The following is a 55,558-nucleotide window of genomic DNA, read 5'->3' on the forward strand; positions in this document are numbered from 1 at the left end:
TACGATTAGTCCAATGACTAAGCCAGGAATACTGGCGTACACGTGATTGTCATCCAACATAGTAATACTTGAAAGAGCAATGATTGCTGCGCCAAGTATCATTAAAAGTAATGAACTTATCTTGACGACCGTCAAGAAGCAATTATTTCCCCCACACATTCTAGAAAAAAAACAATGGAATCTATAATATACAAACGATACATTGAATAAACTTGATTTAACCAATCACAAGAGGATGGCTTATTGGAAGGACTCTTTGCATTGGTCAACACGCTTACGCAGTGAGTCTACGTTCTTGCGTGGGTCCTGTGGAAAGCAAACTTAAGGTTGGTATAATAAATTAGCATAAACAAATATCAGTTAGGCCTATGTCGGAATAGGCTTACTCTACACCATCGCCTCTTATAGGCCATGATGGTACGCTTTCTTCGCTCACGTACGATCTTGGTCGGTTCTCGAATACATAATATAATTTCAGTATAATAAAAACTGGCGATTTCAAAATGTCATGAGGTAATTTCCCGATTGATCGTAATCAAAACGGTACTGGGTTTGGTCTACTAGCGTTCCTGCTCCCAACCAGTACATCCATTACCTCCGATAGAGAAAGTCACAAAATGAGTCCAAATGTTTGAGTCAAATTTAAACAAAACCAATTTGTGTTTTGTATGTAACATTAGGGTTGGGGGATGACGAACTGCATATGAGGCGTAGGTAGGCGTGAATATGTTATGGGTACTATTTATAAAATTAGAATGGTAAAATCTTGATTTAAAAAAAACAACCTTAACGTTAATATAAAGACTTCTAAAAAAAATCTTAAAAGTAACGGAATAATAGGCCTGCCTACACAATGTAACTGCTACGCTGTTTAACGCTTGTGTGTGAAGAACCACTAGTATACCGATGAATTAATGAATAACTTTCGTTTTAATCTTCAATAACTAATTATAACTCAACTTAATTAGTAAGCAGGGTTATGTTATCAATACCAAACGAGTAAAAATTATAGAATTCGATTTACTGAATTTTGCCCTTAGGTAATTAGATTTATATAGGCCTATAGATCTTGTAGCTTATGCGTATTACAAGGCATACGTATCCAGATTTATTTGCTCATTTCTGGCATATGAGGCGTAATTAGTATAGGCTTACTACCCCATTAACACAGCGTGAATATGTTATGGGAATTATGCATACAATTAAAATGGTCAAACCTTGATAATCAAAACCAACCTTAACGGAAGATCCACAAAGACAGAAATATAAAGACTTCTAAAAAAATCTTATAAGTAACGGAATAATAGGCCTGCCTACACAAATGTAACTGCTATGCTGTTTAACGCTTGTGTGTGAAGAACCACTAGTATACCGATGAATTAATGAATAACTTTCAACGCAGCTAAAGTTTATAACCAGGATTTGATATTGCGATGTCATACATCAATACTATTTCAAGGTCGCGGTTGTTATTGTTGCTGCTTGTATCCTGGTTGAAATCGAATTAGCCAACTAGTGTAGTGTACTTTCAATAATTTCAACACTACTCACTAATTAATTGCATTCAGATGGAACATCTGAAGACATGAGAGATCTGTAAGAATATTTGAAATATATATATAATATAATATAATATATCTTGACTCAACAACATCTATGAAGATTTGATGTGGTAATCACATTTCTGGAGGTCATTCAAAGTAAAATTCATTAAACCTAGTAGTATAGTAGTATTTGACAGGACCACAATGTAAAACAGATACACTGTTATCTGATTGTTTTATCCTGTATAAATATATTATTTATTATTATTATTATTATAGTAGTAAACTACTATAGTCAAAATTAGGTGGCTATTTTTTGTTTTCTTTGTTGTGGTAAGTATCTCCTGTCGTACCAATCTTGTACTACTGTCACTTTGCAATACTGCTGTCACACTTTGTAATACTACTGTCACACACTGTAATACTACTGTCACACACTGTAATACTACTGTCACACACTGTAATACTACTGTCACACACTGTAATAACTTCTGTCACACTTTGTAATAACTGCTGTCATACTTTGTAATAACTGCTGTCACACACTGTAATACTACTGCCACACTCTGTAATAACTTTTGTCACACTTTGTATTACTACTGTTACACTTTGTAATAACTTCTGTCACACTCTGTAATAAGTGCTGTCGCACTTTGTAACATTTTGAACTACTCGTGATTCGTGAAGTAGACGTCGTGCATTTCCACATTTTATACACACAAAATATATATAAAGATACCTGTACGGCCTACAACTACCAGGTGTAAAAAAATAAAAAGTCGCTTACTTGAGCGTAATGTGGATATTAAAACCATATTTGCAATTAAATTATTCATAAAAATATACAGTAGTCGATTCGACAATTATCAAATATAGAACAGGTCGATACAAATATTTTTATTTTTTTGTAAACAAAATCGCTATAAGTCCTGTCACTGTGTAAATAAACAAATTGTGGACACAATAATGTATTCAAATCTTTTTTTTCAATGTAATGTAGGTCTATTATCTCCAACAAAAAATGCACGGTTCTTAAAAAACATGCCATAAAGGCTTTCTGAGTGTGTAATTTAGGTAGGATCAATAACCAACAACAATTGAACAGCGATATTACAATGTTTGTTATGATATTGAATAATAACCATGTTCTGGCCAAATCAATAATTTTAAGCACACTGTTAATGCGAATCTTTAATGTCCATTCATAAACCGATTAACTGAAACAACAAAAATATCTCTCAGTAATAAGACAATAGCAAAAAATAATGGTAAAGTTATACAAACTAAATAATAATAATGCCTCATAATTCAGGCTAGATCATAACTAAATACACTTTAAATAAACAGGTAAGTATACATAGGCTATAGCAAATTAAGGTGTTGCCCAAATGGCTCAACCATCATAACAAACATAAATACAATATAAATCTATCAATAAAGGTAATAAACTTAAAACTCACCAAAGATTGTGCTAACCACTTTGTACCAGAACATACATGCCTATATTGCCATCTACTATATAGTTGAACATAGCTATACTAATACTACTATTCTTCTTGTGAGGACACATCCACCTAGCTTTTTCTGGCTACGACTGACCTCAATATTTATTCCTTATAACCTCAAAGAGTAGCCAAATTGGTCCCTAGACTGAATAGGGACATATGAAGTTACCAAATTGCACCTTATAAACCAATTCACTAAATAATATAACAATCTATTGTAAAAAGGTACATTTTTACTTAAATAAAATATAAACAAAAATACTATATAGGCGTACATCAATATAAAAATAAATAGCCTAAAACTATGGCAGCGGCATCATTAGTATACCACAATATGAAATATATGTATAAAGATGTAACATTCTATGTGATTTATTGAACTTTAATTGAGGCTTACTGTACTCGCGTAATTTGGCACAATCTACAATTTGTATCCGAGGCTGTCTTTATTTACGTAAGCCTCTGATCAAATATAAAAACTATAGCTAGCAGCACATGTCATGTTTCATAATTATATAATAACAACATAACTTTATGAGGGACTTTTCCGAGAGCCGGCGTTGATCGATTGCACAAATACGGTAATCATAATTGTACTATTGAGGCCGGCTATAATGTTACACATTTTCCTTATGCCTACTCTACTACACTACAACATTGAATATCCAAAACACAGAAAAAGGCTATTCTTTAAAAATGTTGTCTTGATCCCATCTTCCGCTGGATATACTTTATCTATTATTATTTACAATGTAGTTTAAACAGTAAAACACATTTGATTATTGAAGCTGTCTCGTGTTCATGCTTTGGTAAATACAATATGAGGCTGATCAATAGAATCCTGTAAAAAAACGAACAGAAAAATAATAGTTGATGGTGGGAAAGGTTTGAAGGGCACTTGATAACAAAAAACTAATGTGAGGCGATTTAAGATGTTTTTGAGACAATTCCACTCGGATGGAGGAACAGACAGACTAATATTTTTGAGCAGATAAAAACTTAACAATCGTTCCCAATTGGACATAACGTAACGACGCGTAACGCAAGTGTCGAGTTGACCAATCACAGGGGACGTTTCGGATGATCCACGTGTCGTGATTGGTCAAATCAATTTCAGTGCGCTTACGTCCTTGCGTGGCATCCTAGTAGTGGAAACCAAACCCTAAACCCACTCTCCAGTTTACAGTACAACATCTCCTGTCATCATAACTGCCACTACTACCTCCCATGCCCATGAACGTCTTTTGGATTTATTAGGAGTTTATTAAATGTCCATCATTTACCATATCACCACAGCAGGCACATGGAGCAGACCGGATACGAAGCAGAATTGACAGCACAATACCAACGAGTCCAAGGATCAACGGGGTCAACCCGCCGGTGATATAAGTATCAGAAGTAGTCTGTTAAAAATGACAAAGTTAAAGCATGTTAATATACAATTACACATACCTTGTGCATATTGGATATGACGACATTTTAAAAACAATTATAGGCGCGCCTATACTTATTTTTTTGACAAATTTCACATAGCTTCCAAGTTGTAATTATAACAATAATTGTGTGATTTTTAGCAAGACTTCTCAACTTAAACAAGAATATTTCTTACAAAAAACGCTGCTCGCTTATTGTTATGGCTAAGGTCAAGTCTGGGGGTCACTTCATCACGCCTAGATACTTCAAGTATCCTATTACAAACAAAAACTTCAATGGACTGTTTTGATAATAATTCAATGATTATCTGACAGCGAATTATAGTAATATCATCATGGGACTCATAAATACCAGAATGCTTTGGGATTTGTCGTTAGACTCTTTTCCCAGCCGTTTTTGGATTCAACAGGTGGTACCAATAAATTATAGTGGAGTTTCCATTTTAACAAAAATGTCAAAGTGTAGTACTATAAAGCTGCTTGATTTCATCTAATGAATGAGTCAACTCGTGTGACGTAGCGGGCTAGAGCAGCAGCGTGAAAAAGAAATGCAATATCGGTATCTTATCGTATTATCTGAAAATTTGTTGTTTTTTTTTCAAAATGGGAAATATACCAGTTCAGCAAACACGTTGGAATCGTCAGTAATAGAGCCAATAAAGTTGTTGGTCTGATCAGACATACATTTAACTACCTTGAAGAGGAAATGTTTGTTCCACTTTTTAAATCATTAGTGAGACCTCACCTTGAATATGCTAACTGTGTATGGTCTCCGTTTCTTCGTAAAGATATAACATGCATTGAAAAAAGTTCAAAAGAGGGCAGCAACAAAAGCAATTCCATCATTAAAAGACCTGGATTATACAGAACGCCTAAAACGACTAAATCTATCAACATTGGCCTTTAGAAAATTACGAGGAGATAATTATGATTCATGTTTTTTGAATGTTGACAGGCCTAAGTGGTAGTGGAATGCGTAACTTCTTCCCTATGAAAACATACGAGAGAAACCTAAGAAGACATAGATACACCATATATAAGCGACGACCTAAACTGGATATCCGCAAGTACAATTTTTCTTAAACGCCTTTAAAAATAAACTTGATAAATTCATTGAAAGAAAATACAACAAATTTACTTTTATGGGATAAAGTGTATTGCAGAAGAATTTATATCAAGGAAACGAATAAAAAAAACAAAACAAAAAAAAACACAAAAAAACCATGCAGTGATGACTTGATGAAATTGGGAGGGCATGACATGTACCATACAGAAATGTATGGTCTACTTACGAGCCCAACAAGACAGGTGATTACAGGTGATTACAGACAGTGCGTATACTTACACATCCTTCTCTACACTCTGATATACGAGCATAGTTAGCTAACCAGTAAATCCAGAATCCATTTATCCAAAAAAACAACAGAACAATTGTCACAATTGAAAACACGAGAGCAGTTTTTTTCTAAAAAGAACAAAATTAAAATACACAAAAATAGCATCTTGGTCGAAATTAATTCTGTACCAGTGTCGCCAATGAATTTGGGCATATTGATAAACACAAAGTAGACATAGAACAACATTAATATCCATGTCAGTGACAGTAAACTTTAAACCACTGTGAAACTTTTACAATTCCTATTATTGTTATCATTTTATTTATGTATTTATTGTTGTTGTTTACATTATATGTGTTATCAATTAATAGAATAATACATGTATGTTGTATGCCTACCAAATATTTCAGTTTTAAAAGTTTCAACAGTACTAATCATTGCGATAGTCAGTTAGACTCTATCTAGTGACAGTGACAGCTGCAGGGGAATTAGGTGCATATTATTCATTATTTAATGGATATTTTACATTGAAGTTTAACAAAGATTTAAATATGTACAACACAATCCTACAAAACATTAAATCGAGAAACATATTATACGCTGTATTTTAGATATATTATATTGTATTAATCAATTAATACATTATCAACAATAAAACAGATTTATACTCGTGAGAAAATGAATGATTATGATACGTGTATATTTTATTCTTTCTTTCTTTTATTTCAGTGAACAATGGCCTCCCGGCGGCTCATAATAAAATCTATATTATTTTTACACAGGATTTTCTTCTTTTAATCTTAATTGATCACAAAACATATAATAAATATTCTAATTTTCAAATGTCGCCCTTTTTCAATCAACAGATTATGACCAATAATCTAAATTATTACTAAATTAAGTTCTCATACTTACAACTTAAAGCATAGACATAATGTTCGTAAAAATTGTCAAATTGTCAAACATTGAGACGTGTATTATTTCTAAAATTGATTCATTTCTGGCAAGGCGGACAGAAGGAAAGTACAATATCACAACCGATCTTAATGTATGAGTGTTTATTGAACACCATTCAATTCTGTAAAGATTGAATAAAAAACAAAGGTTACAGTAAAAGTCAACCTGACTAAAAAGCTCATGTAAATATAAAGATGAAACATACATAAAACATTATTTCAATATTAGATTAATGCATCCATAATCCTTAATCATCAATTAATAGTTAACATTATTCTTTTCATATTCCATTCTGATTCATTAATTCAAACATAATTATAAAGCATAATCAATGGAAACTTACTACTTTGACCGGATGTAATTAACATTTAAACAAGTCTCTGATTAACTTCAGTTCAGTATCTTAAGCAGATTAACAGTTGGTAGATCCCTAAACATCACAGTATCAATATCTTAATGAAATTTACTAAAAACTGGTAAATAAACAGAATTAAAATACTTATAAAAACATCGATGCGAGTCAGCTGCTCGCCATGCTGGATCTACGCTTGTTTATTAGAGACAATAAAGGACGCCCTCAATGTTAACTAAATAAATATCTGTTTCACACGAAACAATTTCTTTGTAAAATAATAGATGAAATGTTTTCATTGAATAAACTATTACACATATAACCACAACCGAAATTATCCAGAACAGTTTTTGCCCTTTTCCACCCACGATCTTTGAGTTTGGTCGCATTATTTGGTAATCTATTATTTTCCATTTTATTTATTTTATCCAATACTTGATCATTCTCAATATTTGATAGTAATTAATTGGAATTCTATACATGTTTGTTACGCGAATATTATGGTAAACTTGCACTGTTGTTTTATATATTATTTGCTCACGACAGTTTAATATCGGTGAACGATAAAAACTACTAATCGTATTTGTTTGTACTTACCCGACATCTATTTTGTCGATTAAAAGTAAACCTCAGACCAAAAACGCCCTCTAAAACAACCTGAAAATGTATAGATATAATAATGAAACTATAATAAAATGTGTGATCGGTACTCCGTGTAATTAACTCCGAAATAAATGTTACCGCGCATATTCGAAAGCAGAACACATTTTTATAAGAACACAAATAGTTAGTGCTTATCAAAAAGTATTAAAAAAATACTGTGCTGTGTGCTAACCAATAACGTGTTTATCAATCATTAGTCACAACAACGTCGGTATTATGACACACAAGGTGATACAAAAACATGATATTAGGCCAACTCGGTCTACATTGTGAGAAAAATGAAAAATTGCCACGGAGTTTCATAACCTTATTGTATTCGTAACGCTAGCTGTAAATGACGGCCATTGGAAATATAGGCCTTATAAGGCTCTGACGTGATTATCATTTTCTCAAGCTTGTGGACCTTCTGAGGCAGTGCAACGTAGTGGAATCACCCGACACGGTTTCTCTTCCATCTCTCCTCTCCCACTCTCCTTTCCACGTCTCTTTCCCTCATTCCCAATTTGATTTAACTTTTTTCAGACACTTACGATTAGTCCAATGACTAAGCCAGGAATACTGGCGTACACGTGACTGTCATCCAACATAGTAATACTTGAAAGAGCAATGATTGCTGCGCCAAGTATCATTAAAAGTAATGAACTTATCTTGACGACCGTCAAGAAGCAATTATTTCCCCCACACATTCTAGAAAAAAAACCATGGATTCTATAATATACAAACGATACATTGACCAATCACAAGCGATGGCTTTTATTATTTTATTTTATTATTGGAAGGACTCTTTGCATTGGCCAACACGCTATGGAACGCCTCCTCTGCCTTCAGTTCACATTTATCATGCAGTACACACCAATGGTAATGCAGTACACACCAATCGTCATGCAGTACACACCAATGGTAATGCAGTACACACCAATCGTCATGCAGCACACACCAATCGTCATGCATTACACACCAAACGTCATGCAGTACACACCAAACATCATGCAGTACACACCAATCGTCATGCAGTACACACCAAACATCATGCAGTACACACCAATGGTCATGCAGTCGTGCATGCAGTACACACCAATGGTCATGCAGTACACACCAATGGTCATGCAGTACACACCAATCGTCATGCATGACCATTGGTGTGTACTGCATGATGTTTGGTGTGTACTGCATGACGATTGGTGTGTACTGCATGACCATTGGCATGTACTGCATGAAGATTGGTGTGTACTGCATGATAAATGTCAACTGAAGGCAGAGGAGGCGTTCCATAACACGCTTACGCAGTGAGTCTACGTTCTTGCGTGGGTCCTGTGGAAAGCAAACTTAAGGTTGGTATAATAAATTAGCATAAACAAACATCAGTTAGGCCTATGTCGGAATAGGCTTACTCTACACCATCGCCTCTTATAGGCCAAGATGGTACGCTCTCTTCGCACACGTACGATCTTGGTCGGTTCTCGAATACACAATATAATTTCAGTATAATAAAAACTGGCGATTTCAAAATGTACGTACCGCAGGACAATAATACATGTCGTTTACAGCAACGATAAATAGACACATTGAATTATATAGTTAACTAAAATTAGCACCCTTGGAATTACCTCCGATAGAGAAAGTCACAAAATGAGTCCAAATGTTTGAGTCAAATTTAAACAAAACCAATTTGTGTTTTGTATGTAACATTAGGGTTGGGGGATGACGACGAACTGCATATGAGGCGTAGGTAGGCGTGAATATGTTATGGGTACTATTTATAAAATTGGAATGGTAAAATCTTGATTTAAAAAAAACAACCTTAACGTTAATATAAAGACTTCTAAAAAAAAATCTTAAAAGTAACGGAATAATAGGCCTGCCTACACAAATGTAACTGCTACGCTGTTTAACGCTTGTGTGTGAAGAACCACTAGTATACCGATGAATTAATGAATAACTTTCAACGCGGCTAAAGTTTATAACCAGGATTTGATATTGCGATGTCATACATCAATACTATTTCAAGGTCGCGGTTATTATTGTCACTGCTTGTATCCTGGTTGAAAACACTGTGAACGAATTAGCCAACTAGTGTAGTGTACTTTCAATAATTTCAACACTACTCACTAATTAATTGCATTCAGATGGAACATCTGAAGACATAAGAGATCTGTAGGCCTATTTGAAATATATATATATAATATATATATAAACACAGTAGGCAAAGAACACTAATTCCAAACCGCCCGGTGATATACTGAAATTTAATTAATTAATTTGAAACGATAAAGATGAGGAAATCTGTGAGAATGAGAAAAAGTCGCCCCAACCGAGACTCGAACTCGGACCGCCTGCTTGATATGCAGATGTCCTAACCATTAGACCACTGGGGCTTTCATGGTATTGTTCGAACTCGATTGGATAGCGACTCTTTAACATTCTCGGCGTGGTACGGCGGAACAGCACTAGTCCTCAGTAATATATATATATATATATATATATATATATATATATATATATATATATATATATATATATATATATATATATATATATATATATATATATATATATATATCTTGACTCAACAACGTCTATGAAGATTTGATGGGGTAATCACATTTCTGGAGGTCATTCAAAGTAACATTCGTTAAACCTTAGTAGTATAGTAGTAAACTAAACATTAGGTTGCTATTTTAGTTTACCTAATTATCCTTACGTAGCCTATAAGCAAATAAAATGACTACACACATACTCATATCGTATTTTATTTATGTATTTATTGAACTGAGTTTATTTAAACTTGGTGTGGTTGGCAATAATCCTTTTTAATAATCTAAAGAAATTCTTTTTCAGGAGGCATGACGTCAATACAAGTTGTGGTAAATATCTACTAACTGGACTCACACTGTAAAAAAAGTCACTATTTGTAATATTGTAGGCTACTGCTGTCGCACTTTGTAATACTGCTGTTACATTCTGTAATAACTCCTGTCACACCAATCTTGTAATACTACTGTCACTTTGCATCACTGCTGTCACACTTTGCAATACTGCTGTCACATTCGATAATACTGCTGTCGCACTTTGTAATACTACTGCCACACACTGTAATACTACGACACACCTCTGTAATAACTTCTGTCACACTTTGTAATACTTCTGTCACACACTGTAATTCTACTGTCACACCTCTTTAAATTATTCATAAAAATATACAGTATTCGATTCGACAATTATCAAAATAAAGAACAGGTAGGTAGATACAAATATTGTATTTTGTTGTAAACAAAAACTGTCACTGTGTAAATAAACAAATTGTGAACACAATAATGTTCAAATCTGTTTTCAATGTAATGTAGGTCTATCATCTCGAAACTTTTAAAAATGCATGGTTCATTAAAAAAAACATGCCATAAAGGCTTTATGAGTGTGTAATTTTATTTCAAAAGGTATGCTCAATAACCAACAACAATTCAATAGCAATATTACAATGTTTGTTATGATATTTAATAATAACCAATTCACTAAAAGATATACCAACCTATTGTAAAAAGGTACATTTTTACTTTAATAAAATATAAACAAAAATAATATATAGGCTTACATCAAGAAAAAAATAAATAGCCTAAAACTATGGCAGCGGCATCATTAGTATACCACAATATGAAATATATATATAAAGATGTAACATTCTATGTGATTTATTGAACTTTAATTGCTTAGTATGAGGCTTACTGTACTCGCGTAATTTGGCACAATCTACGACTTGTATCCGAGGCTGTCCTTATTTACGCAAGGCTCTAGACTGATCAAATATAAACTATAGCTAGCAGCACATGTCATGTTTCATAATTATATAATAAATATAAATAAACAACATAACTTTATTATGAGGGACTTTTCCCAGAGCCGGCGTTGATCGATTTCACGAATACGGTAATCATAATTGTACTATTGAGGCTAAATGTTACAAATTTTCCTCAGGCCTACTCTACTACACTTCAACATTGAAGATACCAAAACACAGAAAAGGGCTATTATTTTGATTTGATTTGATTTGATCTCATCTTCCGCTGGATATATTTTATCTATTATTATATACAAAGTAGTTTAGGCTAAGTAAAACACATTTGATGATTGAAGCTGTCTCGTGTTCATGCTTTGGTAAATACAATATGAGGCTGATCAATAGAATCCTGTAAAAAAAAACGAAAAGAAAAATAATAATAGATAGTAGGGAAAGTTTGAGGGAATGCCGAGTCATAAAAACTAATGCGAGGCACTTTAAACAGAAGGTCAATCGAATCGATGGAGGAACAAACAACTCAATATTTTTGGACAGATACAATCGTTGGGCTTGGACATAACGTAACAATGTAGGCGTAACACACGTAAGTTGACCAATCAGAAGGGACGTTTCGAATGATCCACGTGTCGTGATTGGTCAAATTAATTGCAGTGCGCTTACGTCCTTGCGCTGCCATTCTAGTAGTGGAAAACAAACACGAAACCCACATCTCCACACACCATTCCCTGCCACTCTTACCCTCCATGTCCAACGTTGTATTTTTTAGGTTATTTTAGATTTATTAGGGGTTTATTAAATGTGCATCATTTACCATATTATCACCACAGCAGGCACATGGAGCAGACCTGATAAGAAGCAGAATTGACAGCACAATACCAATGAGTCCAAGTAACAACGGGGTCAACCCGCCAGTGATATACGTATCAGAAGTAGTCTGTAAAAATGATAACGTTAAAGTATGTTAATGTACAACTAGACATGAAACTCGTCACTTTGACGAGTTAGTTATCCGCACGACAGACGCCACGTGCACGTCATATGTTAAAAACTATAATAAGAGGTGGTCCTGTATTTTCGCCTTGTAATTGTATTATAATTATACAGTATACTGTGTATACAAGGAGACAATAATTCTACATGATACAGAGGGCGGCAAACAACAATTTGCTCACATCAGAGCCTATGCTGGTTACATTCTACTGTATAATATATAAATATTTTTAAATTCCAGAAGTATTTTTTCTCGATGTTTTTGTATGTGACTATTTCCCTGTGGTGCCAAATTGGGTCCACTTGAGCACAGTGTATTAAAATACGAAAAAATAATATTATAATTTAGTGATTTTTTTCTATTTTATATCACTGTGTGCTCACTGGCGCGCGCACCAAATTGGGTCCACTTGAGCACAGTGTATTAACATACGAAAAGATATTAAAATTCAGTGACTTATTTCTATTTCATATCACTCTTCCTGTGCTCCCCTGCCTCCAAATTGGGTCCACTTGAGCACAGTGTATTAACATACGAAAATATATTCAAATTCAGTGACTTGTTTCTATTTTATATCACTGTGCTCCACTGGCTCCAAATTGGGTCCACTTGAGCACAGTGTATTAACATACGAAAAGATATTAAAATTCAGTGACTTTTTTCTATTTTATATCACTGTGCTCCACTGGCTCCAAATTGGGTCCACTTGAGCACAGTGTATTAACATACGAAAAGATATTAAAATTCAGTGATTTATTTCTATTTTATATTATTGTGCTCCTCACTGGCGCCAAATTGTGTCCACTTGAGCACAGTGTATTAACATAAGAAAAGAATATTAAAATTAGTAACTTATTTCTATTTTATATCACTGCGCTCCACTAGTGCTAAATTTGGTCCACTGGAGCAGCTACCGTAGTACCAAAGATTGCTACAATACACTATAGGTAAAATGTTGATGTCATTTGACCTCAATATGTAAATTATTTTTTTTCATGAAAACTCCATATTTAATTTTTTTTTAAATATCATTAGTTACGTAAACAGGTTTAAGATAACACTAAAGGTCATTTTTTTACCTTTATTCAGATTCGTCAAGACTTTCTTTCTGAGATTATTAGGATTCAGTATTTAAAGTAAATTTGGCAAAAAGTAGAAATGTAAAACTATGTAGAAAAAATGTTTTGTATTTATGAAAAACCCCTTATTTTTTTGAAATTTTCACATAGAAACAGTTACTATGGTAAAATGTTGACCTCAAAATGAATGAATTTACAAGGTCAAGTTTGTCATTAATGGAATGCAGTAGAAGTAAAATTGAGAAAAATTACAAATGCAATCAATTCTTTGTATTTATAAAAACGCCATTTTTTACGTTTAAAAAAAAAAATTACTTTCCTTAGTTACACATAGAAATGGTTGCTAAGGTAACACTATAGGTAAAATATGAAAATTGTTGAGAATTGTTATAAACTATCCTGTAAATTTTGATCAAACATTAATAGTTGTAGTAAAGTGGGGACCTGTCCTGTTTTGCATTCTGACCCCTTTTGACCTCAAATGACCTATTTACAAGGTCAGATTTTTTTGGAGGTCTTTCTGTATCTCTTTACACAAAATAGATTTAAAAATTTATAAAAACCATTGACGCAATTATTTCCAAGTTTAACATTATTTGCCATCAACTAAATATTTCAATGCAAAATACTGTTTTTCTGGCAATTAATTGAAATAAACCTGGCAACACATTCTCCTATTTTATCTAAACTATTCGTATGACTCTAGTAGCATTATGACAAGCCACATATACATTTTATTATTGGATTAGCCATATTTAAATTGTGTTTCATGTGTTTTGTTTGTTGATATTTTGTTATATTTTTTGTATTTTTCGTATTTTCTTGGCAACACAAAACCTATGTACGAAATTTACCCCAGTGTTTTTTTCGTGATTATTGTTTAGACACCTATTTACTATCAAATTAAAAAACCTCATTGATTTAAAAACACCACTTTGGAAGTTATAGGTACGTTTATGAGGTATACTTTTATAAAAAAAAATATTTTTAAAAAACACCCCTTTTTAAAATAATGGTATCAACCAAACTCCATTTTGTAATTTATTTTTTTTCTACATTAAATGGAACTTAATACTTGTTGTTTACACTGCTATAAACAAAAACTGTATACTGTAAGTATTTTTGGTTAAAATAAGTATACAAGTTTGTACTTTTTCACTATAGAAAATCTGTGAAAAATGGCAAAAACATCAAAATTTGGATAATTGACCGTTGTCATGGAAACGGAGGCTAAAAATTAAAATGAATGTTGTAGATATGCTTTTTATTGAAATGTCTATTCATGGTAAAAATTTGAGAGAAATCCATTTTTTTACATCTGCCACCAAATCTTTGATTTTTACAGACAATGGCTCTTAACGTGTAAAAGAAATTTGAATACGTAAAATTTTTGTGCGCGCACATTTAAATGTGATGAACTTTGACGCAGACGATGAAAATTTGACCTTTTTAATTAAACTTGTCATATGACGACGTCAAAACATCTGATTGGCGAAAACTTCACATGATTTTGTATCTACAATCCAATAGCTTTCAGGAAACGTTTTAATCGTAATTATCACATTTTATTTTTACGAGCTATTACAGATTAAAATTTACTGTAAAGATGAAATTTATGACCCACGTAATTAAAATTTTTAGGCATGATGACGTTATAAAAATTAAAATATTTTATCTCATGCTAAAGAAAGTTGATTGACCTAGACAATATATAAATGTAGGAGAAAAAGGAATACTGTTAAGCGTGATGCGCTCCATTGAATGTGATGAGCAATAACGAAAGAGACAAAAATCCTATATTTTACATTCGTGTGGCCATACGATGACGTCAAAATGGTTTTTTTAGCCTTATCGATGCATGATCCGATATCTACAACTCATCAACTTCTAGATTTTGTAATAAAAATAAACGGTTCACGGTTTACTTTAGAAACTATGACTGTTTTAAAAAAGACATTATTTTGACGATTTTTAAAGCTTTTTCATAAAAAACGCGCACGAAATGTCTAATTCAACGTGTTCGTGTGGCGTTATTTAAACTGGAAAAGGTCTAAATTGTTTTTAAAATTACTAGGAAAGGCTTGAAAAATAAAATTCAAGAGAAAAAAATATGTTTTTAACGCTACGTGCGCACCGCGCTCGTAAAAAATTGCGCGCCCGTGGGAATTTTTGACATGCTCAAAATGACAAGAAACGCAAAAGTTGATTAGAAATTAATTTTGCGCATTTTGAAATTTTAAATGCGCGTGCGCGCGTAACTTCTTGTGAAACATGCCATTTTTAATCCGTAGAAAGTTTGCCCCTGATATGACTTAAATTTTGTCAAAGTGTTAATACAAAATAACTTATAACCTATGATCAATCAATGAAATTCATAAAATCGCGCGTAACTTACGCTGCGCGACTCTAGCGTCATATAACGAAGTTTCTTGCACATCTACAGCTACAGGTCAATCTTTTGACAAAGTTATACAATCTTATGTTCACAAGTAATAGGGGATATGCTGGTCACAAAAATCCGGGAAAGAAAGAAGAATAACAAAGAAGATGAAAAAGATATTTACAATCACAAGGGTTATCCGCAACTTTACAAGTTGCGGTAACCAACAACTTTACAAGTTGCGGTAACCAACAATATTGATCTCATACAATAACAAGGAGTTATCCGCTCTACCAAGCGGATAACTAATTAGGCATACTTTGTGCATATTGGATATGACGAAATTTTAAAAACAATGATAGTCCTATACTTATTTTTTCGACAAATTTCACTTAAAATAATAATTATGTGATTTTTATCAAGACGTCTCAACTTAAAAAATAAATGCCATATCAGTGTCTTATCGGCTTACAGGGACATTTGTTATTTTTATTTTAAAATTGGAGAAATATACGGTACCAGAAAGGTGGTTTATACTTACACATCCTTCTCCACACTCTGATATGTTAGCACTATTAACCGCCCAGTAAAGAAAGAATGCAAATATCCAAAATGGCAACAGAATAATAGTCACAATTGAAAACACGAAAGCAGTTATTTTCTGAAAAGAACAAAATTAATATACACAAAAATAGCATCTTGGTCGGAATTAATGCTGTACCATTGTCGCCAATTAATTTGGTCTATTTATAAACACAAAGTAGGCATAGAACAACAATAATATCCATGTCAGTGACAGTAAAATTCAAACCATTCATTATTATTTATTTACACGTGTTATCAATTAATAGAATAATACATGTATTACTACCAAATATTTCAGTTTTAACAGTACTACTGAATCATTGCGATAGTCAGTTAGACTCTATCTAGTGACAGCTGCAGGGGAATCGGGTGCATATTATTCATTATTTAATAGACTATTCCAGATTTTAGAAAAATGAAATTCTGTAGGCATTTCGTGTTAAAAGCGAATAAACATGTGCTTTAGGGTAATTTTCAGATCAGATTTCCTGTTTACCCGGCTCAATTTTTAGATCTTCACCCTTAAAATGGGAAAAACAAAATGGCCCCCATTTTAGACGACTTATTTTGGCTTATAACTTAGTTAATAGTAAAAACTGGTGTCTATACCTATGTTTGTGATAGTGAAGATTCCAAATATATTGTTATTAAAGTTGCAAATATTCTATTTCAGCCGCCATGTTAAAAATTACCCTAAAACACATGTTTATTCGCTTTTAACACGAAGTGCCTACAGCATGTTATTAGAGTGGAAATATGACTATTAGGACTAGCCTAACTTGTATAATGAACATTTTACTTTGAAGTTTAACACAGATATAAATATGTACAACACAATCCTAAAAAAAACATTCAATCGAGAACCATAGTATACGCTGTTTTAATTTGAGATTTATTATACTGTATTAATCAACAATTAATACATTATCAACGAAAAAACAGATTTATAATCGAAAGAAAATGAATGATTATGACACGTGTACTTATTCTTTCTTTCTTTTATTTCATTAAACAATGGCCTCCCGGCGGCCCATTTCATATAATAAAATCTATATTATTTTCGGTCACACAGGATTTTCTTTTTTTTAAATCTTAATCGATCACAAAACATATATATTCTATTCTAATTTTTAAATGTCGCCCCTTTTCAATCAACAGATTATGAAAAGATAATCTAAAGCATGATATAAATGTTCTATACTTAACAACTTAATCTAAAGCATGATATAAATGTTCTATACTTAACAACTTAAATCGTAAACATAAGGTTCGTAAAGATTGTCAAGTTTAATATTTTTGTAAAAATTGAAACGTATATTATTGCTAAAACTGTTTCATTTCTTTGTGAAATAATAGATGAAATGTTTCATTAAATAAACTATTCCACTAACCACAACCGAAATTATCCAGAACACCCAACAGTTTTGGCCATTTTTCGCCAAGATGTTTGTGTTTGGTCGTCGCATATATTTGGTAATTTATTATTTTCCATTTTATTTATTTTATCCAATACTTGATCATTCTCAATATTTGATAGTAATTAATTGGAATTTATACCTAGTTTTTTACGCGCATATTATGGTCAACTTGCACTGTTGTTTTATATATTATTTACCCACGACAGTTTCATATCGATGAACTATAAACACTAATAATCGTATTTGTTTGTACTTACCCGACATCTATTCTGTCGATTAAAAGTAAACATCAGGCCAAAGACGCCCTCTAAAACAACCTGAAAATGTACCGTATAGATATAACAATAACATAGTAAAATGTGTGATCGGTACTCCATGCCCGACTCCGTGTAATTAATTTCAAAATAAATGTTACCGCGCATATTCGAAAGCGAGAACACTTGGTGTTTAAGAACACAAATTTAAGTGCTTATCAAAAAAGTATTAAAAATATAATTTCACAAATGAGCTGTGATAAGCAATAACGTGTTTATTAATCATTAGTCACGAACGGTATGATGACACACAAAGTGATACAAAAACATGATATTAAGCCAAAAATGAAAAATTAAACTGCTGCGGAGTCTCAGAACCTTAATGTATTGGTAACGCTAGCTGGAAATGACGGCCATTGGTCATTGGAAATAATATAGGCTTTATAATGCCCTGACGTGATTATCATTTTCTCAAGCTTTAGGCAGTGTGAGGTAGTGGAATCACCCGACACGGATTCTCTTCCCTCTCTCCTTTCCACGTCTCTTTCCCTCATTCCCATTTTGATTTAACTTATTTCAGACACTTACGATTAGTCCAATGATTACGCCAGGAATACCGGCGTACACGTGATTGTCATCCAACATAGTAATACTTGAAAGAGCAATGATTGCTGCGCCAAGTATCATTAGGAGTAATGAACTTATCTTGACGACCGTCAAGAAACAATTATTTTCCCCGCACATTCTAGAAAAAAAAAACAATGGAATCTATAATATATACAACGATATATTGATTAAGCTTGTTCCGTAAGACGCAACGCTTTTCATTTATCAACTGGGTCTACGTCTCATGGTTGGCAAAATGAATTAAGCATAGTCTACTAATGTGTCGGAACATAATACTCCATCGCTTTTCATGGCCTCAGTCAGCTTCATATGCCCTATGCATGTAAATGGCAGTGAATTATCCTTGCGTTATTAAGCTGGTATACTGATTGTGAGCTATAATGTGCTTAGTGTTAGAACTATGCGTACCATGACTAGGAGGCCTACGGGGGATTTTCTTGCCCATTTCTAGTACTATAGTAGGCCTAATAATAGTGTACGAACCCATTCATACAGCGTGGATGTTATGGAATATTGCTTTCAACATTGGAATTATGATAATAATTATAACGGTCTGTCATGTAAAACAACCTTGAATAACAAAGCCTACCTTAACGGAGAATCCACGAAGACGAAAATATTAAGACGTCTTATCAGTAAATGATATGATACAGATACTGGTTCGCTGTTTACTGCTTGCGTGCTAGAATCACTGTTAACCAGGATTTGATATTGTGATAGGTCCTACAATACAATATGATGTCATACATCAATTACTATTTCAAGGTCGCGGTTGTTATTGACGCTGCGGTCGACGCTGCTAGTATCCTGGTTGGGAAAAATGAAATTGATGCACCTGAGTAGGCCGGCCGGCCGCGATATTTCATAACCGTGAAACGTCACAAAATAAACATGAATATTAATTTTATTAGTCATATCCATAAGGTGTGACGTAAGAATTTCGAGCTAACTACTTTCGCTATGCAAACTCTTTTCGTCGAGCCGTCTGTGTAGTCGAGTGGATATTAAAGGCCTTAGCCTATGCGTTGGACTTTACATGTCAATGTATGAGATTCGACTACTTCTTTTACTTTATAGTGAGAGATTGATTATTTAGAGGGACCGGTTAGGTTTAGTTATATTTAGGAAGTAGTTCGGCAATCTTTCACATGGGGTGCCAACTTATGTACGAAAAATCGCAGGCCGGCCTACATTTTTTTTTTATTAGTACAAAACTGAATTGCGTCCAGTAACATAAACATAAAAAATATATCAAAAACGAGCAAAATTTACACAAACATCCAATATAAATATATATACTGTATATATATATATACAAAACTGCATTAAAAAAAAATATAAAGAATATACAATTACAAATTTACAAAGATATATATTAAAAACGAGCAAAATTACACAACCATCCAATATAAAAATATATATATACACATAAATTCATAACAAAAAAATAAAGAATATACAATTACAATTTAAAAAACTGCGAGTAAAATTATTAATTATCCGTAGGCCTATCAACATTAAAAATTTCATATATATATATATTATTGCACTATAAGGTCATTGTTAATCAGGAATGGGAGTGTGGATTTCTTAAATCTCTCTGTTCTACATTTAATTTGGGATATTTTGTTTCCGTTTCTGAGAGATCTACCTGTCGCTTCGGCACGGGTATTGGGGATAATATTATTAAATTTTTCATGGACACTCCTCCCAAACTTCAGAACAAGCTGGAGACGGCGGTCACAGAGCCTATCAAGAGAAAATTTCTTTAGGGCTGCAGTGTACGAATAGTACCTCCTCCCTAGTACAATTCTTAAAAACCTCTTCTGGACCGATTCCAGGTCAAAGCTTAATTCGGAAGTCAGGGAGGAGTGCCAGGTTGGACAAGCATATTCAATTATGGGGCGTATGAAAGATTTATAAATCTTAATTAACTGATCTTCTGGTGCACCAAACCTTTTAAGTACCGACACAATATGCATGGCTTTATTGGCCTTGCTAACGATCTCACCAATGTGTGCATCCCACTTAAGGTTATCTTGGATAGTTACACCTAAAAGCTTCAATTGCTTAACAGTCTCAACTTGGACTCCATTATTAGTCAGTAAATCATAGTAACCAGGAGTTTTGCAAAAGTTAATCTCCACTGATTTACACTTATTAGGGTTAAGGGACATTTTATTTATTTTACACCATTCCTCTAAATTACTAAAGTACGATTGAATAGAGTCCAGACAGTGAGATATCAGCGAAGGTTAGATCGTCGACAAATTTCCACCTTGTAATGCAATCTGATGCCGAGTCATTGACCATTACTTGAAAAAGGCTTGGGCCAGATTTCGTTCCTTCCGGAACACCGCAAAATATAGATGTCCAACTGGAAATAGCGCTACCATAGAGCACTCTTTGTTTTCTACAAGTTAGGAAGCTACAGAATCACGGGATGATAGATTTCCTGACACCATTGATATCATCTTACTGATTAGTACCTGGTGACTAATACGGTCGAAAGCTTTGCTGAAATCTACAGCAAGAATTCGTGCTTTGTGACCAGGTTTTTCCAGTCCAGAAAGAAGGTAGTGTAAGAGCCCAATAAGGTAATGACTCGTGCTGATACCTTTGACATTACCAAACTGCTGTTTATCTATAATGGTAGATAGGTCTTCATTTAACCATTTAGTTAGAAAATGTTCAAAGATTCGGATAAACAGTGGCGTAAGCGAGATCGGTCTAATCTGTTCTATACTGACTGTACCTTTTTTCTTTGGTATCGGTATAACGGTAGCTTGTTTCCAAGCTTTGGGTACAATACCTTCTTTCAAAGAAGAATTAAATATATGCGTTAGGGGTTCTGCTATTTCGGGTGCAAATTCTTTGATGATAACTGGTGGAATTTCTCCAGGTGGAACTGATTTATTAATCTGCACTTTTAATAATTGTTGTTTAACTTCAAAGCATAACATTTGTGGCGGTGGACTCTCAGCTGGGAGGTATGTAGGCAATTCGTCAAGTTTGAGAGGATCCAGTTCACGACAAATTTTTGCGAGGTGTTCATTAATTTGTTTAGAGGCAACGGAATCTGGGATCGGTAAAGGATTATCAAATGTAATTCTTGGTTTGTCTTTACGTTTACCACAAATCTGCTTCACTTTGTCGTACCATTTACGGAGATTGCTCACCTCAAGCATTTTTACTTTATAACGATAGTACTTCTCCTTAGCTTTCTTTATTTCCCATATTACCTTATTTCTAAGTGTTTTGTAACGTTCATGTTTTTTCTTCCTAAAAGCAGTTTGTCTATACCTGATAAGTTTTTTTAATGTATGGAGTGATCCAAGGTCTATCGGTAGAATACACTCGCAAATGTTTGGTAGGAAAAAACTTCTTGTACGCGGAGGTGAGGGTATCGTTCATTATGTTCACTTTATCATCTACATCTTTTATATTATAGACCTGTGACCAGTCAAATTTGGTAATCCAGTTTCCGAAACTTCTCATCGATGAATCAGTACAAGGCTTAAAAATCTTTGTAACCATTTTACCATTACACTTAATTGAGTTCAGCGGTTTCCAAATAATGACATTGTGATCACTTTTTCCAAGTGGGGCTTGAATTGTAGGAGTCATATAAAAATCTTTAAGGTCCGAAATTATGAGATCAAGCATTTTGTCTCCTCTGGTTTTATCTTTAACAACTTGGTGCAAATCAACGACATGTTTAATAGAGAGGAGATATCAACACTGTTGAAATCCGCAGCAATAATGACTTTTGCTAAATTTCTTCTTGAACGGATAGTGTCAATCGAATTTCTAAGATGGTTTAAGAGGTCACGTTGATGGTCTTTGTTTTGGCTGGGGCTACAATAAATGGTACACACATATATTTCAGAAACTTCACGGGGAAGCTTATAAGGCTGTAATTTGACCCAAACACATTCTAGTTCGTCTGGAACAGTAATAAAATCAACGTGATCAGAAGGAATGCTGTTGTGGACGTAGGTTGCTACACCTCCTCCTCTGGTATTTGTGCGGCTCTTATAGAAAATGTTATAGTTACTGACCTTGCAAATATAGTCTCCATTAAACCATGTTTCCGCAAGTGTACAAACTTGGATGTTATTATGTTCGAGTGTTACCTGAAGGTCTTCCATTTTATTACAAATAGAACATGGATTCGTAAATAAGCCGCGCTGAGTATGCCCAATTGGCAATATACATATTGTCTTTGAATTTGAGGAGTCATAAAGTGTGGAAATCATTCAATAAGTAAAATTAAACCGTGGGCGCCCAAAATATAATTAAAGTACCTATAGATAGAAGTGAAAGTTGTGTACAAAAGCCCATAATGCCATTTTAAGTATATGATTTTCGAACGTAATCCGTTCCAACGAATTAGTAATTCGTTTGAACGGATTAATAATCTGTCAAGTAATTGAACGAATTAGTAACATTTTTGGCACACTGATGTCATTTTAATTGTTTTTAATCCCAATGTTCGATCGCTTCCCGGTCTGTGTGTGTGATTGGGGCTGTTCACACTGCGACGAAGAGAGTTTCACCACTCTAAAGAGGGCGGGTTTATTTAAAACATTTTTTGGTTTGTAGTGGTGTTTACACTGTGTAAATTATACAATACACGTGTTTTATTAGTGTATTAATTAGGCCTTTCTTGGTTGTTGTTTTAGTAAAAGATGTAGGCCTAGGCATACGTGATAAACGAGCGGTAAGTGCAGGATATGAGACTTTATCTAGGCCTAGGCTAGTAGGTTGATGATGCCTAATTAAAAAAAATGATTGCCCTATTCTAAGCTAGAGTAGTAGGCTAGGCCTAGCCTACCTAGGCCTATAGGATAGGCCTAGGCCTAGTAGTAGTAGAGTAGGGCGCGCCTAGCCTAGGCCCCTGGCCTAGTAAATTATTATTAGAAATACGAATACACAGGAGGCTTACTACTAGCCTAAGACCTCTAGGCCTAGTCTAGTCCCGCCTCGGCCTACTAGTCTAGTTAAAAGGTATCTAGGTAGGGCCATGCCTAGCCTACTCTAGGCCTAGTCTAAGTAGGGCCTAGCTAGGCGATCGAGTACTACTAGACTAGGCTAGAGGGCCTAAGTACTAGCCTTTTATAGTTAGGGCCTAGCCTAGCCTAAAGTTTAAAGTCTTAAGTTATCAAACCTACTATATGTAGTAAACAATGTAGCCTATAGATTACACATTCCATTTTATTTCTTTGAGATTTAAAATAATGCTGAACCTAAAAAGATGTTTACAAGTCACAAGGTTTTTACCAAGAAAAGTGTTAACTACTGTAGATGTTAGTAACCGTCATTTAAACACTGGTGAGTTTTTTAGTTGTTGGTTAAAAATGACTATTTTTACTTGTATTACAAGTATATTTCTGGTCTTATGTTTGTACAATAAATCATCCACAATTTTCCAGTTATCGTTCAGGCCAACTTGCATTTTTGTTGTATGATATGTCATCATCATTCATCATTATCTTCATCTTTATTAATTTGTTTTTTTTTATTAAAGGTATCCTCCAACTGGGGAATGAAGTACAGCATGCCTTAAAGCATGGCTTACCATTGGTGGCCCTTGAAAGCACAATTATAACACATGGAATGCCATACCCACACAATGTCAGGTATGTTCTTTTCTTTTCTATTTCACATCCAGAAGCTAGCCAGCCAGTAACAGGATAGATATATTGTCATGCTTATAAACAGTCTCATTTGACACTATATATTAGTTTAAGATTAAACCCTGTCAACACTGGAACTGACTAACTAAACTAGTCGTGGTTACCTTATCAATTTTTAGTTGTAGACGAACCAGTATGCGCAGTGGCTTAAATCAAATGTATCGCTACTGGTCGCGTTTAATTCCTGTTCCGCCTGTCAGTTGCATTCAGTTGCTCAAGTTGAGGTGAGTTCCGTATTGATATAAATAAGCCTTAATCTGATATAAAAAAATAAATGTTTTCAGGACTGCATGTGAAGTGGAGCAGATTGTACGTGACGGTGGCGCCATTCCAGCAACAGTTGGTGTAATAAATGGCAATCTCCATGTTGGCTTGACTTCTGACCAACTAGAACAACTAGCATCATGCATGGATGCTATCAAAGTATCTAGGAGAGATTTAGCATGGTCACTCAGTCAAGTTAGTATATATTATTGGTTTAGGTAAATGTAAAAGGTAAATATATGTAACCTGTAGTTTGTCAATTACTGGCCTAACATGTTTAGAAATTAAATATTAAATTGACTTATTTACTAATTAAAATTCATAAAAAAAAAATATGGAAGATGAAAAGAAATTGATTAACAATATTTAAAACTTTGTCTACACTATCAAACCAGGGAGTTGTAAAATTTACAACTCCCTGATCAAACTTTATGTGACAACAGAATGGGATGTGCCCATATATGGACATGATGATATATCACTACCGTATTTGGCCACATCACACTTTTTTGGTCAAACTAGTTTGATATGTAGACAGAGCTTTGAAAAATAAATCTGATAAGCCAGCCATAACAAAATAACATGAGGATTTAAATAATTATATTGTGTTTAATACAGTTGTTATGTAAATAGAGTTGTTATGTAAATAGATGTTTCATAATTTTTTGTTTTTTTTAGGGTAAAGTTGGTGGAACCACAGTAGCTGGCACAATGATCGCAGCTCACTTGGCTGGTATACAGATATTTGTAACGGGTGGTATTGGTGGTGTACATCGAGGTGCAGAAAACAGTGAGTTATTTGATGTCATATAGAGGATAAATTTCATAGAATTTAAAGAGATGTCAATTCTACTAAAAAAAAACCAAAAAGGCTAATTTAAATGCATGAGAACCCCCTGCACACAGTTCAGTACTTTCCCTGTTGGTATTGAAGAATTCTTTTACTGCCTTCCTATTTCTTTTTCATCGTAATTGTACTGATGTTTGTAGTGGCCAAAGGTAATCATTGGATATGCTGTACATTAGACCATGGAGACCTTATTTCACCATGATTAGATGCAGTGATCCAATCAGGGACTTGAGTGACCCTGCCCATAATGATCCCCCTGGCCTGGGAGGAGAGCATAATAAAGGGCCCCACCTTGGTTTACAGGACCGCCTATTATTTAAATAATAAACAAATAAATAAAATTTTGTTTAAAATAAATAAATAGATATACTGTATAGTAGGCCTGTTAAGTGAACCAATCCTTCAAATTGTGATAACATTCTAAAACTTTGCACAGTTATTCATTAGGGTGTTAAAAATATGAAATGGAAGGGTTGCACAGATATTGGTCAGGGGAAAGCCGCCATTTTGGATTTCAAAATGGCGGACCCCAAATGTTCACTTTTCAGGTATATCTCTGCTATTCTAAAGAGGCACCTAGAGTTCTGATTTTAGTTGCAAATTATATGATAATAGGGTCACCAAACATATTGGTATAACTAACATTTTGATTGCATGGCGGCCATTTTGGATTTCAAAATGGCGGACTTTAAATTTTCACTTTTCAGGTATATCTTAATGAATGTCTTCGAACCATTGGGCCTGAGCATATTGATTATTGCTGGTCCATCTAACACCTTGGCATCAACTAATGGTTGATGTAAGGAGGGTCGTCAAAGACAGCGGGAGCATGCCCAACAATTGGACCACATTTTGACGCCATGCAATCAAAGACGTTATACCAATATGTTTGTTGACCTCAATACCATTTTATACTCTGTACCTAAAATTATAACTGTAGGTACCGTACTGAAACATTTTGAGTTCGCCATTTTGAGATTCAAAATGGCCACAATGCAATCAAAATGTTATAGTTAAATACCAATGTTTGGTGACCCATTACCATATAATTTGCACCTAAAATCAGAACTCTCTGTACCTTTTTAGCAGAGATATACCTGAAAAGTGAAAATTTGGGGTCCGCCATTTTGAAATCTAAAATGGCCACCATTCAATCAAAATGTTAGTTATACCAATATGTTTGGTGACCCCATTACCATATAATTTGCACCTAAAATCAGAACTCTAGGTACCTTTTTAGCAGAGATATACCTGAAAAGTGAAAATTTGGGTCCGCCATTTTGAAATCCAACATGGCCGCCATGCATTCAAAATGTTAGATATACCAATATTTTTGGTGACCCCACTACCATATAATTTGCACCTAAAATCAGAACTCTAGGTGCCTTTTAAGCAGAGATATACCTGAAAAGTGAAAATTTGGGGTCCGCCATTTTGAAATCCAAAATGGCGGCTTTCCCCTGACCAAATTTTGTGCAACCCTTCCATTTCATGTTTTTGACACCCTAATGAATAACTGTGCAAAGTTTCAAAATATTATCACAATTTGAAGGATTTGCCTAAAATATGCACCTTATGCCTACTAGTACATTTAAGTTGCCTCAGGCAAAGGCAATGCATACAGTATGTCAACGTCAGTCAATGACGGCCTGAGAACAGCTAAATAAACAAGAACAAAGAACCTGTAACAACAAAATCTTTTAACAATATGCTTCACTATAGGTATGGACATCAGCTCAGATCTCACTGAACTCGGAAAGACACCTGTTACTGTTGTTTGTGCTGGAGCCAAGTCAATATTAGATATTGGAAGAACACTGGAATATTTAGTAAGTGCTGTAAAAAAGAAAAGTTGCGGTTTAATGTGAGACTAAAGCTCTGTCTACAATATCAAACTTTATGTGACAAAAAAATGTGATGTATATTTAAGCATATCACTACCATATTTGGACACATCACACTTTTTTTTCAAACTAGTTTGATAGCATTTATTTATTTATTTATTTCCTTTATTGCATCAAGTAAACAGTGATGAAGTTGACATAAATATTTAAAAAACAAAAACAAAACAAAAAAAAAACAAAACAAAAAACAAAACAAAAAAAAAACAAACAAAGCGTAGACTGAGCATCATGTCAAAATTGGTAGTCAAGAGACACTGAATGTGCAGGGGGTTATTATTATCAAACAATACAGAAAGAATTATAAAGATCTTGCGCATTTATTTAGGAGTGTCTTAATCATTATCAGAAATTGTAATTATCGGAAATTTCTGTTGAGGCCGAGTTATTAGAATCCTGGTGAGATAATTAAAATACATTAGTGTCTTCTTCAACTGTGGTGCTTATTCATATCGGGCCCTCATTTAACTGCGACGATTGCTGTATTCAATTGTGTCTTTCGTTCTTATAAGCTGCATATTTTAACTGCACCAATTTTAACTGAGTTGCTTATTGAAGAATATTAGAAATATAATTAGTTATACAAACAAAATAAAAGTTTGTATGTAAAGTATGTATACATAAAATATTATACAAGTAATGAATATTTGTGTTTGTTTTGCAAATAAAAATTCAAGTTTGTTTTTCAAACACTTTGATCAGGAAACCCAAGGAGTAACTGTAGCAACATACGGTGATTCTAAATATTTCCCAGCATTCTTTTCACCAGCCAGTGAGTACCTGTCTCCCTGTAATGTATCAAATGCAACTGAGGCTGCTCAGATCGTTGGTGAGTTTTTAAATTATATATAGTATCGGCATTTGTGAAAATTGAGGCTTATGAATTTCAACGAATTATTCACTGTATGCTATGGTGTGCACTGGCAGCTCAGGCCTAAAAAACAGTGTGTGTAATAATAATATACAAATAATCAATGTTTATGAGTGGAATAGTATAAATAATTTCATGAGGTAAAGTTGAGGCAACGCCTCAAGAATATCATGTTTCTATCTAACGATCAAGTTGAATAAAAACAATACTGTCAAAATGCTTGGTCAATTGTAGATTATGTACAGTAAGTCAATGACTTCTACAACAAATAGAAATGTGTTATAATACAATAATTGTGTGTAATGCATGTGGCGGAGAGTTTATTAGTGAAACAAAAATAAAGGTCCTGAGACATTTATCCAAAAAATTTTTCTATGTATATTGGTATGGTATTTCAATATATGAGTAATAACAATTTTAAAAATGTGATAAGAAGAAAGTTCATTTTATATTTAGAAATCTTTTTATTCTGTTTTTGCATTTTTAGCAACAAACAAAGCACTTGAACTGAACAGTGGCATTTTAATTGCTGTTCCTATCCCAGAATGCAGTGCCAAAGATAGTTCACAAGTTGAGTCTGCAATACAGACATCTTTAGAAGAAGCAAAGTGAGTGAACATTTGGAAGTGGCTATTGTTCAACCATGCATGCAATTTATTATTTTTCTATCGGCATGGTTAAAAGTGCATCTTGTGTGAATTTTTCTATTGCCAGATATGTTAGATCTTAGAAGCAAAGTATTAGACACACAGTTGATCATGCCGATAGAAAATATTGAATTTACACACATGGTCAGCCATAGAATACTTTAAATTACATGCACAAAACATAAACAATCTCATTTGTTTTATTTAGTTTATGTCTCCCTCCAATCATGGAGGTAAAAAATAAGTTGCAATGAAAAATTGTACGGTCATTTTTTTAAACTATCTATTTTTCTTTTTGTACAGTCATTTTTTAAACTCTCTATTTTTGTTTTTAAGGCACACGGTGCAAATAGGAAAAGATGTTACACCATACATCTTAAAAAGAGTAAATGAAATTACTGGAGGAACAGCTCTGCAAGCTAGTATCCTTAAATGTGGTGCATGAGTTGAACTTGGAAAGTCAAGTGTTTGAGTAATTGAGGCAGGGTCATTTCAATATATATTGTAGATTAAAGTTTTGAGGCTGTCCTCATCCCCAAATCGTATTGCTAAGAACTTAATGCTTAATTGATTGGTATTAGTGATTGTAGTGTAACATTATAAAACAAGTGTGGACATTCATAGAAGTTGTGTAGTCATAAAATCGGCACAGGTCTGGGCTCTCCTCAACCATAGTGCTTATTACGTAAGGTTGGAGATCAAGTGTACACATTTGGCTTGTGTGAAGAATTCAGTACACTATAGTGCGCTACTTCCGACTTAGTCGTCAACAGATCAAGTGTGTCATTCACACCTGTGCGCAATTCAGCCCAGTAATACTTCACCTCACAGGTTATTCTCCACATTTAATACAAAACATCGTTTACTGTTAATTTAACGAGTTATCTTACATTTAATTGTTGTGTATTGGAATATAACCTTCCAACCCCTACTCTACCAGTTGTATCTGCATACTTTTTTTAACCAATAGTGTCTAGATATAGCATTGGTCAAGAACAATGCAAAAGTAGGTACAGAAATTGCAGTGGAATACAGTAAATTAAGTGCTAACAAATCCTACAGTGTTGGCTCAAAGACAATGCATAAGGCAAATAGCTATACAGAACGAAACTCAATTGCAAAGCCTGTTGTTGTTGGTGCTAGTATTTATGATTTGAATGTAATGACACATTCAACTGATATTATTGTAAGTAAGAAGTGTTATAACACACTTAAATTGTTATTTTATTGGACGATTGTGGGTCACATGATATGAAATAAATGTTATGTAGCACTCTCCAGAGTGCAGTGTCGTTATGTACAATCGAGTACTGCAATTTGCAAACAGATCAACACAAATGTTTATTATTATTTGTTTATAAATTATTTGCCCCATTGCACTCATCCGCAAATGGTGCAGTTAATTAAGCTTAAAAGGGAGTGTTGGTGATGAAACATGATTTAACAAGCAGAATATAATTATAATATATATAAAAAAAACGGCTATAATTTAATCTGAACACTATATTTATTTTACCCAATTATTAATGATATTATGCTGCCAATGCCATAGATTAATTCTGAAAGGTGAAAATAAAACTTCCCATTCTTGTAGCAAATTCTGAAATTATGGAAGTATCGGATGCAAGTGATCAGTTCCAATTTGTTCAAAAATACTGATGGCAATTGTCAATCATATGATAAGAAATAATCTATATAATAGCAAAATGCTTTTTCAGTATGGTGGGACGACAAACGTTGGTTCAATACAGCAAGGTGTTGGTGGAGTTGGTAGAAATGTAGCAGGTACTTTTTTTAATACTGAATCAAACTAGATTATTTCATAGGGTCTGGTCTCCATAAATAATAAAAACACCAACAAAACTAATTTCGTATTAATTATTATTTTAAAGTACATTCTGAAAAAAGGACATTAAGGATCTGCTTAAAGGTGTGTTGTATTTGGAGTCTAGTTGACTGCACTACCATATTTATGAATAATTGTAATGGTAGTGAGTGGCCAAGCGGTTAAGACATTGGAACTGTAATTTACGTAGCCATAACATTGGCAAGAGTTCGAGGCTCACTCGCTGCATGGTTTTTTTATTTTATTTTTTATTCTCATTTTAGGCAAATTGCCAATGATAACCACAAGTGAATTCATTCACTATCCTTCTCAAGGTGGCAATCACATCTGGTGGTAGAACAAATCATCTCGGATAAGGTCTATAAACCATAGGCCAAGTGTACAAATCTAGCTTATATGTACTTTATAAACCTAGTACATCTTTCGAGACGATTAGGGGGTGACCCCAGTGTACTACTGATCATAACTAGGCCCTCTGGGAGATCAGTCTTTGACTGAAGAGGTTACCCAGTATAAATAAATATCAAATCTAATTTCTGCACACTAGTACTATATTTGAATGTAGAGCTATCTTGATAACTTCTGCAAATCATTCTCTTTCAGATTGCTTGTCAAGGCTTGGGGCTGATCCGTTATTTATATCTGTTGTAGGAGATGATCTTGAGGGAAAAAGTTTGTTAAGCCAATCCGATTCCATGGTATTTACTTTAATTATTGCATTTAAATTTGTTTCCCATCCTAATGAAAAGTTTATGTATTCCCTGCATACAGTATCATTTCAGTACCTAATAGTATACACAAATATTGACTGGTCGTAGGTGGAATAGCCTGGTAGTGCGAAACGTGAGCCTACTACTATCTTTCCAAGGTCAGTGTACCTAGATAATAGTTAGTCAAGGCAGTTACCTTCTTCATCAATTAACTCAAAGCGACCTAGGCTTATTTCAGCTATGTTTGCCCACCATATTCAACCATAATCACAGTCATCATTGGAGATTGTGGTTACTGTTTTCAAAGTCTAGGAATTTACATGTGATAGGGTAAAATTAATATCAATGTGAATAAAAGCTTTGCTAGTACTTATTTTCCCAGTGATAAATGATAATGGAAACTACAGTACCATCTACTTTTTGACCAATGAAAGGCTTACAAAGTATATGTATAAGACAGTAGTATTATTACATTGTATTTTACTAGGATACTAGTTGTATTACTGTTTTACAAAATGAGAGGACAGCTTCATACTGTGCTGGACTGGATGGCAGCGGCAATGTGTTCCTGGGAGTTGGAGATGCAAAGATTTGTGATAAACTAACACCTCAGCTTGTAAGGAAATAAAACAAAATTATACTTAAGTAAAATATTTCCCTTAAATATTAAGTATTTCACTTACATTAACTCAATAACTATTTAAATTTAATTGTATTCACTTAGATTTTAATTTTAAGGGTGTTTCCTTTAGCCTAAGTGTGAATGGTGAATACGGCCACAGCATCCTAGTCTTTATGCCTTCCTACCAACATATTTTCACCTAGTAGTAATGCTAAAAATGTCAGTACTGCTGCAACCACTGCAAAGGAGAAACTTTGTTGAATCTGAAAGCTTTTGACTGTATTAGAATAGCAGTTTTGCCTCAAATGCTGTTCAAAATACTTCAAGATAATGCTTTCAAAATGTCTTATTCTTCAGTAATCTGAATAATGTTTGTGTAGTTTATTTTTGTTGGAATTTTCTTTAATTAGGTTAGCAATTTCAAGGAAGCCATTGTGGAAGCACCTCTTGTTTGTGTAGATGGTAATATTCCAACAGAAACTATTCAGTATGTTTGTGACATCTGCAGTGAGCATCATATACCAGGTATTATAGCACACCTTAGTAGATTGTTGTCACTTGATTGTAGGATTGTGGTCACATGATATTAAATAAATGATCTATTGCACTCTTAATGATGTCATCGAAAGTGCAATGTCATTATATGCACGCGAGTACTGCAAGTTCATTTTTGTTACACAGTGATTGAGCAACCACAGCGCTGTTGATGGTCATGTTTGATTAAACTCTACCCAAAAAGAATTAACGATTATTAGAAATAAAAGTTATACCACTTCTGCTTTCAGTTTGGTACGAGCCTACGTGTGCACTCAAAGCTATCAAACCTTATGAAACCAATGCTGGAAAGTCCTTAACATTCGCTTCACCTAACCTCAGGGAGCTACGTCAGATGTATTCAGCTGTCGATGGCTTTGAACCACAATCTATACATGGTAAGCATTGGTACAGTTTGCAAAAATATGTTTGAAACCACCCACTGTCTACTTTATACACATACATATTTCAAATTAGAAATACCACTGCACCACCAAGGTGTTGAAAACTGAACTCTTTCATAGTGCAACACCAACCTCAAAATAAGTCTTTAAAAGCCTAATCTACACTAGCACACATTACAAAACCTATATTTGAAAACTCTGCCACTTTTTAGAGAATTCAGACAACAAACTTCAGAAATCTCGTTCAAGACAGCAACTAGTTTTCTGCAGTTTTTTTAACTGGTTTACACTAAAACTTTTGCAACCTGTTTTTCCCAAAACAACTTTGTACACTAAATTTGCTAGTGTAGACTAAGTTTTACATTAGAAAGCAAATGTTTATGTCTCAACCTGCAATTGGTCCAACATATTAATTGTGCTGTAAAAAACTGGTGGTTTTTTTTCAGATGAAGAAATGTCGTTAACAGATATTATACGGGAATGCCGTCACCTTTGCAGTGTTTTGATCAAGAATGGTCTACATTGCATTATACTAACCTTAGGTCCAGATGGCGTACTTGTTTGCCGGAATACGGAGCCAGAAGAGTTGTTTCCTTGTGGCCATTTGAATAGGATTGTAAGTTATGTTATGACAATGTATACTTTTGTTATCTTCGATGGTGTTGCGTGCAAACCTACAGTTTGTGTGAAGCTGTAGTTGGTGGGTTGGATGCTTCACTTCCAATCCATTGGTCCTAGGTTCAACAGATCCTATCTCAGCCAGGCCAGCTGCTGCTCTTGTGGCGTCTATGGCCCTGTGACCCATTCCTTATTTCCAGATTTATTTCACTGTAATAACAGTTATTATAAAGTACAGGAGATTGTGCAAATTTTGAGAAGACATCTTTTTTGTCTTAAAAGTTTGAGAACTTGTATAACTTCACGTATACAAACTGTACACAAAAATCTTATTTCAGGATGATAATAGCATGGTGTCAATCCAACATTACCCAGCATGCAGTGAGGTTCATATTCCTTCTGAAGTTGTTAGTGTTTCTGGTGCTGGTGATTGGTAAGAAAAGATCATGTATTCCTTGTGAAGTTGTTAGTGTTTCTGGTGCTGGTGATTGGTAAGAAAAGATCATGTATTCCTTGTGAAGTTGTTAGTGTTTCTGGTGCTGGTGATTGGTAAGAAAAGTTGTTAGTGTTTCTGGTGCTGGTGATTGGTAAGAAAAGATCATTTTATGTAATAATAAATAGAAGAACAGTGATAGGGATTAAATTAAGTAGTCCCTTTTTCCTATTTCAGTCTTGCTTCTGGTGTGATATCGGGAATTCTTCAAGGGCATGATCCAGATGTTTGTATTAAAGGAGGACTTCTTGCAGCTAGCCATTCCATTAGATCTCTACAGACTGTTCCAGACTCTATAAATTCAAGAGCTTTCTCTGCAGATGCTATCAAAGAGTGGGCACCATTTACACCTACTTGCATTATGTGAATATTTCTTGACAAGGAAGGGTAATGTTTGTTTCTCATTTTGAAATGATGGACTCCAGCAATTACACTCTTTACATGAAGTCACTTAACACTGGACTAACACTATTCACATGGACTAACACTCTCACTCTTTTCATATAGGCTAACACTCTTTACATGGACTAACACCCTGGGGGGGGGGGGGGGGGGGGGTGGGGGGGGGGGGTCACTCTTAAATATTTCCAAACGGGGAGGTGCCGCATTTACGGGTATATTTTCGAGGGCCTGGTAGCACAAGTGTGGGAAATTATGGAGAGTTGGTAGCACAAGTGTGGGAAATGACAGGGTGAAATTAGTAGTTTAAGATTTAAAATGTAATGGATGGTAGGAACAGTCTATCATTCTTGACATTGAAAAAAGGATAGAGTTCCAGAAAAACTATTAAGTAAAACTATTGTATTCATCTAGAAACTGTTAAGCAGAAATGTCCAGTAATACTTTGTGTCTGTCAACAACAAAAAAACAATCCTTGAATGGCAATGGTGCAGCTTTAAATTAATATTGGGATATCAGTGACAGGTAATCGTTCATAACAACAGTACTATATATGATATAAATCAATGCAATATACACAAATGTGATGTAGCAAAATTACTTTAATGTAAAAAAATACATTTATTTGGCTTTTCTATATTTAATAATCACTAATTTATAATAATCACTAATTTATAATATGTAGAGTATATTTCGTGAGTGTATCCATACCATTTGGATAGTCAATTATTCATCATGCTGTGTTATTCTAATCGAAAAGTGATATCTAATGAATTCAGCATTTTTTGTAAGAAAAAAATGTTCTTGCGTACGGAATAAAAATCCACTCTCTCTATTATTGCAGCTATTTTTCGGAATTTTTAAAAATGTCACTCGATATCGGAACATTTTTACAGACCGATATGGTACTAATTAACGACGATACAAGAAGTGAAATTGTTTTAAAAAACACAATGCAACTCATAAAAATTCATTTTTTGTATACTGACCAATATAAAGGCACACATTATTGTTATTTATCACTTTCTATACCAATCTTCATATTATATCATCTTTTAATATACCTATTTATATGAATTAAAACCATATTTTTCTATTTCTTCCAACATACTGTAATCTTGATCACACTGCTATACATGGAATTATTGTAGAAAGACTATATATTGGTAATAAACAAAATCTAAATAATAATCTGTTATATTTATTCATTTGTTTCATCTGAAATATAAAAACAAAACTTGTATAAATATTTTGTAAACAAACTGAAACATGCACAGTATTTATGTATAGTCAATTATTAGCCAATGGATGAAGACTATTATATAAAAAATCAAATGTATTCTTAGTTGTAACAGCTTTATAAAAGTAGGGAAAAGTACTATCGGTATCAATGTACTATGTTGGCACCATTAAAAAAAATCCTGGATCCGCCCCTGAACATGTTACTTGAAATTAACTGATATGTATATACCTTGAAATACATACTTTTAATCATCTATATTCATAGCAAGAAGTCTATCTGTCAAACGATCTGTGAGGGGAGTGTTTTCTCGCAATGCTTTTCTTTCCAACAGCAGACTTCTATTGGATTTTAAAATATATTTTGATTATTGTAGAATGACTGGTAGATACATAATGAAGCGGAGATAACAAAACGTTCTTAATTCAAGGGGGTTTGAGGGTTGTTACGAACCCTACTTTTTGCTGAAGTGCTGCAGAAGTGATGGTAAATAGGCCTAAAACCATCCTACACAAGCCTGAGCACTGGCTTGTAAATAGGCCTAAAACCATCCTACACAAGCCTGAGCACTGGACTATCAAACTAGTTTGACAAAAAAAGTGTGATGTGCCCAAATATGGTAGTGATATTACATCATCATGTCCATATATGGTCACATCACATTTTTGTTATCACATAAAGTTTGATTGTAGACAAGGCTTTAGAATTTAGAAATACAAATATTATCACTGTAGTGTAAAAAAATGTGAAAGGCAGCGGTGGCACCAGGATTTTCCAGACGCAGGGGCTACATTCCCCAACGAGGGGGCTATGTGAGCGAAGCGAGCATCACTAGGCTGGGGGCCAGGGGGCCGGCAAGGGCTCCCGGTGGGGGTCCAGGGGGCGATGCCCCCGGAAGCAACGCGTTCTAGCGTCATTTGAGGCCATTTTAATAAGATTTAGGGTAGCCACTTTTCCATTTTTTATAATGCATAAATAAAATACTGCATGCAAAAACACGATGGGCGATGATGACTGTTTCAATCCATATTTTTCAATTTAAAAAAAAAAAGTTCAAAATATGCCTATATTTATCGGGTAAATTGTAGCTTAGAACAATTAATATACGCGAACGTAAAACGTAGGCTACCCACAGGCGAAGAGGTGTGCCTATATTGTTTATCGCAGAGGCGTATGCTGGTTGCTGTCTGGGGGTGCAAAACTGGTAAATGCATGCCTTGGGCTGATCTGAAAAATAGAGCTGCTAGGTCCCCGGAAGTTGCAATTAATTTATATACATATTAATGATACTTTGAAATGAAATTACAAGTCTACAGAAACAGACAACCGTGGTTGGGATGGAGCTAAGAAAATTTAGAAAAATAGACTTATTATACTTCAACACAAAATATAAATATAGTCCCTATCATGGTTGTGACTGAGCTAAGACATTTTTGAAAAATAGAGCTGTTAGGTCCCGGAAAATGCACTTATTGTTCTTCGAAATATGACCAGCTTTATAGTTGGGGCTGAGCTAAGAAATTGTTTAAAACTAGAGCAACAGGTCTTCAAAAATTGCATCTTATACTATGGAAACATCGGGCCTAGAGGCTTAAAATAAGTGGTCCCTTTTGCCTTTATTTTAGAGGGGAATGTGGGGTGCGTCCGCAAGCGTAAAACCTTTTAGTCGGGGAAATCAGTTTATAGCCTACTTCCCAAGTGTATGCGTGCGTACGTCCATCTGAACTTCCGAGTGATGAGAAGTTCATACAGGACATTGAACATTTAATAACTTAGCTATAATAAGATGTTGGCTAAGTGAAAATAGCATGTTTTTTTTGTTTAGTAATGTATGAAATATATATTTTAAGTGCCCCATGGTACAGGGTTACTTGTAAATCAAAAAATTTGTGAACATACGAACAATTAACATAATTCATTTTTGGTGTAGCGTACGTCGACACACAGTACACGACGTAACCGTCGGTAAACTTCGCCTGGAAAGTAACTACAATACATATTTTGGTCCCTGGATGGAACATAACGATTCGTACAAAGGGATACCGCCAGACAAGTGCGTACCTAGCTACTGTTTAATAGCAAAGATCACTGGCAATAATGAATGCATAGTGCGTAACAGCCATCTGATGTACTCACGGTCAATGGAACGTCGCGGTTTTCTAGGCGCTGAAGCTACGAAGTGAACGCGAACGATTTTTACTGTATATTATATTCCCCGACAAAAAGTACCCGTGTTCCCCAATGGGGGGGGGGGCGCTAGGCTCTCCGACGAGGGGGCTAGAGACCCCGTAGCCCCCCACTAGTGCCACCACTGGTGAAAGGATCAGAAAGACTTCAAGTAACACCGAACAATGGCCACAAACATGAAATACACCTTGTGTAACAACAGTCTTTATATAACATTTGTTTATATACATAATTTTATAATAAATAATAAAACATAAGATAGAAAATATAGTTTATATTTCAGATTTTACTGTATGTACAATACTGGACCATACAACATACCTACCATATTAGTACAGCCGTAGCTTGCTTTCCTATTTCCAGGTCCAGGGTTCAATCCTGACCTAGTGCCAGGCCTGCAACTCACAACTCTTTCAACTCCACTTTTTAAGCCTCAGTTTGTAAGCACAATAAATTATAAAATAGTTTATTATCCATCCTATAATTGGTGAGTTACTCACTGTTGGATGCATATGAAATTTAAAAATAGGGGTTCTGTAATTGTTTTTTGGTAATATTTTGTATATTTTACCTGGCAAGTCTTTTATGGTGCTTCTCAGGAGAATTGATGGCAGCATGAATAAAAAGTTGCTGAAACTCATCTCTCTGAGAAATACAAATATTGTCACAATAACTAATATGGTATAGGTATTTTTTTTGTATCTGCAATAGAAAGCTTGACAAGTGGAACTTGGATTCGGTGGAGTAAACAATCCTGATCAATAATTGTACGAGTTACCATTTGTATGCCATATCTTGGCAATAACATTATGTGGATTTCCTATCAGTCAGTAAATCAGTAAATTTATCTAATTTGACCTGGCTTCATTTGCATAATGTTCTAGTCACCATAAAATCAAATGCTCTTTAAAATAGGCCTATTTTCATGGCCTGTACTAAATTGGAAATGGAACTATAACAGTGCAAACAACTAAAATTGGACAAGATTTTAACCAATCACTCTGGAATTAGAAGGTAGCCATCATAATCCATACATTGATATATTTTAAATACTATTAGAGTGTGCTTTAAAATGTAAATGTACTATTTACTCTGGTCCTCAATATTAACTGGAAACTGAGGAAGTTCGGATTAAGCCACTTGTGCAAGCCTGGGTGAATGTCTAAAAAACCTTTAAGTCATCCTTGTTTTTAACACTTCTAAAGCTGTCTGCACTATCAAAGTTGGACAAAAAAAGTGTGATGTTCCCATATGGTAGTGATACGACAGACTTTCCAATTGTTTTTTAAAAGGAAAACAGTTCTTTGTACCTGTGCATTGCTTGCTCCCATATTCACAAACTTGTATCGCACTGGATTCAGTAAATCAACAGCTTGTGCATATTCCCCATTCTCGTATGCTACGAGTGCTTCACACACTGGTAAGCCAACTTTCTTCATCACGTCACATTGATCTCCACAGCGATCCCTAAATGCAGTGAAACACAAAGCACTTTGGTTAGATTATAGGTCCATGAAAAAGATAGTCTACACTATCAAATTTAATGTGACAAAAAAATGTGATGTGCCTATAAATGAATATATGATGGTGTCACATCACAACCATATTTGGGCATATCACTACCATATTTGGGCACATTTTTTTGTCAAACTAGACAAAGCTTTAGATCACATAGTACAAACAAATTACACGTTTGTTTCTAGTATTAAGTTATGAACATATAACACAATTTACGTTGCATTATGTATGTACTTCAGCCATCTGGGCGTATACGCTTGTAGGGAGAGAGGCTTAGTTGCAGATAACTTCTCTGGGAGTCTACGCTTGTAGGGAGAGAGGCTTAGTTGCAGATAACTTCTCTGGGAGTATACGCTTGTAGGGAGAGAGGCTTAGTTGCAGATAACTTCTCTGGGAGTATACGCTTGTAGGGAGAGAGGCTTAGTTGCAGATAACTTCTCTGGGAGTCTACGCTTGTAGGGAGAGAGGCTTAGTTGCAGATAACTTCTCTGGGAATCTACGCTTGTAGGGAGAGAGGCTTAGTTGCAGATAACTTCTCTAGGAGTCTACGCTTGTAGGGAGAGAGGCTTAGTTGCAGATAACTTCTCTGGCTAAAGCTGCCAACTGTATCTTGGGAAAATTCTTTCACAAGCCCATTTTTCAACCTTATCTCAAACCAACTAAATATACCTTTTCCTCCGATTTATTTTTATATTATAAAATTAATAGGCAGTTTGTGCAACCTCCATAAGGGTATGGGTAAAACTTGCATACTATGTAGCGTGACAGAAATACCGTATGTGATAATGATTTTTTATGCGTTTTGACACGCGGAATGCATTTCACAAGTTTAAGATTTATTCGTCAAAAATTAAGTTGTTTATTCAGACAGAGTTTTTGCATAAAAATGTTTCAAGAAACGACAGAAGAGTAACAAATGTGGTCACTTTTTCCAAAATTAAAAAAGCTATAAATTTAATCATATACGTGTTGTGACACGGCGCTAATATTGTTTTTTTTACGTTACCTAATGAATTCTCGTATAGAGTTTATCTGCGCTTTTGCAACATCTTGATGTTCGGATCGTAACGCTGCCATCACATAGTGCAAGTCATTGTAGACAAGCAGATGTTTGAAATGTGAAGGTTCTCCTGTTTCATACAGTTGTTGCCAACGTTCTTTTCCTACCTTTAAACCTGTAACAATATAAGTTGATAAACTGCAATGAATGAATGAACAAACAAATGAATACAAGAATGCACTGTTACCTCACAATGTATTGTCCAATAAAAAAAATATACCTATAGCTATTTGTTTTTTGTACACAACTTAACAAACTTATCAATGCAGAATCATGGAAATGGAAAAGGTGGCTCAAAAAAGATGAAACATGGGAAAGTAGCTAGTAGGAGTTTTTTTATAGGATAGAAACTTACAAAGTTGTTCTCCCTAGTAGTAGTAGTTTTCACCAGGTACTAATTTACAACCGAGTATGGGGTCAATCCTGTCAAGAGTATGGGGTCAATCCTGTCGAGAGTATGGGGTCAATCCTGTCGAGAGTATGGGGTCAATCCTGTTGAGAGTATGGGGTCAATCCTGTCGAGAGTTTGGGGTCGATCCTGTCGAGAGTATGGGGTTAATCCTGTCGAGAGTATGGGGTCAATCTTGTCGAGATTATGGGTTCAATCCTGTCGGGAGTTGAACTCGGGTCTTTCTGTATGATAGTTATGTCACCTTCATCGTGTATAGAAAGTGGTAAGAGATCAATAAAATTTGTTAAATCTCCCCGACTTACCTTCAAATTCAAGTCTATACAGGAGTGATGCAGCATGTACTGTATAGGTGGAATTAAGACATCTTGGTAATATCTTATAAAAACAAATATGTTTAAAAATCGTAATATAAGTTCAACAGTAAAACTTATGCTGGACATAGTAATAATTGTATAACCATATAAAAGCTACCATTTAATGAAAATATGTTTAATACTTAAGCCTGTTTTCCACTAGTCAAAGTTGTTTGCTCTCAAATAATTGTGCTACCCTTTCCACTAAGATTTTCATTTCCATCGTATGTTTGTCTACTGAGCTTTTTGATTCGCACAAGTGCTCATTAATCATTTCCTGAGCTCTGATTTTGAGCAATTTCTTTTCGCAAAAAGTAGAAACTATTTGAACAACTAATTTTGCTGAAACAAAACAACTCAAGGAGCTAAAATACGTCGCATTAGGGGATTTTGAAAATGAAAATATGAATGCGTATAAGCCAATGCTTTTGATTATTGAACAAATTCACCTAGTGGCTTAAATGGTCTTGCACATCTGTTCTAGCACGGTTCCGGTCTGGCAAGAAATAAAATTGAACACCAATGTTTCTATTACAAGACGTTCCATGCGGCTACGCGCAATCGATATGCGTGTAGCCAAATGAAAACGAAATAATGAAGTTCGATTTTATTGGCAGGCGCCGGACCTGAAACGTGTCGGAACAGGTGTGAAAGACCCTTTAGGCAGTAACCAGTAAGAATATTGAAACATTTTACCTCTGAATCGTATATATCCAGTGCTTTGTTGTAATTACCTATCTCTACATAATAGAGAGCAAGATGCCAGTAAATATGATCAGCTAAACCATCACAAATCTACAAACCAAATGATAAACTTCATTGATAAAAAACATAGACAATATTTGTTTCCTCTTTATTGTTTCAAATTAATTAATATTCGGCATACCACCGAGCGTTTGACCATTTCTTCTAATGCCTGTAAATTTTTTTAATAGATATTTACCTATAATTAGCATAATATGATCCAACAGGATTTTGACAAATATTTCATCACAAAATTAAATGTAAATGGTCAGATGTTTGCCCTACCCTGATGTAACTGTACTTTATGCCAAGTACACTTTCGGAAAAATGTCTAAGGTGGAACTCGACCTTCAGCCAAAGTGTAGAGTAGGGCAAACAATCAATTAGCTCTCTAATGCAAAACTACTTCACAAAGTACTTTAACACTATTATTATCAGTAGTTCAACAATAACAATATTGTATTTACAGAAATAGATATGCATAGCACTTTGTAACCCAACCCCCATTTTTGTTTGTAAACCACTAAATCCATAGAAAAGCTTGCAACAGACCTTCCAGTCATTCTCAGTTTCTGTCATAAACTGAATACCATTATCATGTCTACCGGTCATCTCAAAACAATGGGCATGAGCATGACTTGACCAGCAATCATTTGGGTTAATGGCCAGTCCCTGTACAAATAAAAATAAGATACTGCAATTAAAGTGACATCATGTTTCAGGACCGAATCTGGGTGCGATGTGAAAGCAGCTTTAAACCACTCTCTACAACTTTAATCACTATGTTACAGAAACCACAAGAGTAGCCTATATGTTACAATAGGAAGGGAATTAACAAAATTGTCATACGCTACTTTGATAAACATTGTTTGTTAAAGTGCATTAAAATTCACACAGTGGAAACGCACATTTTGCTTGTGTAATGGCAGTGATGAGCCTAGGTTTCTATGTGCAAGCATTCAATTGATTGTGTTGTGAGTTATTAACCTTATTTGCTGCTATCTCTGCTTTTGCGTACATCCCACTCTCTTCTAGACCAAATGCATACATTCCATAAAGGTAGCTGAATTAAGCATAATTTTAATAGTTAGGCAATTTTCACTACGAACTACTGCAAATTAAATAGTTAGTACATTAATACAATGTATGTCTTTCACTACACACCACTGCAATGACTAAATTATAATTAAGAGTCAACCTAAAATACTTTAATTTACATATGTAGCTTTAGTCATACTAAGCAGAAAAACTTTCTCCACTTATTTTTGTCATCTTTAGCATTTCATATCTAATACTTTTAGCCTTATTCTTTTTGGGTCGTTTCTAGGTTTGCTTTTAAACATTAGGCCTAATAGGTATTTTTTTAAATTACACAAACCAAAAGTGGTGTTGGTAGTCTATACTATAAGTTCTGGCTTACCTGGATAAACCGACATTGGCCTATTCTTTCAGAGAAGAAAGCTACACCTCGAATATATACAATTTGATATACATCCCTATCAGATAATGGTACATTCCCTGAAGCCTGCCCTCAAGCATCCCAACACACAACCATTATCATTTCTTTTTGAGACATGGATTTATTAAATATTGATATTTACCCGTATAAAGGTGTAGATGGTTTCCAATGTGGAAATACTCTTGCTATTGAATCTCTCATAGGAATACTTTTGCCCAGGTAATAATAGTTTACCTGGGCTAATTTGAGGGCTAGGAGGTCCGTTGGATAGTCCACAAGAAGATCTTCCCATATATTAGCAGCCTTGGACATATAACTGTAAGAAAATTAATATATTTACACATTTACTGTAGTTTAGTTAATATTAGTGCGTGCTAAGCAATATACCAGGTTAGTCAGAAACTAAAGGCCCTAATTAATAATAATTCATTTATAATTAGTGCATATACAAAATCTTCAATAGTCTTTACCAAAAAATTAAATGCCAGAAAACTAAAGTGCTGGCTGACAGAGGGATGGGTAAACCATTCCAAAGCAGGAAAGAGTAAAATTACTCATCCCTGCTCCAGAGGAAGACAGATTGCCCAGAAAAAATTGGGTGAACAAGCAAATAGAGACTCTGAACTTGATGAATAAGTGTTAAAGTTGGTAAAGAATTATGAGCCTATTATGTTATTGTCTATGGCAAAAAATTGTATATATCAATGAAGAAAGAAAATTATTTTTTACTTTCCTAAAGCTCTGTCTACACTATCAAACTGTGATGACGTGCCCATATATGGACATGAGTATGTCATATCACTACCATATTTGGGCACATTACACTTTTTTGTCAAACCAGTTTGATAGTGTGGACAGTGCTTTAAATTTCTTTTGCTGTCTTTTCAAGGGTTATATTTTGAACTGAACACTTTGAAAATCAGTGATGCAGATAGTGAATCTGTCAAAGTCTGTTTGGTACATTGTAGTTTGAAATAAAAGGAGACTGGCCTTAAAACACTATAGTATTAGTATGACTATTTACAAACACATAAGGACTATAATTATAAATTTTAAATTGTTGAGTACTATCACTATTTGAAATTCTTTTTTCTCTCTTAAGCTCTGTCTAGTTTGAAAACAAAAGTGTGATGTGCCCAAATATGGTAGTGATATGACATCATCATGTCCATATGTGGGCACATCACATTTTTTTTGTCACATAAAGTTTGTGAGTTCTTTACAATAGGGAGGTTTCACAACCTTACGAATACGATAACGAAAACGGATACGTCATACATTTGTGAAACTTTTGAGCTGATCCCCATTTCATATTCGTAAAGCGTATTCGTGTTGACTACAAAACGAGTATAGTTTTTGATCTATTTTGTACATTTTGCATTTGAATTAGGAATGATTCATGATTATAATATAATTATAGATTTATTGAAAGTAATTTACTAAAGTAATTTACTAAAATGCCAGGTCAATTTAGATAAATAGCAGTTTTTAAAGTCCTCACTCGCTTTGATGTTACGCTAGGCCTAGGCAGCCAAGCACCAAGCAACACGTACCTGCGCTTCGCTCAAATTTACCGCAGTCATATTTTGGACGCGCCTCAATATTTCGTTGCCATGCGAAACAGATTTTTTTATGGCTTACGAAAACGAATACGTGTGCGTGACGTATCCGTTTTCGTATTCGTAAGATTGCGAAACCTCTCTATTATACCAACCCATCTGCTAAAACTTGTACAGCTTCTATATGCTTTGTCTCTCTATGTGTTGTTGTTGGTTTCTCTTTTAAAGTAACCAAGTAATCAAGGCTTTTCTGCAGTTGTTCATCCTTTTTAATATCAATTGACATTGAACACAGGGTCAAACCAGTTGTAAGGACATGACCCATTACTATAAAATATCAAAATTGTACAAATCATATAAAATATTCATTGCATACATGTTATCTATTTTATAGCTAAATAATAGAAATTGTACCAAACAAATAAGTAATAGTTCAGCATTTAAACACATCTGAATCCTTGCAATTTTACTAAAGTCATTTTATGGCCTTCAAAAAGCCTATTCCAGTTTACACATATTATATTGGATATTATATATACAGTATTCATGTTGTATACCAGGGCTTTGTGATATAAAGTTCATTAGAAGTAAACAAATATCACACCATTTATTATCACATCTTGTTTATCTAAACTGTCCTGTAGTGGAGCTGTAGCAGTAAGCAGAAAACCACGTAGGTTGTGTAGCACATAGAATCTGTATCTATCTATTCCGCTCAACCACCCGTCCGTAAATTGTCATAAGAAATAACATATATTCTACATTCTTGTTTTCCATTTACTGCTTGTGTAAAGTGGTCTTTAGCCTCATCAAGTGAGACTTAATTATTAATAAATAAGAAGGATAAATCATAAAATAGTTTATCCATCCTGTAATTGCTATGGGATGAGTATGAAATAAAACAAAATAAATTGTTTAAAAAAAATATTTAAATACCTCTTCCCAAGTGTACAAAATGGTAACAAATTCTAAGTTAAGAGCGTCCAATAAAATTGACTTAATTTACCAAATTCTGGATCTGCTTCCTTTAAACCTTTAAATGTTTGATCCATGCCACCCATACTCTTGTCCTGATAAAATCCAACAATCTGTAGTAGATAGAGTTGTTATATAAATACTTTTGAACAATGACATGAATAACATGGGCTGGCATGGGTCATACTAATCTATACATGGTATTGCCAGGTAGGGTTTCATGAAAAAAAAGTACATGCTAACATTTAATGTTATTGTGATATTTAATTGTATGTTTTCAAACTTTTTTAAAATACTGATTAGGTCAGATATACTCCTGAGAATGAACACCCTCTGTTAAGTGACATTTTTTGAAGCATTTTAGAATTAGAAGTCAATACATATGTTAAATTTACCACTAGAGTATGTTAATAACATGTACTTGTTGATATCATTTTTATCATAAAACCTTACCAGGCAATACTGGGTGTAGATTAGTACGACTGGCTGGCATCAATCCAAGTATGCACCTCTCAAAATTATTCATTAAAAGACCATTTAATTCATGATGCATAATAAAGTTAAATTTAATATTGCACAAAATGCAGGTCGCCTCTAAGCGATGAATTGTTATATCTCAGCAGCAAAGAATTAATGATGATTGTGAAAATTTAAAATGTTTTGCCTCAGAGAGCAAAGTAATTGCTCAGGTGATTTCAGAAATTAGAGAAATTTTCCCTATTTAAGTTAAAATTAGTTACTTTGCAATAGTTAAAACAATTCTTAATATTATCCTGTATGTCAAGTACATGCTGCTTAGGCTAAGATGGTCTTGAGGTATGAATGCAATACCCACCTGATAAATTCCAATTTTTTTTCCCTAATATATAATTACAATAATGAGTAGCACAAACATATGAGCACAGATTGAATACAGGTTTTCAAAAATAAAAATAATTCAATTCAATTCTTTATTAATACATCAAAACAAATTTGATAAAATTATTAACATCAAGAAGGAAAGCAACAAAACAAATAAACAACATCAGAACTTTCAAAAACAATGTCTTCTAGAGTTAACATAATTGATAACAGGCGAAATAATTCATTAATCTACCATTGCTATACAAATAATAACGTAAATACACAATACCTGCGTGAGGGCAGCATCATAGAGCTTACAGGCCTCATTGCTGGTTGTAGAGAATGCAAGTCCTTCATCTTTCCATGCCTAACAGAGCATAAAAAATATAAAAATATTTAATCAGCACAATACAGCATAATACCAGCAGTCAGAAACAAAGATGCGGTATGGTATATCTAGACATAGTGTTATAAATTTACTATTAAAACACACTACAGCAGCCATTATTTTATTTACAGTATACCTGGCAATCTCTCCAGTTACACCGTCTTGTCATTACTTGAGAATGAAACCTAAATAAAGAGGAAAAATAGAAAATAGTAAAGCCTATTAGGTCACCAAAAAAGCAAGAAATAAGGTGAAGCCCTACCAGGTAATTCAAGCTAAAAACTGTATGGTAAGGGTACCTAGACTTAGGCCAATAATAGTCTTTAGAACTGTTTTGTATCATCCACATGCTACCAGTCATACATGAAGTAGAGCTATCCTATATGTTTAAAGACCCCTTCCCTACGTTTTTTATATCTAATTTAAGATCACAAACTATATGATATAAAAATAATACTACATGGTCCTATTGCGATAATTTTTTCCGTTTTTAAACGGTTAAAAATGTGAAAAATAAGTTGATTCTAATAATTATAGCGGCCCAATCCCAAAATGCATTGCGCGCGGATTGATATTTTTGTTTTTCTTGACCCACTTTTTGATCGATCGTGAGGCCAAAACAAATGGAAGACTCCTATCCTAAAAAATACCGGGTTTTCCCTAATTTGTATCAACGGAGTCTGGCAAAAATAGAAAGACAATTAATGCAGCAACTATACAACGTCAGACTAGGTATATAGCTAGTGTACGATGTTCGTACGTTACCGATATTTACCTACCCTACAAAACTAAGCCTAGGCCTAAAGACTGTCCACGAGAGGTCATTCGCCGCAAGCTATTTAGGTAGTGCATTGTTTCTCAATATTATCATAATTTACCATAAAACATACATTTTAGACAAGAAATGACCTGGTTAAATGTTTTTAAAGTAATATATATATGTATTATTTTTACAAAACGTCACAAATTGTAGGGAAGGGGTCTTTAAGATAAACAGGATTTATATTTCACAAACATAAAAAGTAATATAAAATATTAGGACAGATAACAAAATATAATTTAAACATAGAATATTGAATAAAAGTAATGGGATATTATTATTAACAAATTAATGAATGAATTTATATTTCAAAAACATAAAAACAATCAAATGATAATGATAAAAATGGATACCATTAAAACATAACATATAATAGACTAAAAAAGTAGAATAAAAACAACAGGCTCAATTAACAATGGATATATACTTTATTTTGAAGATAAAAAAAAGATCAATTTATAAATTTATATTTCAAAGGCATAAAAAATGATAACATCAAAATAATAAAACCATTTAAAAAAAGCATAGAATTATATTTAATTGAATAAAAATGCAGAATAAAAATGTAAAAGGCTTAACACATATGGATATTAAAAAAACGCGGTAAATTAAATATAAATATCGGACGGAAACGAATCACAATATATTTAGTATCACCAATACCAGCATGAATATAATATGCATCTACAATGCACCCCTTCTTTTATGGAAAAAATAAAATCCTTTAAAAACATGTGGAACCATAGAAGTACAAAAAGGCCGAACTAGCTGGTGACAGATGAAATGAGTCGCGTTTGAAATCGGTTACGTTTTATTTTGGTCACGATAAAATCAACATCTGGTATTTTGTATAATGTGACATTATTGTAGATGATTTTTTATCATAGTCATAGTCATAGTCATAGTCATATATACTTTATTGTCCATTTAAAAAACAGAAATGTGATTTGAAAACTGGCAAAATACAAAAATATAAAATACAATTTACAATAACACACACAAAAAGTTAAGAGGCTAAAAATTGTTAAAATTAGATAAAAATTATCGGTTATCATATCGGTTGCTAATTTATATGGTGCGCTGTAGTTATATTTTTGTTGTTTCTATATTTTTACTTAAGTCAATTATGCAAATGATCATTTATTTGAATATAGAACTTCAAATCATACGTTTGAGAATTTTTAAACCTCAAGAAGTAAAATAAGAATGTTTATTGAAGGCAATCTAACAATATTGTATTGGTTTACCCAAATAATTTGTTTTTTCATTCATACGACAAAATGTACTAGATCACGCCCTCACACATAGGCCTACTATACAACATTTTGGGCAAAATAAAAATGTTAGCGCCCGCTTTTTGGAAGCTGCCACCTTTTTGGTTTTAAAGTAAAAAAACATCGTTTTATGCTAAAAAAAAGTTATAATCCTGTATGTAAATACATGTACATCGCGCAGTCCCGGAAGCAATATGTATAAAATCTTTCTAGGCCGCGTGATGTCAAAGAATACAAGTACTTAGGAACAATCATAGATGATAAATTAAAATGGAGCAAAATACAAACATTTTATAAAAAGGGTTCAGCAACGACTGCACCTAGTGCACTTAAGAAATTTAAAGTAGATAACCAAATTCTAACTATGTTTTACAAATCGATGGTACTTAGCGTGATATCTTTCTGTAATATGCTGTGTTGGGAAATAGTCTCAATGTAAAAGATAAGGGAAAACTACATAGAATCGTACGAAGATCTAGTAAAAGGCTCAATATCCCTGAAATCGATCTCAATATAAGATTTGATGAGTCAGTATTATGCACTTGTAAAACGAATAATGGCAAATACAAACCATCCATTATATGTCGAGTATAACTTTTTATGGTCAGGGTGCCGTTTACGGAGTATTCTCTAACGAACTACAAGATATAGTAAATTGTTTGTACAAAGTTCAATTAAAACTTTTAATAAGCAGTGCAATATACAGTTATGTATGGACTGATTTTGCGATATTTTACATTTTTTAAATAGAGTATTTTTTTTATGATACTGTATTTTAATATGGTACATATATTTACTTCAATAATTTTCAATAATCTGCAATACGCCTAGTCTTTCCTCAACACAATACACGAAGTTTTAGTTTAAGTTACGTGTTCTCTTTTATTTTTTTGTTGTAACAAGTTTGGTGTGAATGATGTACAGTATAATCTATATAATGTTTTACTTGTTATGTATGTAGTGTATTAAACGACACATTTCCAATTGTATGTATTGTGTATGTAATTGGACAATAAACGTTTTTTTGAATTTTGAATTTTGATTTTGAAAAATTATTGATGTGACATAACATCTACTGTAGGTTTTTTGACGCAATGATATTAATTATTAATAACGCAATAACTATTTGTAAATGACGCACCCATGACGCACCTCTCCCAGGGGTCGTGAGCCTAGCTAGTGGGTAATACAATTGAAAAGTGCATAACCATGATCACCAATCAATTTCAAACGTCATCATAAATCATACTTTATACTACATAAAGTAGTACAGTGTGCGTCAAATTGAAATAAATATATTGAAATAGTTATTTATTAGCTAGTTTGCAGCTAAACATATTTTATAATAACTAAATAAGGCCTATTTATGGTTTACGATGAAATCGGTCGCGTCTGAAATCGGTCGCGTTTGAAATCGGTCGCGATAAAATCAACTGCCGGTATTTTGTATGGCGCGCCGCTAGAGCTATAATCCTTTTGATGATATCGGTCGCGTTTGAAATCGGTCGCGTTTGAAATCGGTCGCGCTATTTTGTATGGATCGAGCGGGATGCATGCTAGAACGGGATATACATTTTTCGTTTATATATATTTAATTGATATTTTTTAGGAACTAGATTATTTATGTGGATATTTTTTACTTGGTTAATAAATATTTATTATCAATCATTAAATTAATTTTTTTTTTGTATTTCACAGGTCTCGGAGAAGGACTGTATCTTTTCAAAATGGCCATTTCTAAACACGTTTAAATATTATATTAGGCATAATGTTATATTTATTAGGCATATAATAATTTACCTCTATTAATATGTACTGTAATTAATATATTATATAGAGAATATACGTCTGTCGTGTCTTTTATTACGCAAACAATTACGTAAAAGAGAACAATTTATTTAAAAACAAGAATTTTTACAATATAGCCCGTAAAGCCAGCGTATCCATTTTTATACTTATGCATACTGTGACTGATTATATCATGTCGTTAACAACATACTATTCGATCACCTTATTTTATTTTCTATTTTCTAAGTGTATAATGATTATTGTTGAGGCAAATCACGTGTATGTTTTTATTTCTAATGTTTAAAATAGTTTTTAGTAAAATGATCATTATATGCGGATGGTTAACAGGCGAGTTACTGAAATAAACCCCCGAATAAGCCATATTGGAGATGCGCCTTCTATGATCGTGCAGCTGTTTCCTCTAACAATACGTTATTTTGCTGACGGGGATTCCCCTTTTTAAAAAACACGCACTAGTAGTGTGTCAAATCATGGAGAAAACACGTACGATCGTTGTCCATGGCGAGGTAAAGATGACGTCTATTACTAATAACCATACATTTGAAAGGTCTATAGGCCTCCTGCACGTGTTTTTGTGAAACGATCCAATAAGCTATAGATGCTCGACGCGATTATGAGATCATGTTCATTCATTAAGTTTATTTAGCCTTTAAAATCGAAATACATTTAAAACATAGGTAACCAAATCAAGACACGTGGAAATGTAAGGAGGCAAGGATAAGCAAAAGCAATTAAATCGCTGTAGCTCACAGGCTTGCTTATCCATAATAATTCCGAATAAAGCACTTTTTCTATAATTTGACAGTATGATTTATACGTATATACGTCGGCGATACTATAGATTTTAATTTGAATATTTTTTATTTTTTTCTTCATTTATAATAATCATTTAATGTAAATAATTAAGTAAGTGCAACTCAGTGTCTCGCATTCATACGCCGTTCGTAAATCTAAACGTTTAAATATCAGTGCAGATTACCTCTTTGAGAATTGTGTCCACCTTTATTATCCATACATTATTATTCTCACATCTATCATCGGCATATTATCTATATATTTTATTAATATCCTAAAACCATACGTAATTGTTTGCATAATAAAAGACACGACAAACGTATATTCTCTATATAATATATTAATTACAGTACATATAAATAGAGGTAAATTATTATATGCATAATATAACATTATGCCTAATATAATATTTAAACGTGTTTAGAAATGGCCATTTTGAAAAGACACCGTCCTTCTCCGAGACCTGTGAAATACAAAAAAAAAATTAATTAATGATTAATAATAAATATTTATTAACCAAGTAACAAATATCCACATAAATAATCTAGTTCCTTAAAAATATCAATTAAATCTATATAAACGAAAAATGTATATCCCGCTCTAGCATGCATCCCGCTCGATCCATACAAAATAGCGCGACCGATTTCAAACGCGACCGATATAATCAAAAGTATAGCTCTAGCGGCGCGCCATACAAAATACCGGAAGTTGATTTTATCGCGACCGATTTCAAACGCGACCGATTTCAAGCGCGACCGATTTCATCTGACACCCTATTTATTACTACTACTAACTAGGCCTACGCCTTGCCTACATCTACCTACTCCTAGCTAGGCTAGATAGCCTAGACTACTTACTAGGCCTAGGCCTAGGCTAGGCCTACTTTTCCTACTAGTAGGCCTAGGGCCTAGCCCTAACGCCCTAACTAGCTAGGCCAAAAAGGGCCTACCATACCAGGCCCTACTAGCCTATGCATACTACTACTACTCTAGCTAGTAGATAGGCCTAGGCGGCGCTAGTTCCGTTTCGCACCTGTCATTTATTTCGACTCAACATTTGTTAAGAAACTTTATCGTGAGTACCAGACCTTAGAATTAGACCTCAAAAATACTTTTACGAAGGAGATCACACAAAAAGTGACAAATAAATCCTTTAAATTGATGAATTTACAGACGTGTTTCTCGCACATCAGTTCGTCAATTTCGCATACGCCATGTTCAATGTTGTTGTTTCTATGGAGCGCCAAAAGAGCAATCATAATAGAGGGCTAAAAACTTAATATAATGCATATATTTAATGCATTTATTGGTGAAAATTATGTTCAATTTTAATATATTTTGTCAATGTCAATGCAACAAAACCCTAGGCCTAAATCAGCATCACTACCTAGCCTAGGCCTAAGACCAAGAGGAATATTATTTAGATCATTGAGATGTAAAAACTACAGTACATGTAATAATATGACGATGAATTTGTCGATTTTCATTCTTAAAAGTTAACGAAAACTGCAAAAACCATGTACAGTATCAACAGTAACATGTGTTGCATTGACATTGACAAAATATATTAAAATTGAACGTAATTTTCACCAATAAATGCATTAAATATACGCATTATATTGAGTTTTTAGCCCTCTATTATGATTGCCCTTTTGGCGCTCCATAGAAACAACAACATTGAACATGGCGTATGGAACCGATGTGCGAGAAATACCTCTGTAAATTCATCAATTTAAAACATTTATTTGTTACTTTTTGTGCGATCTCCTTCGTAAAAGTATTCTTGAGGCCTAATTCTAAGGTTTGGTACTCACGATAAAGTTTCTTAACAAATTTTGAGTCGAAATAAATGACAGGTGCGAAACGGAACTAGCGCCGGCCTAGGCTAGGTAGGAGACTGTTTAATAATAATAAGGACTTCTAAGGAATTCTCACTGAATTGAATTTCTGAGTGATTTATCACTGAAAACACTTGAACAACCTTGCACGACGACGAAACTGTGTACAACAAACGCACACCTCCTCCGTCCGCCACCAATGATCTTTTTTTAGCCTACGTGACCACTCGACTCGGTAGTGGGCGTATCACTACACACGTGAGAAAACATGACCTACATAATATCCAGGGTCGAGTATTCAGTAGCAAAGATCGTATAGCGCCACTTCGTGGCGCTATAGTATCTTTGTTCAGTAGTACTCGAGTCGAGTCCTCCCTCTACCGTGTGATGATGGGTGTGTCACCAATATGAATACTGTCGTTCACTCACGTCGTCACAAAAAACAGGCTTAATTTGTATAACCAACGGTTAACCGATCCCGATGTGTATTTTTAAATTATTTTACGTTGGTTGTTTGTTTTACCTTAGTCTATATAATATTATTACTTACTTGTTTACTTGTTTCCGGCACTCAGCAATGCTGGGTCCGGAGTCGAGGCTAGCCTAGGCTATGCCTATAAGCCCCTCTTGATAATTACATCAACTCTTGAATATGGCGCAAATTTAAGAGGGTGGTTGGACCATGCCCGTTCAAGACCGGACTTAAATTGATTGGTTGATCTTGAAGCTACTACATCCTCCGATAACGAATTCCATAATATAATAGCTTTTCGACCAAATGATGGGTATTAATTGCTAAACCCCGCAAACCTCCAAAAAAACATAGCAAACCCCACCAAACCAACATAGTGATTGAATCATGTAGTGTACGACCCACTCGGTATATCAATGTAAAAAAAAAAATTAAATTTCTACTGTTCAACTTATTTTTGGGGTAAAACATCATTTTTGACAACCTCCAAAAAACCATAGCAAACCCCACCGAACCAACATAAAAGTGATTGAATCATGTAGTGTACGACCCACTGGGTATATAAAATATTAAATTTCTACATTTCACTACTTATTTTGGGGATAAAATCATGCATTCTTTGGTTAAAAATTAGCAATCATTTTTGACCAAAAAATGGTGTTTTTACCCCCAAAATAAGTGGTTAACAGTAGAAATTTTATATTTTTTTAAATGGATATAGTACACTACATGATTCAATCACTTTTATGTTGGTTCGGTGGGGTTTGCTAAATTTTTTTTGCAGGTTTGCTGGGTTTAACAATCATTTTTGACCAAAAAATGATGTTTTACCCCAAAAATAAGTAGTTAACAGTAAAAATGTAGTATTTTTTTTTACATGGATATACCCAGTGGAGTGGGTTGTACACTATGATTCAATCACTTTTATGTTGGTTCGGTGGGGTTTGCTATGTTTTTTTGGAGGTTTGCGGGTGTTTGAGGGGTTTGCGGTGTTTAGCAATACCCTATAATATTTCCAACAACTTTTCTTTTTGTCA

General features: G+C 34.0%; 3 protein-coding genes and 1 non-coding gene across 5 annotated transcripts; 1 reads left to right on the plus strand and 3 right to left on the minus strand.

The window, feature by feature from the left end:
* Positions 1 to 10,094: 10,094 nt before the first annotated feature.
* Trnad-auc (transfer RNA aspartic acid (anticodon AUC)) lies at positions 10,095 to 10,166 on the minus strand. The gene has a single exon. It is a non-coding gene; the product is annotated as a tRNA-Asp (tRNA).
* Positions 10,167 to 10,548: 382 nt separating this feature from the next.
* LOC140063659 (uncharacterized) lies at positions 10,549 to 19,658 on the minus strand. The gene is made up of 6 exons (XM_072110104.1): positions 19,508 to 19,658; positions 18,880 to 19,036; positions 18,295 to 18,354; positions 16,576 to 16,695; positions 12,396 to 12,518; positions 10,549 to 11,972 (listed from the first exon to the last, which is right to left on the minus strand). The coding sequence occupies exons 2-6, from the start codon at positions 19,033 to 19,035 to the stop codon at positions 11,931 to 11,933; spliced, it is 501 nt and encodes a 166-aa protein (XP_071966205.1). The 5' UTR covers position 19,036; positions 19,508 to 19,658; the 3' UTR covers positions 10,549 to 11,930.
* A 3,872-nt stretch (positions 19,659 to 23,530) lies between these two features.
* On the plus strand, positions 23,531 to 34,910 carry LOC140048982 (uncharacterized). Of its 2 annotated transcripts, XM_072093791.1 has the most exons (18): positions 23,531 to 23,641; positions 24,149 to 24,252; positions 24,449 to 24,560; positions 24,902 to 25,076; positions 25,560 to 25,671; positions 27,454 to 27,560; positions 28,335 to 28,461; positions 28,991 to 29,111; positions 29,487 to 29,572; positions 30,128 to 30,336; positions 30,869 to 30,935; positions 31,600 to 31,694; positions 32,194 to 32,322; positions 32,739 to 32,853; positions 33,114 to 33,260; positions 33,713 to 33,882; positions 34,223 to 34,317; positions 34,555 to 34,910. In XM_072093791.1, exons 2-18 carry the CDS (start codon positions 24,159 to 24,161, stop codon positions 34,742 to 34,744), a joined length of 2,151 nt encoding a protein of 716 aa, XP_071949892.1. In that variant the 5' UTR covers positions 23,531 to 23,641; positions 24,149 to 24,158; the 3' UTR covers positions 34,745 to 34,910. The 2 variants fall into 2 exon arrangements, with proteins under 2 accessions (XP_071949892.1, XP_071949900.1); XM_072093799.1 differs by lacking the exon at positions 34,223 to 34,317 and having other exon boundaries at positions 34,555 to 34,712.
* A 519-nt stretch (positions 34,911 to 35,429) lies between these two features.
* Positions 35,430 to 54,276, minus strand: LOC140063660 (tetratricopeptide repeat protein 38-like). Its single transcript, XM_072110105.1, has 15 exons — positions 54,193 to 54,276; positions 47,651 to 47,699; positions 47,416 to 47,493; positions 46,315 to 46,396; positions 45,464 to 45,635; positions 43,892 to 44,065; positions 43,278 to 43,353; positions 42,843 to 42,962; positions 42,243 to 42,341; positions 41,496 to 41,568; positions 40,728 to 40,896; positions 39,514 to 39,670; positions 38,775 to 38,848; positions 36,248 to 36,357; positions 35,430 to 35,994 (listed from the first exon to the last, which is right to left on the minus strand). Exons 2-14 carry the CDS (start codon positions 47,681 to 47,683, stop codon positions 36,264 to 36,266), a joined length of 1,401 nt encoding a protein of 466 aa, XP_071966206.1. The 5' UTR covers positions 47,684 to 47,699; positions 54,193 to 54,276; the 3' UTR covers positions 35,430 to 35,994; positions 36,248 to 36,263.
* Between the last annotated feature and the right edge of the window lie 1,282 nt (positions 54,277 to 55,558).

This window comes from Antedon mediterranea, chromosome 1 (genome assembly GCF_964355755.1).
Source record: "Antedon mediterranea chromosome 1, ecAntMedi1.1, whole genome shotgun sequence".
NCBI lineage: Eukaryota > Metazoa > Echinodermata > Crinoidea > Comatulida > Antedonidae > Antedon > Antedon mediterranea.

Excerpts from the sequence above, each read along its gene's own strand:
- LOC140063659 (XM_072110104.1), bottom strand. The coding sequence starts at position 19,035 with ATGTGCGGGGAAAATAATTGTTTCTTGACGGTCGTCAAGATAAGTTCA. Across the intron at positions 16,696-18,294 it reads ATCGACAGAATAGATGTCGG|AAAATAACTGCTTTCGTGTT; the intron begins GTAAGTACAAAC and ends TGTTCTTTTCAG. Across the intron at positions 11,973-12,395 it reads CCTGCTGTGGTGATAATATG|GATTCTATTGATCAGCCTCA; the intron begins GTAAATGATGCA and ends TTTTTTTTACAG.
- LOC140048982 (XM_072093791.1), top strand. The coding sequence starts at position 24,159 with ATGCTGAACCTAAAAAGATGTTTACAAGTCACAAGGTTTTTACCAAGA. Across the intron at positions 24,253-24,448 it reads TAACCGTCATTTAAACACTG|GTATCCTCCAACTGGGGAAT; the intron begins GTGAGTTTTTTA and ends TTTTTATTAAAG. Across the intron at positions 33,261-33,712 it reads TGAACCACAATCTATACATG|ATGAAGAAATGTCGTTAACA; the intron begins GTAAGCATTGGT and ends GTTTTTTTTCAG.
- LOC140063660 (XM_072110105.1), bottom strand. The coding sequence starts at position 47,683 with ATGACAAGACGGTGTAACTGGAGAGATTGCCAG. Across the intron at positions 40,897-41,495 it reads GTATAGACTTGAATTTGAAG|GTTTAAAGGTAGGAAAAGAA; the intron begins GTAAGTCGGGGA and ends ATATTGTTACAG. Across the intron at positions 36,358-38,774 it reads CACCATAAAAGACTTGCCAG|AAGTCTGCTGTTGGAAAGAA; the intron begins GTAAAATATACA and ends AAAATCCAATAG.